At 43.0% G+C, this 72,089-nt stretch overlaps 1 pseudogene; it reads right to left on the bottom strand.

Moving 5' to 3' along the window:
- Window positions 1-71,584: 71,584 nt before the first annotated feature.
- LOC148520529 (5S ribosomal RNA) lies at window positions 71,585-71,703 on the bottom strand (annotated as a pseudogene).
- Between the last annotated feature and the right edge of the window lie 386 nt (window positions 71,704-72,089).

Here is a 72,089-nt window from a genome sequence, read left to right on the forward strand (position 1 = left end):
TATCTCAGAGATAAATATATTATCACAACCAATAATAAAATAACTTAAATAATTCACATTACAGTAGAATAAATTGCTTTAAATGAATTGATTCCAAAATTTTTAACAGTGGTTATGCCAGTTAGAATAATCATCCATTTATTTTTGCAGAATGTATTAAATAACAGCGTTTTAGGGCCATGTGTGTCTTCCTTTATGTTGTAATGTAAGGATCTAGGTGGATTGTGACTCTTTAGCCTATCCACCTTGCAAATGCAAAGTAAACTTCCTTTTGTTGATAATTTTTCCCACCTGAGTACAGTACATTTAATAAAAATAAGCTCATTTATGCAATAAGTACTGTACAATCAAACACACAAAAGTGTAACAATTACTACAGACAGTCCTAATGTCCTCCCTCTCATGGTGTTTTGGAGTTATTAATAATGCTTGAGTAAACAGTAACTTTGAAAAAAACATATTAAAATGACTAAAATTAACAAAGGGTTTAATTTTATTAATTTTAACATACCTAGAGAGTATTAATTTTCTTTAAAAAAAAAAAGTACCTGTACTCACCTAAAGTTACAAGTTGATACAGTATTTATAGTAAATTCTATACTTTGGAAAAGTCTTCAGATGCTTATTTTTTATATCTGAAATGATCTCAATAACTTCATCCTATTTCCATTACTATTTGTACAAATTAAAATTATACCAAAAGATGCGAATACAACATACAGTTGCGTACCACCAGATAAAGCATTGGTCCTTGAATGTTAGTAAGCAAGTCATTTCCAATATTTTATTAAACTTTCCATGTCCACATTTTTAAGGCAACATGTTAGGGGCTGTTTAAGAGAGGAGAGGCCTTGGTTTTGCCATTTTTTTTCTATACGGCAAACATTCTAACCTTAATTTTTTGGGTTATCTCAGTTCCCCCTCTGTGTTCCTTTTCTGTGTGTCTTTTTTTTTTTTTTTCTGGTTTATTTTGTTTTTTGGGTACCACAGTTCATATTACCCTATCTCCGCTAGAACCTTGACTATTTTTGTCAATCTAACGTCTCTTGCTTATGGTCTATAGATTATGGTCCAATTCTTTTCTTCAAATGTACATGGTTTGAACTCCCCTAACAAGCGCAGGCTTGCTTTGTCCACCTTCCATAGACATAGGGCTAAAGTCGTAGCACTACAAGAAACTCATTTTTCATCTGTGGCCCCACCAGTATTGAGAGATGCAAGATATAATGTTGCATATTATGCGAACGGTCCTCTCAAAAAGAATGGTGTAGCTGTGCTGTTCCATAACTCAGTGTCTTTCACTTTATCTAAAAATGTAGAGGATAAGAACGGCCGGTATTTGATTTTAGTAGGTCAGCTGGAAGGTAAAGAGGTTACATTAGTTTCCCTCTATGGCCCTAATACTCTTCAAATCCCGTTTCTCAGACGAGTGTTCGAGGAAGTCTATCAGATTAGACGTGGTCATACGATTATACTGGGTGATTTTAACTTAGTCCCTGATAGTTGAATAGATAAATCATCAGTTAATGTCTCCGGAGTGAACAATGGCTTTACCGATACATCAGCTCTGCTGCGGAAGCTCTTGGCGGAATTCGATCTATACGACGTGTGGCGGGTTAATTTGCCTAATGTGAAAGACTACACGTTTTTCTCACATGTACATAATACTTATTCACGTTTTGATCTGATTCTTTTAGACAAACATCTACTCCAACATACTCGACAATCTAGTATCAAACCTATAGTTTGGTCTGACCATGCTGCGGTAACGTGGACTTGGGATGGCCATAACACAAGATTTCCTCCTAGACCATGGCATTTACCGGATCACTTACTATCTTCCCCCGAAGGTGTTAAATGATTAGTAGATGCCCTGGAATCCTATTTAATAACTAATGATCCACAGGACACTTCTAGCACAACACACTGGTGCGTCCTCAAAGCACCATTTTCCCAGTGATTAATGCCACATCTGTGAAGAGGTATGTATTGGTAATTGGTGCAGGCTGTACAAATAGGAAGATACCAGTTTTACATGGCAGTCCCTAGATGTGTTATGTACTATGAACTTGAGTCATTACGGATTGCAAACGTGATTGCAATAGCGATTAAACACGGAGTTTCACTGTGATAGTATGCTAATCCACAGCACTACTAAGGATGTCCACTTTACCTTACAAACATCTGTAATGTTTAGCAAGACTACAAAACCATCGGTACCATTGCAGCCTCACGCACAGTTTGCACAAGCTCTGACCTTACTCAGGAATTGCTAATCTCATTGCACGCAGTGAATACACAAGCTGCATATGGCATCGAAGTGGATAATATATGCACGCCCATGCAACAGTGTTCAAACGCACTGGCATGCCTGCGTTTCACCAACCACCCACCGTCACCTCCCATAAACGTTAGTTCCTGTCAATCACTCTAAGATGGCTCTGCATAGTCACGTGGTCGCAGACCCAATCGCAGTGGCAAGTTTTGCATGCGTTGAACACAACAATCTGCCGATTGCATGCGTAATCACAGTTGCGATCGGTAATGAATCAGGCCCCAATATCGACAAATAGGAGCATTTGCAACAAGCATGGCATCCAAACCCCGCCATCGGGGGGGGACTGCCGGGACTGGAGTCCCGGGCCCAGACAGACAGGAGGGACCACCCACAATCCCGAATCACTGCTCATCATGACCAGCCTCTCTTGCTGCATGAACCGGCCCACCTGCTGCCGTTCAGGCCCACCAGCACCGCCTACTGCTCACTGCCGTAGAAGGGGTATTTCTGAAATGCGTGACGTCAATACGTAGTGCCACGCCACTAAAGAGTTGCTTCACGTGAGGAAGAAGACTTGGACCTGGACAGGTGTGTGGTGGCTGGGGACACAGACAGGGGCTGGGACTTGAGATACAGAAGGGGGCTGATTGGGGAGACAGAAGGGGGGCTGGACTGTAAATGCAGAAGGAGGCTGATTGGGGACACAGAAGGGGTCTGATTGGGGACACCAAAGGGGGGCTGGGCTGCAGATACAGAAGGGGGTTGGGCTGGAAACTCAATAGGGGTCTGGCTGGGGACACAGAAGGGGGCTGGCTGGGGAGACAGAAGGGGGGCTGGCTGGGGAGACAGAAGGGGGGCTGGCTGGGGAGACAGAAGGGGGGCTGGCTGAGGAGACAAAAGGGGAGCTGGCTGTAACTAGAGAGACACTGCAGGACTGGAGTCACAGAAACACCAGGGGTGGGGGGCCCTGCCTATTTTGTCAGTCCCGGGACCCACAATTTGTGATGGCAGCCCTGCATCCATATACAATGCACATTTCACTATAATGTTACATAGAATATTTTTTTTAAATAGAATGCAATACAATAATCATTCAGGAACTGATAGCCCCAGCTTGTATGGCATCTGCTGGCAAACATGACTGCACACTCAGGTAGGTGCACCCTGTGACCCATCCTCAGGGCCAATAATGATGAACAAGTTCCAACAGAGTGCTCTGCAGCTACAAGGAATGTCAGACTTGCACTCATTATCATTGCAAGTAATTGGGATGTAGTTATGTCACAATCCTGGCAGCAGAATGCCAGCTAGGGAGTTATTGAGATACCAACGCCTATCATAATCCCGAGGCCAGAACCCCGACCCCTGCCATCCCGTTCATCGCGGATGGGGTAAGTATTCACTTAGCCAGGGGGTGAGGAGGTTAGGTTTAGGGCACCCCTGGGGGACTTAGGGTTAGGCTCCCCCCTTAAAGGGAAGGATAGGGTTAGGCTAGGGGAAGGGGGGTTAGGTTTTGGCAGTAGGGGGGAGGTTAGGATTAGGCACCCCACCGGGAGGGTTAGGTTTAGGGAGCGGGGGGGCTAGGTTTAGGCACTAGGGGGTAGGTTAGGGTTAGGCACTAGGGGGGAGGTTAGGGTTAGGCACCCCTAAGGGATGGTTAGGAGGGGAGAGGGGAAGGTTAGGGTTACTTAGCTCCGCTGTCGGGATTCCGTCCTGCCGGGCTAGCCTTGTTGGGATTTGAACCAGCAGCTTAACAAACCCATTCCCAAGTAATTAATTATCTTGCACCTGTACAGTGTCAGCGCAGTGTGTTTCACTATCTTTAAAAAAATTCTAATTTGCTATATGAAAAATTAGGATTACTCATATATAAAACATACAATCAAAAGATTATATATATATATATATATATACAGCATAAAAAATGCATGTTGAGATGAAAATTACAAATACAAATTAAAAAGAAAGGAGAAAAATTTATATTACTAACCCTGGGTTCGAAAATTCCAAGCCTCTCCATTATTAATGCAATATCTCTAACCACTAGTAACTTGAGCGTAAACAGCATAAATATGAGAGTCTATTTTTAAGAACAACTAAAAATATCTGCAATTGTATCCACAGAAAGAGAAATTAAGCGGGCCATATATCTATGGCCCGATCCTCCATTCTGCCAACATTGCACTGAAAACCACTGATCCGCGGACATTAATGATCGGTAATCTGTCAGCAGATCAGGGATAAATGACATGTTAAAAATCCCAATAATTTTTAGGTCGGGAAAGGTGAATCGAGGATTTCCAAAATGTTAGATATCCCTAATTCCCTGACCCCAGCATTGGCAGAATGGGGAATTAGGGCAATCCATCTCAATTGTATGGAACCCATTAAATAGTCTCAGTAAATTAGACTGCAAATACAGTTACGATGTGTATATTGATAGGCAAACCATTGTGTATCAGAGACAAATTTAAATCCCCAGTTATATGTTTATTATTAAACCCATACATTGTGGTTATTTTCAGAAAGAGTTATTAATATTTATGGGTTTTAATAACACTAAAGGCCTGGACATAAGTTGATTCTTTATCCATGGGATAAACCAGCAGATCTAATATAATATAGTATTAATCCTAACATTATTATAGAAAGGGCTCAAAATCAATATTCTCATTGAGTCCATCTGTTGGAGAGTGTGCAGCCGAAACATCCATAGTGCTTTCCAGGCACATAAAGTTTTGAATCCCACCCCTAATAGTCATAGTTATATGTTGGACTCCTACGATAGTTAAACTCTTAGGGTCACCTTTGTGAGCAGAGCAAAATGCTTAGATAAACTGTGAAATTGGTATAATTTTAAAATACTGTGACAATGTTTTCAAAACCCATTTTTCAATGCACTGCAGTACATAGAGGCAATAATGGCTATCGCAATTAGTGATTTTTTTCATTTTGAATTTCTACTCACCATGGAACAAATGGACATGGAACTATTTACTAGATGGTTACAAGTGAGACACTTAGTTTTGCTGCATCTACAGCAACCCACATTAGTTGTATGATTGGGTGATCTTTTCCTTCTTTTGTTTTTTAGATTGGTACTTTTCTTAAAAATTACTTGTGAAAATAAAGATTTGCTGCAAGATTTTAAAATATCTAGTGATCACATTTCAGATTAATTCGGTCCTATTATTGAATATGGATATACAGAAAATATTGGAATCAGATTGTCAGGTTCAGGTAAATTAATAGTTATTTTTTCTATTATAAGATTTGGTGTTTTTGGGTAAATATAGGATAGAATGATCATTTGCCCTATCATAAGCAGATTTAAGGAGATTTGGAAAATGATCTCTCTGTGCAAAACCATTAATCATATTGTCAGCTTGGACATCAAATGATTCCATCGTAGGCTAATTACGATGTAATCTATTGAGCAGGCAAAGTGGTACATTTTAAGGCCATGGTTTATAAAGGTCACTAGAAAAATGCAAAAAAGTATTAGTACAGAATCTACAGGTTTTTGATAATTGATAGTGGAAACTGAAGTGCCTACTGAGGACGAAGTTAGATTAAAAAAATTCATAGAACTGTAACTAAAAGTGTATTTAAGCTTAAGATTCCAAGATCATCAGTATAATGGCCATACTACAGTATAGTAGGTTTGCTCAATTTGGGCAGTCCCAAAAAATTGTTGCTCAAATAGACCCATGTATAAAATAGCAAAACTAGGAGCGAACCTAGTGCCCATGGCCATTCCTGTCACCTTAATAAAAAAATATATAATCAATTAAATTATAAATCAATTAATTAAAATAAATGTGATAGATTCCAAAATAAAAGTCTTTAGTGTTCCAGTTGTCGGCAGCTTGTGCTGTCTCTGCCATTGTTGCAGATTCCTGATACTACTATAGTTGTGCCCCCCTTTACTTTGCATTACAGTGAGAAGAATCACTGGAAAAAATCCAGGCCTTTCTTTCATGTTCAGAGAGCCCTCCAAATTAACCTAAAATTGTGTTGCTCAGCATTGGAAGCTAGTGTCCATGTAACAGTCTGTTTGAGACATAGGTATCACTGTGCAGTGTGCTACATTGCTTAATTCTATCAAGGAAAATATCTCAATCCTCTCAACTTGATTAGGCGAGTTATATACATTTAGAACTGATAAAGTTATTATAAAAAAACAAACTAAATAAGTTCAGTTATATTCCATTCACACATATTTCTTCTTTGTCATTCTTGGTACACCTGCACTAAAGAGACTTTCTATCCTTTATTCTGCTTTGAGGGGAAGCTGAATTGCCCCCATCTCTTCATTGGCTACAGCCACCGGGACTGCTCTGACATACTGTAGCTTTAACAGTGGAGGGGTGCAGGCCTTTTGTGCTGTACTGCTATTGCTGCCTTATATTCTTCAAGATTTAAGCAAACATACATATATTTGTGTTAGCTTGTCCATCACTTCTATGTCAAAAGTATTAAGGGTGTAAATCCATAGATAATTTCAGACTATAATCCTCTTCCTAATCCTGCAAAGAATTCCAAAGTGACATGACATTGCTACATTCCTTGTGAAAGATGCATTACTATGCTAAATAAGCAGTTATAGTATCTTAACTGCAGTGCATTCTTATTGTCTTCATATTGCTGCATTTAAAGTGTTATTGTATTCTTATTGTTATTTATCGTCCATTAAATAATTGAAGCTATTATTATTTGTTTTCAGATACTATCTTCTCTTATATTTATCATTATTTAAATCTGTCTTTGATATTGTACTGCATGGCTCAGTCAAAATTCTTTAAGTATGTGGGACTTTATTGTTCTCATTCAAATATTATCGTATGGTTAAATTACTCTACAATATTTAATTCACCACTGTTTCAATGATTCAACTATTTGTTATCTACCACTCACTCCTTATCAAGTTTCAGGCTGATATACAGTTTGTATAATTAATATAATCCCTGTGATATTGTATGTTACAGTTTGTGTATATAAGTTTCTATGGTTAACTATTTGTACTGTATATATTAGAGATGTGTGGTTCGACTCTCCAGAAATCCGAATCCACCCGAATTTCCTGAATCCGGGTAAATCCGAGTTGCGGTTTTATTCTCCTGAGGAGATCCGGGTAAATCCAGGTCATGGTTCTGATCTTTTTGCAGTTCGTAATTCGGAATTTTGGGTTTTCCATTGCATAAATTACATGATTTTAGCTGTTTTTGAAACTTATCTATTTTTTATTTTAAAAATCCAGATCCAAACCCAAAACCAAAACACTTGAGGTTTGCAAAACCAAATCCAGATCCAAAACCTTGAAGGAGATACAAATCCAAAACCAAAACCAAAATGGGGGTCGGTGCACATTCCTTTTGTATATATATATATATATATATATATATATATATATATTAGGGGTGTGCACCGGCCACTTTTCGTGTTTTGTGTTTTGGTTTTGGATCTGGATCTTTCTTCGTGTTTTGGATCTGGATTGGTTTTGCCAAAACCACCCTTCCGTGTTTTGGGTTCTGGGTTTTGTGTTTTGGATCTGTATTTTTTTGAAAAAAAGCATAAAAACAGCTAAAATCACAGAATTTGTAGGTTTTTCTGCTCCTATGCTATTATTAACCTCAATAACCTTAATTTCCACTCATTTCCAGTCTATTCTGAACACCTCACACCTCACAATAGTGTTTTTATGTCCAAAAGGTTGCACCGAGGTAGCTGGATGACTATGCTAAGCGACACGAGTGGGCGGCACAAACACGTGACCCATCTAGGAGTGACACTGCAGTGGCAGGCAGGATGGCAGTTAGAAAAACTAGGCCCCAAACTGTACATAATGCAAAGAAAAAAAGAGGTGCAAGATGGAATTGTCCTTGGGCCCTCCCACCCACCCTTATGTTGTATAAACAGGACATGCACACTTTAACAAATCAATCATTTCAGCGCCAGGGTCTGCCACACAACTGTGGCTGAAATGATTGGTTCGTTTGGGCACCCACAAAACAAGCTGGCAATTAATGTGTCCCTGCACAAACTGGCTCTACGGAGGCAAGATGTCATCCTCATCCTCCTCATCCACCGATTCCTCACCCTCTTCAGTGTGTACATCCTCATCCTCACAAAGTATTAACTTGTCCCCACTTGAATCCACCACCACAGGTCCCTCTGTACCTTCTGGAGGCTGGTCTCCCTGGAAGAGCTGATAATTCATTTTGATGAACATCATCTTCTCCACATTCTGTGGAAGCAACCTCCTACGCCTTTCGCTGACAAGGTTCCCGGCTGCACTAAACACTCTTTCGGAGTACACACTGGAGGGGGGGCAACTCAGGTAAAATAGAGCCAGTTTGTACAGGGGCCTCCAAATTGCCTCTTTTTCCTGCCAGTACAGGTATGGACTGTCTGACATGCCTACTTGGATGCTGTCACCGATGTAATCCTCCACCATTCTGTCAATGGTGACAGTATCATATGCAGTGACAGTAGACATGTCAGAAATTGTTGCCAGGTCCTTCAGTCCGGACCAGATGTCCAAACTTGGTCCTGCCTGCCCTGCATCACCGCCAGCGGGTTGCTTAGGATACCTAAGTTTTTTCCTGGCAGCCCCAGTTGCGGGAGAAAATGAAGAAGGAGCCGTTGACGTGTCACGTTCCGCTTCAGCTGACAGTGTGTTCACCAGCAGGTCTTTGCACCTCTGCAGGCTTGTGTCGGCCGGAAAGAGAGACACCACATAGGCTTTAAACCTAGGATCGAGCACGGTGGCCAAAATGTAGTGGTCTGATTTCAACAGATTGACCACCCTGGAATCCTGGCAAAGCGAATGAATGGCTTCATCCACAAGTCCCACATGCCGAGCGGAATCGCTCCGTCTTAGCTCCTCCTTCACTTTCTCCAGCTGCTTCTGCAAAAGCCTGATGAGGGGAATGACCTGACTCAAGCTGGCAGTGTCTGAACTGACTTCACGTGTGGCAAGTTCGAAGGGCTGAAGAACCTTGCACAACACGGAAATCATTCTCCACTGCGCTTGAGTCAGGTGCATACCCCCTCCTTTGCCTATGTCATAGGTGGATGTATAGGCTTGTATGGCCTTTTGCTGCTCCTCCATCCTCTGAAGCATATAGAGGGTTGAGTTCCACCGCGTCACAACCTCTTGCTTCAGGTGATGGCGGGGCAGGTTCAAGAGTGTTTGCTGGCGCTCCAGTCTTCGGCACGCAGTCGCTGAATGGCGAAAGTGGCCAGAAATTTTTCGGGCCACCCAAAGCGTCTCCTGCACGCCCCTGTCGCTTTTCAGAAAATTCTGCACCACCAAGTTTATTGTGTGAGCAAAACATGGGACGTGCTGGAATTTGCCCAGATGTAATGCCCGCACAATATTGGTGGCGTTGTCAGATATCACAAATCCCCAGGAGAGTCTAAGTGGGGTAAGCCACTGGGCGATGATTTCCCTCAGTTTCTCTAAGAGGTTGTCGGCGGTGTGCCTCTTACTGAAACCGGTGATACACAGCGTAGCCTGCCTTGTAAAGAGCTGGCGTTTCTGAGATGCTGCTACTGGTGACGCTGCTGCTGTTGCTGCGTAAGGTGATACATCTACCCAGTGGGCTTTCACAGTCATATAGTCCTTAGTCTGCCCTGTTCCACTTGTCCACATGTCCGTGGTTAAGTGGACATTGTGTACAACGGCATTTTTCAGGACACTGAGGACACTTTTTCTGACGTTTCTGTACAGTCTCGGTATCGCCTGCCTAGTGAAGTGGAATCTAGACGGGATTTGGAACCGGGGACACACTACCTCCATCAATTGTCTAAATCCCACTGCACTAATGGCGGATACCGGACGCACGTCTAACACCAACATAGCAGTCAAGGCCTCAGTTATACGTTTTGCTTCAGGATGACTGCTGTCGTACTTCATCCTCCTCGCTAAGGACTGTTGGAGGGTCAATTGTTTAGTAAAAGTAGTGGTGTTCCTACTTCCTCTCTGGGATGATGAACGACTCCCAGCAGCAGCAGCAACAGCAGCAGCGTCAGCAGTAGGCGTAGCAATGCAGGATCCTCCGGAGGAATCCCGGATAGGAGAGTCAGTCATGCCAGTGATATGGCCTGCAGGACTACTTCCGATCCTGACTAAGGAGGAAATTGACGAGGAGGGAGTTGACGGTGTGGTTTGCAGGCGCTTGGATACAACAGGACAACGGGATTTAGGTGTCCCTGGACTGCTTACGGTCTGAGCCAAAGTTTCTGAACTTGACAGTAACTTTTTATGAACGCGCTGCAGGTGCCGTATAAGGGAGGATGTTCCTAGGTGGTTGACGTCCCTACCCCTACTTATTTCACCTTTACATATGGTACATATGGCAAGACAGTTGTTGTCCGGATTTGGATAGAAATATTGCCAGACCAAAGAGGTGGAATGTTTGGTCTTCTGCCCAGGCATGACCGTGATGGGCTTTTTCATCCCACGGACAACAACTGTCTCCCCCGGAGCCTGATTTAAACAAACCACATCACCATCAGAATCCTCCTCGCCAACTTCCTCCTCAGCGCCAGCTACACCAGTATCCTCATCCTGTTGTACTTCAACAGTGACATCTTCAATTTGCATATCAGCAAGTGGACTGTGGGTGCTCCTTTCAGCACTTGCAGGGGGCGTGCAAATGGTGGAAAGAGCCACCTCTTCCCGTCCAGTGCTGGGAAGGTCAGGCATCGCAACCACCACCACACTTGGACTCTCTTTGGGGATTTGTGATATCTTCTTAGAAAGCACAGTTCTTCGCTGTGCTTTTGCCAGCTTAACTCTTTTGATTTTTTTAGTGGGAGGAGTGCTTCCATCGTCATGTGAAGCTGAACCACTAGTCATGAACATACTAGGGATCGACCTTAGCCGTTCCTTGCCACTCCGTGTCGTAAATGGCATATTGGCAAGTTTACGTTTCTCTTCAGCTGATTTAAATGTCTTTTTCAAGGTCATTTTCCTGAACTTTGCCATTTGGGATTGTATGTGCCCTCTACTATGACATTGGGCATCGGCCTTGGCAGACGACGTTGATGGCATGTTATCGTCTATGTCATGACTAGTGGCAGCAGCTTCAGCACTAGGAGGAAGTGGTTCTTGATCTTTCTCTATTTTATTTTTATCGGAGAAAGTTTGGTCCTCCATTTATGTTATATCGATTTGATATATACGTGCGGCTAAACACAGAAAATAAATTTTTTTTTGGTTCGGACTGGAGTGTACTTTGTGGGTTACAGCACCCTTTAACGGTCAAGCCAGCCGGCCCTTTACTTATGACACAGGCGCACTCTTGGCACTACTTTGTTGATGCACGTGCGGCTACTGCGCACACAATTCACAAACACAGAAAATAATTTTTTTTTGGTTTGGACTGGAGTGTACTTTGGGGGTTACAGCACCCTTTAACGGTCAAGCCAGCCGGCCCTTTACTTATGACACAGGCGCACGCTTGGCACTACTTTGTTGATGCACGTGCGGCTACTGCGCACACAATTCACAAACACAGAAAATAATTTTTTTTTGGTTTGGACTGGAGTGTACTTTCGGGGGTTACAGCACCCTTTAACGGTCAAGCCAGCCGGCCCTTTACTTATGACACAGGCGCACGCTTGGCACTACTTTGTTGATGCACGTGCGGCTACTGCGCACACAATTCACAAACACAGAAAATAATTTTTTTTTAGGTTTGGACTGGAGTGTACTTTCGGGGGTTACAGCACCCTTAACGGTCAAGCCAGCCGGCCCTTTACTTATGACACAGGCGCACGCTTGGCACTACTTTGTTGATGCACGTGCGGCTACTGCGCACACAATTCACAAACACAGAAAATAATTTTTTTTTTGGTTTGGACTGGAGTGTACTTTCGGGGGTTACAGCACCCTTAACGGTCAAGCCAGCCGGCCCTTTACTTATGACACAGGCGCACGCTTGGCACTACTTTGTTGATGCACGTGCGGCTACTGCGCACACAATTCACAAACACAGAAAATAATTTTTTTTTTGGTTTGGACTGGAGTGTACTTTCGGGAGTTACAGCACCCTTAACGGTCAAGCCAGCCGGCCCTTTACTTATGACACAGGCGCACGCTTGGCACTACTTTGTTGATGCACGTGCGGCTACTGCGCACACAATTCACAAACACAGAAAATAATTTTTTTTTGGTTTGGACTGGAGTGTACTTTCAGGGGTTACAGCACCCTTTAACGGTCAAGCCAGCCGGCCCTTTACTTATGACACAGGCGCACGCTTGGCACTACTTTGTTGATGCACGTGCGGCTACTGCGCACACAATTCACAAACACAGAAAATAATTTTTTTTTGGTTTGGACTGGAGTGTACTTTCGGGGGTTACAGCACCCTTTAACGGTCAAGCCAGCCGGCCCTTTACTTATGACACAGGCGCACTCTTGGCACTACTTTGTTGATGCACGTGCGGCTACTGCGCACACAATTCACAAACACAGAAAATAATTTTTTTTTAGGTTTGGACTGGAGTGTACTTTCGGGGGTTACAGCACCCTTAACGGTCAAGCCAGCCGGCCCTTTACTTATGACACAGGCGCACGCTTGGCACTACTTTGTTGATGCACGTGCGGCTACTGCGCACACAATTCACAACCACAGAAAATAATTTTTTTTTGGTTTGGACTGGAGTGTACTTTCGGGGGTTACAGCACCCTTTAACGGTCAAGCCAGCCGGCCCTTTACTTATGACACAGGCGCACGCTTGGCACTACTTTGTTGATGCACGTGCGGCTACTGCGCACACAATTCACAAACACAGAAAATAATTTTTTTTTTGGTTTGGACTGGAGTGTACTTTCGGGGGTTACAGCACCCTTAACGGTCAAGCCAGCCGGCCCTTTACTTATGACACAGGCGCACGCTTGGCACTACTTTGTTGATGCACGTGCGGCTACTGCGCACACAATTCACAAACACAGAAAATAATTTTTTTTTAGGTTTGGACTGGAGTGTACTTTCGGGGGTTACAGCACCCTTAACGGTCAAGCCAGCCGGCCCTTTACTTATGACACAGGGGCACTCTTGGCACTACTTTGTTGATGCACGTGCGGCTACTGCGCACACAATTCACAAACACAGAAAATAATTTTTTTTTAGGTTTGGACTGGAGTGTACTTTCGGGGGTTACAGCACCCTTAACGGTCAAGCCAGCCGGCCCTTTACTTATGACACAGGCGCACGCTTGGCACTACTTTGTTGATGCACGTGCGGCTACTGCGCACACAATTAACAAACACAGAAAATAATTTTTTTTTGGTTTGGACTGGAGTGTACTTTCGGGGGTTACAGCACCCTTTAACGGTCAAGCCAGCCGGCCCTTTACTTATGACACAGGCGCACGCTTGGCACTACTTTGTTGATGCACGTGCGGCTACTGCGCACACAATTCACAAACACAGAAAATAATTTTTTTTTAGGTTTGGACTGGAGTGTACTTTCGGGGGTTACAGCACCCTTAACGGTCAAGCCAGCCGGCCCTTTACTTATGACACAGGCGCACGCTTGGCACTACTTTGTTGATGCACGTGCGGCTACTGCGCACACAATTCACAAACACAGAAAATAATTTTTTTTTTGGTTTGGACTGGAGTGTACTTTCGGGGGTTACAGCACCCTTAACGGTCAAGCCAGCCGGCCCTTTACTTATGACACAGGCGCACGCTTGGCACTACTTTGTTGATGCACGTGCGGCTACTGCGCACACAATTCACAAACACAGAAAATATATTATTTTTTAGCACTTGGGGGGAGCACCCCTGATGGACAGAGCACCCCCTGGACAACACTACAGCACCCCTTTAGGACTGGGACACTGCACAGGACTTTGGAACTGACTGCACAACACAGTCCAGCCAGCCCCTATGGACTTTGAAGTAGTGGACACAGCCCCTATTAACAACAGCAGCACAGCACAACACAGCCAGCCCCTATGGACTTTGAAGTAGTGGACAACAGCAGCACTACACTACACTACACTACACAGCACTAACTCCCACCCTCCCTCTTCACTGTCCACAGCCGAGTGAGAAAATGGCGCCGACGCGGGTACCTTATATAGGATCCAAAACCCGCGAGACTCGGAAGGCGGGATGATGACGTTTTGCCTCGATGTCAGATCCGAGTCAGGCGGGAAAAGTCGAGCCTGACTCGGATCGGACTCGGATCGGGGGGGCTCGGGGGGGTTCGGATTTCAGAAATCCGAACCCGCTCACCCCTAATATATATATATAACCAAGTTCCGGCACTCATGAGGAAAATGTCTACTGTTCCGGGTGCCTTCCACAGTGTAAGTTATAAACCGCAACAGCACTGACAAACATAGCATCCAATGGCGGCACTCCGTAGAAATAACTTCACTCCAAACTCAAACGCTTATCAGCAACGTTTCAGAGCATTTATTAGCGCTTTTATCAAGCCACATACAAATAAAAGTGTACACTTACCAAGCTTAAATACTTCACCCCTCTAGTGTGACATCCGCTACTCCACGTGCACGCTGCAGCAAGGCAGTCGCGCTGGAAGCTGCATCACTCTACCAAATGTTACCATAGTAACATAACAACAATCAATTACGACGTGCAAAATATATTAAAGACTATTAAACGGCTTTCTTTAAACATAGTAACAATATACTGACATAAAATTACGTGCATAACTGTAAAATACAGTGTATAATATAATCTCCAAAAATACTTATTCAATATATCAATTCGTGCGAAGTATTATCTTATACATTTTAGCAAGAAGAAATATACATAGAATTAAAAGCACCACATTTAACATACAAAATCACATACATAAAACAATACATTTAAAATACCATTGCTACAGCATTTTCTCTCTAAAGTCATTTGTATCAATAGATATAGCGATATTTTTTTATAATTAATTATTGCCATTACATACATAATGAACACTAGCATTGATGTGGCAACTCCTACTAGTGGATAACCCACAACATAGATGCACTTATAGGGAAACATATCATGGACCCAGAACATAACCAGTGCTCTAGTGTCTACCAAGAGGTACATGAAATTACATATCCATACTCAAATGAAGCTCTGAAGCCCTAGTGCCTCATTTAAACCTTTAGGTGCTAAAGTATCCAATCTAATAATCCATTTGGTTTCACACTGGAGAAGTAATTTAGATCGATCACCACCCCTTCTAAGTGGGGGTATGTGATCGATAATCCTATACCTCAAAGAAGCAATATTATGCTTAGCCTCGGCAAAATGCCTAGCAACGGGCTGTTCACTGGTACCCGTAACCAGTGCTGCCCTAATGGCTGAACGATGGTTAGCCATACGAACTCTCAGTGTACATTCAGTTTTGCCGATGTACATTTTTGAACAAGGGCAACTGATGGCATACACGATAAAACTAGATGTACATGTAAGATAATGTCGAATATTAACTTTTGCCCCCGTAAATGGCTGAAAAAATACGGAGCCTACTAATAAAGACCTGCAAGTAATACAATTGGGACATCGAAAACATCCCTTTCTAGATTTACCCAGCATTGATGTCTTATTAACTTGGCCTAACTGGGAGATATTATTACAAACCAGATAGTCCTTGAGATTCTTACCCCTTCGGTAACATGACATACAGTAAGAGTGGTATTATGTAGAGACCCCAAATCCTTATCAGATGTAATAATAGGCCAAAGGGCCTTGGCTTCACGATTAATTTGAGTGCTCATGTGGTTAAATTTGTTAACCCAAATGTGTTTTTTATTAGTATCTTTAGGCTTGCTGGATAGGGCAGGTAATAATTTATCTACAGGAATAGACAAAGCCCTGTTTTTAGCACTTTGTATGACAGCAGCGCTGTATCCTCTGTCACTAAATTTGACACACATAGCTTCAAGTTGTTTAATCCCCTCCTCATGATCTTTAGCAATTCTGAGAGCCCTCAGAAACTGAGAGAAGGGAAGTGCATTTTTAAGAGGTTCCGGATGTGCACTACTGGCCAGCAGAATATTATTCCTATCCGTAACTTTAGTATATAACGACGGAACCAATTTACCATCAAGCTTCGTAATGGTTACATACAGAAAATTGACTTGATTAAAATCGATGGTGCAGGTAAATTTAACCGGTTTATCCAATCGATTATAATTGTCAATCACATCTGTGAAGGCTTGCGCGCTGGCTCCCCACACTATAAACAGATCATCGATGTTTTTCGGGCACTGTCCCAGTGCTCCACCCATGGACCGAAGTGTCCCACAAGCGGTCGGGAGGTTGGGGACACACAACATTGCAGCTCTGCCAGTGAAGACCAGGGGTGCCAGTGAAGCTGAATGGATGCCGCACGCATGTCAGGGAGACAGCTGGGGGCAGCCCAACTGCTGATGGATTGCTGGGTTTGCCCCCAGCCTGATGTAAAATGGGAGGCATGCCATACAGGTACACCCCAAAACAACATCATATAGCGGGTGTGGTCTATGGAAATTAGGCCATGCCTGCTTCTCTTGGACATGAGTGGCAAAGCTGTGTGCAGGGGGTAAAGGGCATCTAACCGATGATGGCACAGGGCGCTACTGTACCTAGAGCCAGCCCTGCAATAAGAATTCTTTATTTGCTTGAATGTATTAATATAAATTGCTGGGACACAAGCTCCTATAAGAGCCTGTCCTGGTGATCAGGAAGAAGTATAGAGATCACATCCTTGATCACGTTACTTCTACCTATGGACCCCCGCATGGCTACTGAGTATGCACGGCTTTCAAGCTGCACATGCACTGTGCGGTAATGGGTGTGATGCACAGCGGGATCTCCTGCTGCCCATCGAAGAGGGATTGCAAGATCTCTCTCTGGAAGGGCTGCCTCATTGAACTCATATTGCCTCATATTTGTTTGTACAGTATGTCCACAATAAATGGGATAAAATATAATTAGATAGTTTGTCTTTGCTTATAATACATCATGATTAAGTTGATGAAAACTCTAAGTTCATATGGAGATTGACATGTAATGTAAAATGTTAACATTTTGACCATGTCTACATTCTTTTGTGGAAATCCTAACTGACGACAATCAGAAAGATTGTGATAGTAGCAGATATAGAGATGTACCCCTTTGCTAAAAAAAAAAAACCCTGATGGTTAAAAATGAGACAATACTCCTAGAAGACCCATTTTCAGATGACTTAACACATTTTTGGGATATAAAACAGGCCCCTTAAAGGGTACATATTCTCATGTGAAGGTGAAAAACAAAAATTGGTTTATACAGTAAATTCAATAGACATCTTGTGAATATTTCAGGCACACTCTCTAAAACCATTCAAACATAAAACTTTCCACAATAAAGACATTCTCAGGATTAGTGTACAACATAAAGACCTGTTGCAAGATGCAACTGAGACAAGAAATGTCTATTTGGGGAACTCTTTTAACTGATTATTGCTGTTAATATTACAATGGAATTAGAATACTTAACTTTTAATAAATGACACCTCTAAAAGAGTGAATTTGTATACACTCAGGCACGAATCACACAAAAAAAGAAAGAAAAATTGTTAAAATCTACATATAAAATAAAGTAGCCAAAAATTCCCCAAAAATGTAATGATCAATATCAGATAATATTAATATGGTCAAAAATTTTGAATGCACCCCCTGGTAACATATATCTAAGGTCACAGACCTCCAGAAATATACACCATACTCTGTTTAATGAAAAACGATCTACATATGCTGAGTTCTTTTATAGGGATAAGATACACATAAATATATAAGGAAATCAAAAAGTTTTAAATACAATATATCAGAGCAGAGTGTGTTCCTCAGTTCCACTCCCTAGTAGTCATATTCAATATGCATGTGCACTATATATTTAAGTGCATATAAATCATACATTGAAAACTCATAAATTTCTATGACCAGCTGACAGATATGAAAAATAATGTTTGATAATACCACCTTTTGTGTACGGAAATCACAGTAAAAAATGTCATACACAGCTTTTCAGCTCATGATTCTCCAGAATAGAGATTCATGAAAGGAAGAAAGAACAGTCCGGGGTAGCTGATAATACGTCTGAACACTTCTACTTTCCCAAGTCTATATCATCGAACAGGGTATGAGAGAGTGACAGACGTTAACCCCAGAGAAACAAAAGAAAATGTTTGGAATATCATTCATGTTTCTTCCCTGTTACGGTGGTGGCATTGCAGGGGAGTTCACCATGATCAGTGTAAAACATACATGAGATTATCTTGGCCCTGACTATATTGGATGTGGTATGATATTTTGACATTCTTAATTTCGACACTTAGAATGTTGACTCCAAAATGTCCATATGTTCTGAATGTTGATAGAATGTCGATATGATCAAATTGTAGGCATGTAAAATGTACTTATTCACATATGTTGACATGGTCAAATGTCAACATGGTTATTATGTCAGCATTTTACATGTTGACAGTCAAGATATCGACAAACCACTTTTAGAATATTTAACCCTAACCCTAAAACTAATCCTAAATATAATTCTAATGCTAACCCTAAATCTAACCCTAAACCTAACCTTAACCCTGAACCTAAATCTAAATACAACACTAAAAGGTACTGTTGACATTCTGACTGTCGACATCTACAATATCAACATAATGAACATGTCAGCATTATATTATCAACAAGTTGTTCTGAATGTCGTATCCTGACCGGATACTGGCTACTGTACATCCACAATCAATACAGCAGTACCACTTTTACCATCTACAAGCACTGATCTATGGTTATGGACAGGTTGTAAGACTTCTAGGTTTAGGAGAAAGTTTACTTCCTCACTAAAAAGAAATAGTACATTTCTCCACTCCTGCATGCTGTACACTGAAATTGTCTTTTATTGTCATGTAATTTTAGTCAGTACATTCAACTACTGTAATAACTTACTGCTTCTCAAGTGATGGGATTTGTGGTTCCAGGGCAACTAAAGATCTATGGAATGCCAACCTCTGCTCTACATATTTACAGGAAATCGATATGTAATGCCGGCTGTAGGGATGCCTCCTGTCAGAAAACCGACATCCCGGTGGTTGGTATCCCAACAGGGGTTGGGTATGCATACTTACCCCCTCCTTTCCCCTGTAACCCTCCCTTTTTGTAGTCTGGCCCTAACCCTTCCCACCCGCACCCTAACCCTCCCCATTAGTGCCTAAACCTAAGTCTCCCCCCTACGTGCCTAAACCTAACTTTCCACCCTTAGTGCTTATCCCTAACCCCCCCCCCCCCCTGGTGGCACCTAACCCTAACTCTCCCCCCTAGGGCTGCCTAACCCTAACCTCTCCCCAAAACTCAACCCTAACCCCACTACACTCCATAACCCTAACCCTCCGTGCGGTTAAAGCTAAGGGCACCCCAGACTTACCTCATTCAGGCTGGCTTCATTTGGTGTTCCAGCATCAGGATTATGATAGGAATCGGTATTTCAACGCCTATCTTAAGTCCCTTGTCTGGATTCCCCTTTCGGTATTGAGACCAGCGGCATCGCGATCGCCGGTCTCATAACTACATCCCTATTTATAGTGCCCCAGTGGCTAAAGTGTAATTGGTATACCAAGAAACTGATATTGGAGTGCATAACTGTTGAACTGGTTACCTGTAATTCTTCTGCATATCTCATGTCTTCTCGGTAATTAGATATGCAAAATAAAAAGAAGGGAACATTTGTTTCAGTAAAGTGTCCCTTTAAAGGATATTTTGTTCTGCAGTATTTATGTTAGTTTTTATGCGAAGTAGAAAACGTATTTCCACAGCAGGCATTGTGGGCATCGTATTATAGCTGCTGCTTGTTGAAGTGGAACATGCTGTGACATTTACCCTCAGCTTAACTTCTCCTACTGCTTTACAATTGGATCAAATATGAGTAAACAGAATGTGCTGCAACATATGAATCACTACGCAATCATATGATCCAACATATACTGTTTCTACAATCTAAATGTGACTACAAACATAGATAATATTGAACAATATCAGAACACAGTCAATGTGTAAGTTTCTGTTACAATGAATTGTATATTCTTTTTGTTAAATACTGGTTTCTTATTATCATAACAGCAGAACTGTCCAAGGGCCTGATTCACTACAGATCGCAATATAGTGTACTCACAGTTCAGTGCAATATTATGCTACACAATGCCGCCACAACACTACATAAGGACGCCCACTTTACTTTACACACACATACATAGCAAGACTGGAAAAACATCAGTACAATTGAGTACCTTCAGACCCATACGCATAGTCAAGGCAGGTCAGACCTCACTCAGGAATTGCTTACTTCAGCGCACGCTATGAGGCTTCAGACTGCGTATGGCATCGCAGTGGCTAATTTATGCATGCCCTTGCAACGCCATCCCAACGCAATGGCACGCCTGCATTCGTCTGACCACCCCCTTTCATCGCCATCCACAAATGGCACTTCCTGTCAATCACTCTGTGATGGGTCTGCATAGTCACTGCGATCGCATCCTGATCGCAGTGGCCAGTTCGCGCACATGCACTATGATCCGTACGCATGCACAGAATGCAACAATTGGCTGATTGCATGCGTATAAGCAATCCTTGCTGAATCAGGCCTAATGTCACGGTTCAACTGTCCAAGTCTGCAAGAAAGACCATTGGGATATCTTCAGATCAGAGGGGAGATGTATCAAACTTTGGATAGAGATGAAGCAGGGTAGTTGCCCAGAGCAAGTAATCATCTTCTAAGGGGGACATTTTTTAAGAATCGTGTTTATGCAATTTCATGTTTTTCAATGATAACCCTATGAGTTTGAAAATTGGGGATTTACTAAAAGCCAACTCGCCCCCGTTTCAAAGCATATCACCATCGGACCAAACATTATATGAATAACAATGAAATTAATACAAATCATGAATTTACTAAAATTTGTGTTTGTCAACACAAGTGAACTCGCACCTAAATCTTAACGCAATGCATAAAATGAATAGTCAACAAAATCAGTGGTGTGCCTGCATGTGCAAAACATTTAAATTAGGACAGTCTCAATCATGATGCTTATTAATGGTGCTATATGTGATTTCAACCATGGCTGCACCAGGCTTTTCTGTCATGTGGACACAGGCTGTAATTTCACATAGATTACATCAGCTGACTGAAAGGGCTCAGGAACAAAGAGAACAGAGACACCAGCAAGTAGAGGTGCTGCAGTGCCTACATAGGCCCTACAGTAAGTTCTTCCGTGGGTAGTAAAATCTCAATGTAGTGTCTGATGATGAGGTCATCCAGATGTTCCATCTCAACCACAACAAATTAATAAACCTGTTTGACCCTGTTTTTATAAACGTGCAACTTAATCTTCATCGAATAGAGTGTTAACCGACATGGGTCATGATGCTAAACAGTATTGCATTACACCTCTGCCGGGCCAAATGAGAGATAGATATATCAATTATGATTTATCCATTAGTAGATCTGAGCATACTATTTAAAGGGTAACCCTCCAGATACCGGTTTCTGATATAGGGCCTGATTCAGACCCACTCGCAAGCGGCTGTCCGCTCGCAAGTGGGTCGATGTTGTACACTGAGCATGCGCACGACGGCGGGAGCTCCGTCGTGCGCATGCGCCAGACGCGACGAGCGAAGGGCTCGTTGTGTCTGATCAAAGGGGGCGTGCTGTCGATGTTGATTGACAGCACGCCCCCTTTGGTGGGCGTGCCGGGGGCGTGCCTCCCTGATGGGGGCGTTCCCAAGGGAACGCCTACCGTCAGAAGCCGGCCCACTGACATCACTAGTGATGTCAGTGGGAGTGATTTTGGCTCTGATAGAGCCAAAATCACTCCGGGCCTTGCGGTTGAAAAACTCAACCGCAGGCTCCGGCTCGCAGTGGCGATGGTCGTGATGGTCAAGACCATCACGGCCATCAAACTGCACGCTCGTATAGGCTGTGGGTGGTGACCCACAGCTATACGAGCGTACAGGAGGACGCTCCATAATTATGGAGGGCGGCCCTCATTCAGAGTGTGCGCTCTGCTCAGAGCGTACGGCTCTGAATGAGGGCCATAGTTTGTAACTGTATACATCTATAGCCCATTTGCTATATAATATTAATACATTTTGGTGACAAGCATATCTAATATTTCACCTTCTTTTTTCCATTAAATTTTAATATGGGGACCCAATGCAATAAGATACTTAAAATTGCATTTCAAATTAAAATATGCTTGTTTTGTAAATAATAGAATAAGATAATTTTTCTGTGGTTAATTATTCTTTACTAATACTGCAGTGCATGTTTTGTTTGTGTTGTATATGTGATGAATTAAACTCTCTAGCATTTTAGGTGCATAATTAATAAAAGTTATGTTTTATATTTAATTTTTTGGGATCTAAATGATAAGAGTGCCCCCACAAAGGAGTTTTTTCTGTTATCCTGCTATACATGGTAATATTAGTTGACTTGTGTATTTTGTTATTACTCCTGGGGAGCACCAAAAACCAGGTTATGGGCAAAAGTGTTTTCCCTCTGACAATAATTAATATGTGAGTCTCTATTATGAATTCCTAATGATCTTTTCACCCAGTGGCGGAACTAGAGAGTGGTAGGCCCAGGTGCAAGAATATGCTTTGGGCCCCGCCCATTCCTGGTACCCCTCACCCCAACATTTATCACCACCCCTCACTGCCCCCAGTACTTAAATCTAATGTCTGTTCTGCTGCCCAGCCTTGTTTTTTCACTACCCCTCACTGCCCCCCAGGTCATTAAATCTAGTCTGTCCAGCCCCAGCATGTCGGCCTCATTCTCTCCCCCAGCCCCAGCATGTCAGCCCCATTCTCCCCCCCAGCCCCAGCGTGTCAGCCTCATTCTCCCCCCCAGCATGTCAACCTCATCCCCCCCAACCCCAGCATGTCAGCCTCATTCTCCTCCCCCAGCCCCAGCTTGTCAGCCTCATTCTCCCCCCCAGTCCCAGCATTTCAGCCTCATTCTTCCCCCCAGACCCAGCGTGTCAGCCTCATTCTCCCCCCCAGTCCCAGCATTTCAGCCTCATTCTTCCCCCCAGACCCAGCGTGTCAGCCTCATTCTCCCCCCCCAGACCCAGCATGTCAGCCTCATTCTCCCCCCCAGACCCAGCGTGTCAGCCTCATTCTCCCCCCCAGACCCAGCGTGTCAGCCTCATTCTTCCCCCCCAGTCCCAGCATGTCAGCTTCATTCTTCCCCTCCAGCCCCAGAGTATCAGACTCATTCTCCCCCCCAGCGTGTCAGACTCATTCCCCCCCCCAAGAGTGTCAGAATCGTTCTCCTCCCCCCCAGCCCCAGTGTGTCAAACTCATTCTCCACCTCAGCCCCAGCATGTCTCGTTCTCCCCCCCCAGTGTTTCTCAGCTTTGCCCCCCCTCCAATACCACCGCAGTCGCCGCCGATGCCGCCACTGACTTACCTTGTTTCCTTGGCTGCTTCTTCCTCGCTGCTCCTCGCGATCTGTGGCTCCTGACGATCCTCTCTCTCCAGCAGTATGGCCCCTTGTTATGATACAGCGCGCATGATGTCACGCGTGCTGTGTCATAACAAGGGGCCGGGCCATGGCGGGTGTAGGACTGTAGGTCAGGTCATGTTGGAGCCGGAGCAGCAGAGCGGGCCCGCTCCAGCTCCAACCATTTACTTAATGGGGACCGGGTCGGCGGGCAGCGGCATTGTCGGATGCAGGCGGCCATAGGCCCTGCACCACAGCGGGCCCCGGTGCAAGGCACCGGCTGCACCGCCGCTAGTTCCGCCCTGAATACAACCTAAATGTCTCTATTTAGCATTGTAAGTCGCACAAGAAATAATTGCTTCCCAGACTTTGATTGTGGTTCCAAAGCACAAAAAGATATTATTCACCAAAAAGCACATAGTTACACGCTGTTATCTAAATAGAATTAGCGCAAACAAATTATACAATCACAAGGCACAGTCGATACATACGCATGCACTCTGGATCCAGATTAACCTGCATCAACTATGAAACCTCCGCCAACAGAAAAGAAAAGATGACTAACTGCCAGATACAAGGTGCTTGCTTATGTACCCTGGCAGAGATAGGCAATATAGAACGAGTTGGCATAATCCCATTGGTTCTTCCTCTTGCTTCTTCTGTAACGATGTAGTCCATAGACCAGTTTGTACAGTATGGGTCCAGCCCTCCAACGGCTTTTTCTGTGTGTTTTCCCACCGAAGAACAAGTCTAAACTGACTAATAAACATTACATTACAGAGTACATTTCAATGCCTAACTCTCTATGATCCATAATTTGCAGACACATGTTGCGATCTCCTTGCCGATGGAACCGGAGATCTGCAAATAAACAGTTTTTTAGAATAGCACCAAACACGATCTGCTGATCATGTACTAAACCTGAGATCTTAAATACAGTCACTTCATTACATAATTAATAATGAATAAAACCTTGAATATTAACCTTAGTGCTAGGGAACCTTTCTATGTAAGTGTGCAATGTGTAAGTGTAAGGATATTAAGAAAAGACGCTAGTTAGCGTTGTGCATCTACGTTTATGTGGAGTACACCATGGTATGTGTTTTGCAGGATTGTTCATATTATATGTTTTAGTAAATGTATGTATTTATATCGTGAGGACTTTTAACATTGTTCTATTGCATGGGAAATGCACGACGCTAAATAATAACATTGTCGTATATACTGATATTGTGTGAGATTCGCTAAAATGGCATTGGGCTGCCATTCGCAAAATGGCGTCTTGTTGCCATTTGCAAAATGGCATTGTGCAGATTTTAATTTTAACAGATTTTGTCTCAGCCAATTATCTGGTTTCGACAGTCCATCCTTTGATAGCAAACAATACGCTATCACACTCTGATTTTAAAATTAATTTAGGCTTACACTGTGACATATTATTTAATGTTATATTATGGGATGGCACAAGGTGGTTCTTAAACCATCAATAATGTGTCTCTAGGAAGGACATAAACCTACCCTTATATGCACACTGCGGCTCTTGGGAGATCATGGGAAAGATGTGGGGATGCATCTAACCTATAAAGGTAGTCTTGAAGGGGATAGGGACTTACATTATTTAAAATGTTTAAAATAAAATTTCATAATACATTTCATGCATGTATAAATCTATACATCATCTGATGGTACATCTAGTTCAGGGTTGTAATGCAGTCCTTCATTTACCTCAGTATTGATATTATTACTACTGACCACCATCATAATTTAATTCCTTCAATTTACCTTATCTTTACATTTTCCACATTTCAACACAGTAGGAACACATTTTACACATAAGCCAATTACTATAATGATAACCAATATGAGGATCAGGAGTTTACTGTGCTAGCAACAATTTCCTGGACCCACTCTCCTAGACCAGAGAACCATTTCACTGGGTTCAACCAAGAAACCCATTCCTCTGCCTTCTCCTCTACTTCAGCCACTGAAGCATTATGGTTCTTCCGAAATTCCCATTTTAACTGCAGAATTTCATCCATCTTCCGGTCTATAACCTCTTTGGGGTCGCTAGTATTGTTTGTGATGTATGTGCAACACTTTACACCAAATTGGGTGGCTAAGGTCACACAGTACCCTCCAGTGACAGCTGTTAGATAACTTAATACTAATCTGTGTTGCACCAGTTCTTTCTTGTAGGCCAGTAACTCCTTACCTGTGTACCTAAATGTGTCATCATACATCTCGGTGATATTATCTATTAACTTAGCAGGATCTTGAATATATCTGAAATTTAGAGTACCCTGAGCGATCCTGGTGGGATCCAATGCGACTAAAATTTGAAAGCCAGTTGTTTCACTAATTAACTGTGTGGCTTTATGTACATCACCAGGTATCATATTTCTTTTGTCTCTATGTTCATACTGTGTGTGAAAATATGGTGATGGTGTGTTTTTATGAATACCAAGCATTTCACCATGTGTAAGGGTCATAACCTCTTGGAGTACTCTTCCCAGATAACACAAACCTTCGGAACTCGGAGAGAGCCACTTATACGCTTTTCTTCCACAAATAAAAAATACATCATCGGGGAGAACATAAGGAATAGAATGTATCATGATCATCCAACACATTTCCCTAACAAATGATCCTATCATCGGGCTAACACACGTTTCTGGTTGTATAACCCTGAAACAGTACCCTTCTGGTACTCTACCAACCATTTCTTTGATGTTACTTAGTGTGTACCGATACCGGACGTGTTTCCCACTTAACCTAATTGTGCGTAACTGTTCAAAATTTATAGGCTCATAATCAGCTCTTAGTGAGAAGGTCATCGTTTGGTTATTCCCAGTCACCTCCCAACTTCCTGGTTTATTGAAGTTGGTGATGTTCAAACTTAAAAGTGATTTATCCACTGTCACAGCCAGGGTATTTCAGCATGGCGCTAGGCAGGTGTTACCTGTGAGGTCGTTGTGGCGCGGGCTGTCTGGTGGCGGAGCTGGTGTCTGGCGGGGGGCTTTGGCTGCATGCGTTGTTGTGCAGCCCTGCTGTCACTCTGCACTGGTGAGGCCTGGCGGCGTCTGCGTTCCGTTTGGCATGGGCGCCGCCATCTTGCCTTCTGGCCATGTGATGCGGCTGGCCAATCCTGGTGAGTCACATGTTCCCTCCGGCCAGTAACAGCACGGCATGGGGTATTTAGGAAGGGTCAGTGCCTTCCTTCTTTGCCAGTGCAACGTGTATCTCAGCCTAGCTGAGAGGGACTTCTCTGTGCTTATCCTCTTCCTGTGAATTTGCTGTCTGCCAGTCTGCCTGTCAGCTCCAAGCTCCCACTGGACTACCCCACTTCCTCCATCACCCTTGCCCATACCTGAGTGCCTGAGCCTGCTTACATCCTGCGCTTCAGTTCACTACCTGCATACCTGGCTTGTTTATTTTCAGTTCACTACCTGCATACCTGGTTTACTTATTTTCAGTTTCACTACCTGCATACCTGGACAGCTCTAATTGTTTCTACTTGGACATTAACCCTTTTACTCCCACCACAGAACTCTTGTGCACATTTATATATTCCTGGACTTTTATTTACAGCCACATTATATGTCTACTCAAGCACTTATTAAAAATCCTAGTTTTATTTTCAAATCTGCTTCTGTGATCGCTCCTGCTACCACCCCGGGTCCACAAACAACCAAGAACATAACAGTTTGCTCTGGCCCCATGGAGCCGGCCATGGATCAGGAGTCAGGAGTGGATTTGTTCCGGTGCATTTCTGGTCGTTTAGAAAATCTGGAAAACATGAAGCGTCAGATGGCTCAATTTCTGCAAGAGATGTCCAAGCGACAGGATAGTTTGCAAACTTCCTTTTCTACCCCTGAAGTACCAGCATCTACATCCGCATCAGCGTCTGGGAATACAGGAGGCAGATCATCTCCCCGCTTACATCTTCCTTTACCAAATAAATTTGATGGCAATCCTAAACTCTGCCGAGGATTCCTAAATCAGTGTGACATACATTTTACCCTGCAGCCTGACAACTTTCTAACTGCAAGAACTAAAGTGGCTTATATAGTCTCTCTGTTATCCGGCCAGGCCTTGGAATGGGATTCCCCACTCTGGGAGCGCTCAGATCCGATGCTGGATAATTACGCAGGCTTTGTGTCATCCTTCAGGAGGATTTTCGATGAACCTGGGCGTACTGTATCAGCATTATCAAACATCATGACACTGAGACAAGGGGTCCGTCCTGTCAGTCAATATGCCATGCAATTTCAAATTTTAGCATCAGAGCTCAAATGGAATGAGGAAGCCCTCACCTCGGCCTTCTGGCATGGGTTGTCAGATGACTAAAGGATGATCTAGTCACTCGAGAGCTTCCTACTAATCTGAACAACATGATTTCGTTGTGTATCAAAGTTGACCTACGCTTCAGGGAACGTCAGGCTGAAAAAAACAGAACTGACCGGCAAAGGTCATTTACTCCCTCCATTTCTACCCGTCCCATTCCTTCTCCTACTGAAGAGGAGCCTATGCAGGTGAATCATACACACCTCTCCAAAGAAGAAGGCAGAGAAGAGTGCAAAAGAACCTCTGTCTGTACTGCGGAGAGTCCGGTCACCTGCTGATCTCCTGCCCCCGTAAACCGGGAAATGCCAAATCCTAACAGACCCTGGAGACATCAAGTTAGGAGTTATGAACCCATCTCCAAAAATTAAAGATTTCACGATTACCCTAGACTTGGATCTTAAACCCAAACCTGTCTTTACTACTGCTCTACTTGACTCGGGAGCAGCCGGAAATTTCATAACGTCTAGTTTCATAGATAAATTTCAGATTCCTTGTTTGTCTCTCAACCATGCCATCTCTCTGACCTCTATAGACGGACGCCCTCTAACTAATGGGATAGTCACCAAAGAGACTCAACCAGTATTGGTCCGAATTGGGGCACTTCATTCTGAGTCCTTAAAATTCCTGGTGATATCAGAGGCCTCTCAAGAAATTGTTCTTGGTCTACCCTGGTTACGTCAACATAATCCCAGGATTGATTGGAGTTCTATGCAGATTCTGTCATGGGGTATCGACTGTCAGAAATCCTGTCACCAAAAATTCGACCTGTGAGAAAGACAGTTCCATTAGTTTCTTCTGCCATTCCCAAGGAATATCAGATGTTAGCTGACGTGTTCTCTGAGAAACAAGCAAATATCTTACCCCCTCATAGGGAATGGGACTGTCCAATTGAATTGATACCTGATAAGATACCACCTCGTGGTCGTACCTATCCACTGTCCTTGCCTGAGACTCAAGCCATGACCGAGAACATCTGGGACAACCTGGCAAAGGGGTTCATTCGCCCCTCTACTTCACCTGCCGGACCTGGGTTTTTCTTCGTTGGCAAGAAGGATGGTGGTCTAAGACCATGTATCGATTATCGAGGCCTTAATGACAAGAATACTGTAAAGAATCGATACCCTCTTTCCCTGATTACTGAGTTGTTTGATAGGGTCAAGGGCTCTGTCATTTTTTCTAAATTAGATCTGAGAGGGGCTTACAACCTCATTCGTATCCGAGCTGGCGATGAATGGAAGACCGCTTTTAATACCAGTGATGGAAATTTTGAGTATTTAGTAATGCCTTTTGGATTGTGTAATGCCCCTGCTGTCTTTCAAAGTTTTGTTAATGAGATTTTCCGGGATCTGTTATATGTTTCAGTTGTTGTCTATCTGGATGACATACTGATTTTTTCACCCTCTGTGGCTAAACATCAAGAACATGTTAAAGAAGTTCTGACCCGTTTGAGAGAAAACCACCTTTACTGCAAACTGGAGAAGTGCATCTTTGGAGTGCCCAGTGTACCTTTTCTCGCCTATGTAATATCTGGCTCCAGTTTAGAAATGGACCCCAAGAAGGTACAAGCAACTATGGATTGGACCCGACCTCAGACACTGAAGGCCATCCAGAGATTGTTGGGCTTCGTCAATTATTATAGACGCTTCATTAAGGGATTTTCTACACTGCTGGCTGCCATTACAGCCTTGACCCGCAAAGGTGCTAATCCTGCCCAATGGTCACTTGAGGCAGAGTCTGCCTTTCATCTTCTAAAACAGACCTTTATCACAGCACCAGTTCTTCGACAACCAGATCTGGACAGGCTTTTTTTGTTGGAAGTGGACTCATCATCTGAAGCTGTGGGAGCAGTCTTGTCTCAACGTTATGAGGACAACCGAGTCCATCCGTGTGGGTTCTTTTCTAAAAAATTCTCACCTGCCGAAAGGAACTATGCCATAGGTGAGCAAGAACTACTAGCTGTAAAGTTGGCATTGAAGGAATGGAGATATTTGCTAGAAGGCGCCTAGTTTCCATTTACTGTATTTACTGACCATAGAAATCTCCTATTTCTCAAAAACCTCCAATGTGTGAGTCCTCGTTTGGCCTGTTGGGCAATATTCTTTAGAAGAGGAGAGAAAAAAAAAGAAAAGACTCCTATCAGGGCACACTCCTGTGCTGTATTGATGGCTACAAAATTAGTATTGGAGAAATAGGACAAACTGATTACATCTAAGTGAGATCATGATCATATGTGAAATTTACATTAATGTCTCAATTAGCAGACAGACCACCATATATTTACCCATTTAATATATCTGAAATGATGTTGATATTAAAACTAAAGTTTATTAAATTCTTAAATTGAAACATAGACACTCGAAATCAACTTATTATACAAAGACAGCATAGACAAATAAGAACATTAATAGTGTATGATACACTATATCTATTAACAGTGATCCACTATATCCAGGTCTATTTGACAGTACTGGAAGTATAGTTATAAATATTTGCTGATGATATACACAATTGAAATTGACAATTCATCGAAATGCCACCCTAAATAGGCACCAGAAATTAGAAAGCTGCTTCTGCTGTTACAGCCCAGTCTCACCAGTATCCCTGTTGCCGTACAGCAGCGCAGGGAATCCAGGCAGCTGGCTATAATGAGAGAGCAGGAAAAAGTAGAAGGAAGAAAGTACCTGCCAATATTGTCTCCCTTCTGTATGATCGTCCGTGGTGCAGGGGTCCAGAGTGCCTGCTGGTGGGCTCCACAGTGCGCACTAATTTCTAATTTCTGGTGCCAGTTCCTGGGACTCTCATTCCCTGTCCTCTAATATCTAAGACAGGCAACAGCAGATCCTGGGCATATAAGCACACCACTCTATACCTGTATCTATATCAGGAAAATATTTAGTACCATATGTACTCTCCCAGATCGGAATAGAGGGACGCCTCTAATAACCTCCATATTATATATATAGGTGGTATCCGTGGTGTTCAGCATTTTAATATTGTGGTATCATTATACCTTTTGCATGTTATATGTATTTGTTTATTATTTCGCCTTTAGTTTTGTATTTGTATGTCAATTGTGATACATGTTTTTTATATTTATATGTTATTTGTATATCTAAATATACAGGTGGATCCACTCAACCTTAGAATATCCTACCCTAGATAACAGTACATTACACCTTTATTAACTAATATCACATTAGAAGGCTGTGGTGGGCTCATCCTATGTATTATTTTTTCACTGGTTCCGGTGGATTACTGAGGGACTACTTTCACTAGACATACCATATGTATGTTTCCTGTGATCATTGAAATACTGCATCTTAATATGTGTACTAGGTAGGGTGGTACTTTGATGAATTATCTATTCCAATTGTGCATATATTTATAACTATACCCCCAGCACCATATGCATGGTTTCTGTGATTAGTGAAGTATCGCATGTGTACTATTTAGGGTGGCATTTCGATGAATTGTCGATTTCAATTGTGTATATCATTAGCAAATATTTATAACTATACTTCCAGTACTGTCAAATAGACCTGGATATAGTGGATCACTGTTAATAGATATAGTGTATCATACACTATTAATGTTCTTATTTGTCTATGCTGTCTTTGTATAATAAGTTGATTTCGAGTGTCTATGTTTCATTTTAAGAATTTAATAAACTTTAGTTTTAATATCAACATCAATACATCTATTTCAGATATATTAAATGGGTAAATATATGGTGGTCTGTCTGCTAATTGAGACATTAATGTAAATTTCACATATGATCATGATCTCACTTAGATGTAATCAGTTTTTCCTATTTCTCCAATACTAATTTTGTAGCCATCAATACAGCACAGGAGTGTGCCCTGATAGGAGTCTTTTCTTTTTTTTTCTCTCCTCTTCTAAACCTTGATAATATTTACTCCTGGGATGCACCTCCAGTTTTTGAAATATACTTAGATACGTGTATCCAATAAATCTATAATTAGATCGTTAGAATTAACTGTTTTCCTGTGCAATCAATCTTCTTCCCCTTTTCCTGTAGGGCAATATTCTTTGCCAGATTTCAGTTCACCCTGACCTTCCGGTCTGGAGCACTTAATCAGAAGGCTGATGCCCTATCGAGATCTCTCCTCTGTGATGATCAATCTGAAAATCAAAGCAATACCCCTGTCTTGGAATCAAGAGTTTTCGCCGCATTACAAGTTCAGCCTCCTACGGGAAAATCATTTGTGGCCCCAGAACTAAGGAAGCAGCTTCTCACTTGGGCACATTCTTCTCGCTTCACAGGGCACTCAGGCACTCGGAAGACCTTGGAGTTCCTGAAAAGACACTATTGGTTGCCTTCTATGAAGGCAGATATAATGGAGTTCATCTCTTCCTGCTCCTGCTGTGCCCAGCATAAATCATCACAGCAAGCTCCAGCTGGGGAATTGCTTCCATTACCTACTCCATCACATCCATGGACGCATCTCTCCATGGATTTCGTCACAGACCTTCCAGTCTCTCAAGGTTTCAACACTATCTGGGTTGTAATAGACCGATTTTCTAAGATGGTCCACTATATACCATTGATAAAGTTACCTTCTGCCCCTGACCTGGCACAGTTGTTTGTCCAACACATATTTCGTCTACATGGCCTTCCTGCTGAAATTGTCTCTGACCGTGGTGTGCAGTTTACTGCAAAATTCTGGAGGGCTTTGTGTTCTGTTCTTCAAGTGAAGTTAAACTTTTCCACGGCCTACCGTCCGCAAAGCAACGGCTCCACCGAGAGAGTTAATCAAGATCTAGAGACTTTCTTAAGAATTTTTATGTCATCTTCCCAGGACAATTGGGCTGCCTTGCTGCCGTGGGCTGAGTTTGCGCATAATGCTTCCTACCACTCGTCAACTAACCAAACGCCATTTCAGGTTGTATATGGCCTTCATCCTCGTGTTCCCGAATTTCGAAGCCTGCCTGTTTTCAATGTTCCGGCCGTGGAGGACACGGTGTGGAATTTTGCTGCCATCTGGACTCAAGTACGGTCTGATTTGTTGAAGGCATCCTCTCGCTATAAGACCCAGGCTGATAGAAAGCGTAGAATAGTTCCATGCATGCAAGTAGGAAACCAGGTCTGGTTGTCTACTCGGAACCTTCGTCTAAGAGTTCCATCTATGAAATTCGCACCCCGCTTCATCGGTCCCTTTACCATAACAGAAGTCATTAATCCAGTGGCCTACCATTTACAGTTACCCCATACCTAAAAATTCCCAATTCCTTCCATGTTTCCTTATTAAAGCCCCTAGTCCTGAATAAGTTCCATAATGCTCTACCTGCTTCTCCTCAAGTCCAGACGGAGAGAGGAGTTGAGTTTGAAGTCGCCCAGATCTTGGACTCTCGTCTGTGCAGAGGTCATCTTCAGTATTCGTTGGACTGGAAAGGTTACGGTCCAGAGAAACGTTGCTGGACCAATGCTCGTGATGTCCATGCTCCCACGCTCATCAGGAGATTCCATTCTGCCCATCCGGAGAAGCCTGGTGAGTGTCCTGAGGCCACCCCAAAAGGGGGGGGTACTGTCACGGCCAGGATATTTCAGCATGGCGCTAGGCAGGTGTTACCTGTGAGGTCATTGTGGTGCGGGCTGTCTGGTGGTGGAGCTGGTGTCTGGTGGGGGGCTTTGGCTGCGCGTTGTTGTGCGGCCCTGTTGTCACTCTGCGCTGGTGAGGCCTGGCGGCGTCTGCGTTCTGTTTGGCATGGGCACCGCCATCTTGCCTTCTGGCCAGGTGATGCGGCTGGCCTTTCCGGTTGAGTCACATGTTCCCTCCGGCCAGTAACAGCATGGCATGGGGTATTTAGGAAGGGTCAGTGCCTTCCTTCTTTGCCAGTGCAATGTGTATCTCAGCCTAGCTGAGAGGGACTTCTCTGTGCTTATCCTGTTCCTGTGAATTCGCTGTCTGCCAGTCTGCCTGTCAGCTCCTAGCTCCCACTGGACTACCCCACTTCCTCCATCACCCTTGCCCATACCTGAGTGCCTGAGCCTGCTGACATCCTGCGCTTCAGTTCACTACCTGCATACCTGGCTTGTTTATTTTCAGTTCACTACCTGCATACCTGGTTTGATTATTTTCAGTTTCACTACCTGCACACCTGGACAGCTCTAATTGTTTCTACTTGGACATTAACCCTTTTACTCCCACCACAGAACTCTTGTGCACATTTATATATTCCTGGACTTTTGTTTACTGCCACATTATATGTCTACTCAAGCACTTATTAAAAATCCTAGTTTTATTTTCAAATCTGCTTCTGTGATCGCTCCTGCTACCACACCGGGTCCACAAACAACCCAGAACATAACATCCACTTGGTACTGGTGGAGTTTAAAATAGGGTGGTTTAGTGTTAAGAAATTTTCCATCCAGCATCTTCCCTTGTTGCAGTTCTAAGACCTCAGAGACATTTAATGGAAATGGCACTAACCCTACATTATGCTGTCCCTGAGGCACATGAGAACACACCCAACTGTCAGTCTGGTTTAAAACTTTGCCCACCATAGTATGATAATCCTCTAAAGTATACCCACCCCAATACTGGTTATACTTAGGTTGGCACTGTTGGATGCAATTCTCATCAACTAGGGACCCACAAAACTCACAAATACAATAATCCTCAGACGATAGACCTTCACACTGTCTCCGAATTTCCAAAATAGCAGATCTCTTAACAATTACTGTACTTGGTTTGGTCAGATACCGACCTTGTGACTGTATTGCTCCTTCTCCCAACTCCACTCCATTGATATCACCATCAGCTCCCCTCCCCGTCCTCTGTCCTCCATCACAGAAACTAGAGATCCAGAAACAACCCAGGATAATGAGAACTCTGGGAGAAAACACAAAGATAAGCACAGCAGATCACTCCATTACTGAAAACAATGATTTAAAAATTTCTTTAGCTCAGGTATCTCACTGTAACCTTTAATCCTCCTGGAACAGACTCGCAATTGACAGGTCTAATTCTGCCTTGTCTCTCCACCGGTTGGTTGACTTTCTTACAGTGAGTGGAATGGACCCAGGTATCTCTCTCTGCCACTTTCAAGGAAGTTGTACTTGTCAGCAACACTTGATACGGACCTTTCCACTGATCTGTCAAACAACCTGAACGCAAGAAATTTCTGATTATAACAAATTCTCCAGGTTCAACATCATAACAGTTTGTTTCTGGCATATCATGTGACAACAATTTCAGTTTCTGCTGTTGCTGCTTTAACTGTTTACTCACTGTTATAAGATACCTTACAGTAACCTCATTGTTACTTTTCAAATCTTCCTGCGGACTTATAATCAAATGAGGTTGTCTACCAAACAGTATTTCAAAGGGGGACCGATTGAGAGGGGGTCTAGGAGCTGTCGTGATACTGTGGAGGAAAAGTGGTAGTGCTTATGGCCACCCCAGTCCAGTTTCTGCTATGATCTTACGTAATTTATTTTTAATAGTAAAGTTCATCCTCTCAACCTTGGCGCTGGCTTGCAGTCGCTAGGGGGTGTGACGTCTACTATTAATACCTATCAACTTACACATGTTTTGGAAGACATCACCTGTGAAATGAGTACCCCTATCACTTTCAATAATTCTAGGGATACCATATCTGCATACAAACTCCTGAGCTATTTTCTTAGCAGTAAATGCAGCAGCATTAGTGGCAGCTGGGTATGCCTCAACCCAATTAGAAAACACATCAGTGCACATTAATACATACTTGAGATTCCTGCAGGGTGGTGATTGTATGAAATCAATTTGTACTACCTGAAAAGGTCTGTCGGTCAGAGGAATGTGGGATGGCTCGGCAGGGATTGTTTTCCCAATGTTTTCCTCAAGCAGGTAAATACAGCACATCGCTCTCTTTTCCGCTTGGGAAGAAAAACTCAGTGCACACAAGTATGCTCTCACCAATTGGCACATACCTTGCTTTCCCAAGTGAGTCAGACCATGCGCTGCCTCAGCAAGGCTTGGGTAGTACGCCTTGGGAGCCACTTGCTTACCTTGTCCATCTCTCCAAAATCCAGAGGACTCTTGCCCACATCCCTTGGACCTCCAGACTGCCTTTTCCTGAATGGAACACAAATTTTGCATCTCAATTAATTTCTGCATATCAATCATTTGAAACATCATTTGGTTAATTGGCATGTTCACTTTTAACCCTGCTGCCCGTTTGGCAGCTTCATCTGCCGTGTTGTTGCTCAGTGACACCGGATCATGCTCACATGTATGGGCTTTACACTTAATTATGGCCACTGCCTTAGGCAATTGGATCGCTGTCAGTAGACCTTTTAAATGTTTTGAGTGTGCGACTGGTGTACCTGCTGCTGTCATAAAATTTCTCAGACGCCATAGAGCACCAAAATCATGTACTACCCCGAAGGCGTACCTAGAGTCAGTGTAGATATTAGCTGGTTTGCCTTTTGCAAATTCATATGCTCTCCTTAGTGCCACCAGCTCCACCACTTGGGCCGAGTGAGGTGGACCAAGTGGTTCGGCTTCTATGATATCTTCATCATTTACCACAGCATAACCTGTACATAACTGTCCAGTGTCAGTCTGTCTATGACAACTCCCATCCATTAATGATACTGCCTTTGAACCTCTATACACCCCTGCATATACCTTCTGATATCCTGCCTATAAACCTCTAAGGATGATGCTATTTTGCGTATGCAGTCATACAGTAAATAAAGACTCCAGACCTCGAACCTGCGGTTCCAAAGCACAAAGTATTATTCAAATAAAAGTACAGTCAGTTACACGCTAGTTATAAGTACAATTTAGCGCAAAGGAATTATACAGACCCAAGTACAGTTATACATATGCAGTGCTCTGGACCAGATGTAGGCATCAGCATGAAACCCCTCGTCAATCAGCATTCAGCACAAAGACTAGAAACCCAGGGTCAGAGCTCACATATTTATTCTCCCCAGAAATAGACAACACAATAGAGAAGTTTGTTGCTAATACCATTGGTCCTAAAGGAGAGGGCATATGTTACAAGGCATCTAACAGGTTGGTTCAAATAGACACAGTCAAGCCTCTAACAACTGGTGGTCTCTGGTTTCCCGCCTCATGCAAATCCTAACAGTTGGTTATATAATGTACATTTTGTTGCTTGAAGTCTCTGCAGTCCATAAGTTGAGAATGCATGATGTGATCTCCACACCGATGGTACCGGAATACTGTTGAGAGAGTACGCATGAGTACAATACCAAACATGGCTTACTTATCACATATAAAACCTTAGTTACAAAATAATCTTTATTTCCAAGTAATTATAGTAACTGTGCATACTTGAATCTTATACCTTAAAGCTTATGGAACCTTGTATGTGAATATGCAATGTGTGAGTATGTGGGGTTTGATGTAAAGACGCTAGTTAACTTGGGGCAGCTGCGTGTGCATAAAGCTAATATTCTGCATTTTCATACAGGATCTTATGCATTCGCTAATATGCCACTAGTTAACAGCGCAAGTGTGCATATTATTGTGTGCATGAGAAATGGTGTAAGATACTATCGCATGATGCCAAAAGGAATATCACCACATGTACTAACGTGTGAGTTTATCTAAAATGGCATTTGGGCGGCCATTCGAAAAATTGCATCTTGCGATCTCGTTTCCAAGATGGTATCTTGCGGCCAGTCGCAAGATGGCGTCGCTGCGATCCAATTTTAAACTGATCTTGTCTCAGCCAATTATCCAGCTTCGACACCATATAAACTGTTACATCTACATTTTCTAAAGGTGTATCCCGTATATCAGGTCTTGCAGTAAAGGTCTGATTCAGATATTCCATACAATCATGTGCATCAATATACCTGCAGGACTCACCTTTCACCAGCAACTCACCTCTCTCCACCCTTGGTGCATCCTGAGCCACATATGGTAAATATGTTGCTGTACTGCACCGCTTAATGGTTATGTTTGCAGGTGTTATTAGAGCTAGTTTCCATTTCGTGAACCTAGCTGATGAGACATGTCTGGTTTGAGCAGAATTTAGCAAAGCAGATACAGCATGGGGAGTATAGAAAATCATATCATGGCCTAATAATACATCCTCACTCTTACTGACCAATAGAGCAGTTGCTGCAACACTTCTTAAACACGTTGGGAGTAATCTTGCCACAGTGTCCAATTATGCAGGCCTACTGGCATCACCATGTTTTTGTGTGAGGACACCTGCTGCACAACCATTAGCTTCCGTACAGTACAAATCAAAATGTTATGTTTTTCATAATCAGGTATTGCCAATGCAGGTGTTCTTGTCAGACTATCCTTAAGGTTAAGGAAAGCCTGCTCTGTTTCCTCTGTGTGTACAACACAATCGGGCTTTGAGGAAGGGACTAAGGCCCTCATTCAGAGGTGCTAACAAGAAGCGAGTGCTCGATGAGGACGGCCGCTTGTATTTTTGAGTGCGGCCTCCTGGTCGCTAGCTAAGCTGTGGGTTACCACCCACAGCTTTAGCGACCGACCAGGCTGATGGTCGCAATGGTCAAGACCATCGCGACCATCGGGGCTTGCGATGAGACCCTAAGCTTGGGTCTCAGCAACCGCAAGCCCCAGGGAGCTTCCTGTTCTGATCGAGCAGGAAGCTCCCTACTGACATCACTGCTGATGTCAGTGCGGCCGCCCACAAAATAGCAGGCATTCCTTAAGGAACGCCTCCGATTGTGAAACCACCCCACGCCATGCCTACAAAACGGGCCAAGCTGTCGATCAACATCGACAGCTGGCCCTTTTGTAGTGAGCTCCGGAGCGAGAGAATTTCTCTCTCGCTCCGGGGCTTGAGCACGTGAAGATTTTACTCCAGTTAACAATTAATGGGAAAAATACAGCCAATTCGGTGACAATGTGGGTTATATTGTCCTGATTACCTTCATCAGTTATGGGACCATCTCCATCCAATACACAGGACTTAATAAACTTTTTCACATCGGTATTGTGTGGAAGACATGCCCGTAATACCACTCGCCAAGCTTTGTTGGTTTCTCATGAGCATTACCTAATCCTTTACAAATCTCTGGCACTTTGCTAGTTCTTTCCTAGGGTCAGGGAAATCTGTCATTATGGAACGTAGTTCTGCTCTTGTCCATGGAAAATGCGTCGCTATATCCCTTGTGGCCACTACACCATGTGCATCCAGATTCCCATTGGGAATAGTTATTGCCTGGATGGGATGGATGCCTGCCACAATGCTACCATTAGCCTGATTACCTAGTTGAGGGTTCAGACTACTACTACTACTATGTATGGTATTAACAACCTCCACTACTGTTAAAGCAGAACACAATTATATTTGGTCCCAATTGCTCAATGTGTTTTTACAGTAAACAAACCACAAACCTGCAAACCTGCAAATGTATTTACTTGCCTGCTCCTCATCCTGCCTTAAGGGTGCCTGTGATGCTGGTCTTTTTCCACTTGTACTTTTACCTGTGATGTCACATGGTAAAAAACAAACATATTAAAATACTTAAATCCAAGAATGCAGGTTTTTTTAAACAAACTACTAATATGTATGTAGGTTGGAAATATGTGCATTGACATGAGTAGAAAAATATATGAAAGAAGGTTCCTATGTACACTGGGTTAACCATATCAATACCTGAAAAGCAACTTTACTCTGTATAGCCATAAAATGTTTAGCCTTCACAATATGAAAACATATGTTTTAAACATTTTACAATGGCAGAAATACATGTCTTTTTTATGGACCAAATAAAGTATTACTTTTGTGAGTTTTTCAAACTTGCTGTAATATGGGTTCCAAAAAGTAGTCGACCTTGTCCAAAATGTTTTTCAAATAATGGACTTTTTGCATCCACTAGCTCTTGAGGCATGGTATCCAAACAACACCTCATAGTTTTTAATAACTCCTCTCAAGAGGGCCACATTCTATTTAAGGGATAACCACACGTTGTGGCCACTCTTGGTCTTTGACATCACCCATCATCATCAACAGCAGCAGCAGCCTCAGACTCCTCCAAGGCTGCTGCACAGGTACCTCCTCTTCCCCCACATCCAAATCCACAGCCCTCCTCCTAACAGTCTTCTTTCCCATCATCACAAATAACACTAAACAGAGAGAAATAAAAGAAAATAAGAAAAGACATCCAACACCACTTCTCACACACTCATGACAGACACACACAAATAACGCCAAGACAAAAGATAAAATGATGCAGGACAAAATTGAAGACAGACTGTAAAACCAAACAAGACAACTTATGAAACCAACCAGCAATCACAAATATATCCCAAAAACTCTCCTCTCCAAACACAGGGCCTGATTCAGCAAGGATCGCTATTCTCCTAGAACGCATGCACCGCAGTTGCTAATATTAGCTGTGAAATGCAAATGTTTGCAATCGCATTGTGATCACAGCTTACCATAAGGACGCCCACTGCCCCTTACACACATATGTATACTTGGGCAACATAGCAAAATAATCGGTATCATCGGACCCATGTGCACAATTAAGGCAGGTCAGACCTCACTCCGGAATTGCTGACTTCAGCACATGCTATGAGCCCACATGCTGCGTATGGCATTGCAGTACATAATTTATGCATGCCCCTGTAACAGTGTTGCAATGCACTGGCACACCTGTATTCGCCTGACCACCCCCCCGTCACCACCCACAAATGGCACTTCCTGTCAATCATTGTGCGCGGGGTTTGCGTAGGCTCTGCAAATGCATTTCCCATCGCAATTGCTAGTTGGCGCATGCACACATATGCGCAAATGCAAATTAATAGAGCGATTGTATGCATCTTTGCTGCTGCGATTCTTGCTGAATCTGGCCAACAGTCCACAGTCCTTCCAATACCACCAATACACCTGTTTCAGCAGTTTGGTGGCGTAATTATTAGGGCATGGTGATGACACAGTTGTCTGACTTTGTGAACATGGGGCCTATTCAGCAGTGCACGCTAGTGACTGACCGCACAGTGACTGCCAGAAGACTGTCAGTGATTGAAAGTCTGCTGCCGTTTGGGGGTGGGGAGGGGGCGGCGATGCCCTCCATTTCCCAAAACTGAGGAATGTTGCTGCCGTTGTGGGGGAGCAAAGAAGCCAGGATCTCCATCGGCTGAAAGAGATTTCCTGGCCTCTTCCTCTAAACTGTGGCAGCTGGCTGCAGGACCCCATGGGTCACCGCAGCCAGCCAATGTTACGCAGATTATCCGATGCTGCATTGGCAGACGCAGCTCGGACAAGTAACGCACAGGAGGCGTGATGCCTCCTGCTGCATTACCATATCTGCAAGGATCGCAATTGCGAAGCTGCCTGCATGCAGCTTTGCAATTACGATCCTTGCAGAATCAGGCCCATGTTGCAAATTTACTACGATTATTTAGAGATTTTTGGTGTCTAGGTGCATACACTTTTTGAGATTTGCTCTACGAGTTTCAATGCATCCGGGTTTTGCATATTCATTTGCGATTATGGGTAACTATGACTGAACTTGCACATGACAGAACACTACAGAACATGGCGAGTATCACCATCGTACAGCAATAGCCATGCAAACATGCTTCTTAGCAAATTTTGTGATTTGCGGTGGAAAATGTTCAAGCAAAGTGCTGCGATTAGGAATTGCAGCCCAACACGATTCATAGTAAATTTCCCACTAACTGTAATTTCAAAGACTGTGTTAGATAAATGACAGAAGCTGATTGGTTGCTTTGGGCAACTCCTCCACTTTTTACTCTTGGGGGGGAGATTTATCAAAGCTTGGAGAGAAATAAATTGGAGAGAGATAAAGTACTAACAAATAAGCTTCTAACTGTCATTTTACAGGCTGTGTCTAAGAAAATGATAGTTAGGAGCTGATTAGTTGCTATTTATATTTCTTCAAACTTTTCTAAAGCTCCCCCCAAGGCTTGATACATGTTTCCCTAGATGAGTAAAGCTGATAACACACTTGGCGATGTACATTGGGGAGCCTGTTCTGTGCCTTCCATGGATGAAAACTTCCTTGAGTGGTAACATTGGATCCCAGAACACACACTAGGGGGTTGAGGTCCCGGTCGGACCTCCCGTTGGTGTACGCTGGGCAGAACTTTCACCTGGGAAGCGTGTTCTGGGCCTTCCACTGGATGGATTTAGATGAAAACTTCACAGATGTGTGGCACTTGGTCTGGGTTGCCTAATGGAGTTGTTAGGGTCCCAATTGGACCTCATGGCTGAGTGCGTCGGGCAGAACTTTGTCCCAGGGAGACTGTTCTGGGCCGTCCACTGGATGAATTTGGACGACATCACATAATAAAACTTAATAACTTGAAGATTTAAACCCAGGCAATGCTGGGTATTTCAGCTAGTATAAGATATGTTGTTTCAATTTTTTGCATCCCTGATGAAAGAACATAAATTTTTTTGAAACATTGGATACCATCTCTATGTATACTGTATGTGATTATTTAGAGCTCTGAGTGCCGCCGTTTCATTTGACACTGTATATATACTTTATATACAATATATTACAAAGATAAGCAAAACAAATGGGCACTCCAAACTTTGCAAACATAAAGATAAACCCAGGTGATAGAAGATTACATGGAAAGGAATTAACAAATTGCCAATCGTACTCTGGTGATGATGCTATAAACCAAGGGTTGACAAACATTTGCTATCAGTGTGTCAGCTGAAATCTAATTAAGAGGATTCCCCTAGAGTCTGTGTATATCGACCCATGATATAAACTTATGAATTTTTAAACAATGGTAGCACCAACACTCAAGAGCCTATGGTAATTTTCTCTCTCTTTCTTTATATATACGAGGTTGGTTCAATAAATAAGATAACAAGACATCTCAATGCAAAACATTTATTCAACTCATGCATCAGTAGTATAGCCTTAGTACAGATTATTTTTTCACATAGTCCCCATACTTGTGTCATACTTGACGTCAGACACTGCCGAGCGGAGCCTTCATCTCTGCAGTGGTGGTCAAGCAAAGTAGACAGCGGATGAAAAAGTAAGATTATCAGAGCCGGATAAAGAATGAAGATTGGCAGTGCACAATAACGCCGGACCACACTCAGCCAACCGCACCCATGAATTGTTATAGCGCTACCATTGGGAGGTACTGGACCATCCTCCCTACTACCCTGAGTGATTTCCATAACTTTGGACCATTGAAGACGCACCTGGGTGAAATGAAATTTGCAACCAACAGTTAAGGTCAGCATGCCGTCATGTCCTTGCTTCAGGTAGTTGACACCGATTTTTTCTATGCCAGTATAGATGCCTTGGTGCACTGTTAGAACAAATGCATAGACAAGTATGGGGAGCTATGATGCGGTGAGCTGTGATTGGCTCATCATATCTGCTTCTCATTGGCTGCCGGCTCGTGACCAGCACCAGATTTAAACTGATGTCGCTGCCTGACTATGACGCCACTGCCAACACCTCCAGCCCACCTGACTATGACGCCACTGCCAACACCTCCAGTCCATGACCAGCTGCCCTCTGTAGTCTGGCTCTTCTCAGACAATTGGGCTTCCCGAAGAATGTATTCTGGATGCCGGGACAGGGGGTTCAAATCCAGGAAAACTGGAATGTATAGCAAACCTATGCCATGGTCACAAAAAGAGCCTGCACAGATGGTCAATATGCCAATGAATGCTGCCTGTATATTAGGAGGAGCTCTGGGGGCTGTGTGCACCAATAAAAGATATAATGCTGGCTGCCCTGAGTTCATTAGGAGAAAAGTGCTATATAAATAGCCTTATTATTATTATTATTATTATTATTATTATTATTATTATTATTATTATAATGAAGAATATAAAGCTGGTTTCCCTGTATAATGCCACTTGCTACCCTGTGCTTACTGCCCTGTATGGACAGTATGGAGGAGCTCTGTGCAGCCATGAACTGCGCTCTCTGTCCAGCATCTGCTGTAAAATGGTGACCAAATCACAGCGGGAGGGACATATATCGAATCCTAAACAGATGTGGCACCAGGTAGATGATGTTTTGCCTCATTTTGGAATCTGAGCCTGGTGAGGAAACCCGAACCATGGCTTGTATCCACTCATAAGCAGTAAGTTCAGGTGGGCTCATCTCTATCAATAAGTATGCCCTTGAGCAGAAAAACTTACTAATGTGAGATGTTTTACCATAGAGGGAATGTATTATAACTGCAAACACACTATTGTGCAAACTAATTAATTTCATTGTTCCCCATGATCAGTGGCACACTGATGCTTTCTGTGCTCAGCATTTATCAGCCATAGAACACAGCGATCCATTGCACTTTCTGACTGCATATGAAGATACAGTGTGCCTATCACAATACCATGTTTACGTTGAATTAACCCTGTGTGATTGGTGTTCGCAGAACATATCTAAACAGTGTGAAAGTAGCCAATTATGTAAATTTTCTGCAACATACAGGCATACAGGGGTACAGATCACATAAATGCTGTGACCCTGACCCTGTAGCAAACTGTATATATGCTGTTCACAGAAAGCACTAGTCTGACACTACCCCAAACTTACCTACTCTCCCGGAAGTGTCGAGAGGCTCCCGAATTTTCAGGGAGTCACCCGCTCCCACAGAAGAGTATCCACATTTCCCACATCCCACCCACTTCCTAATGATTGCTGGGAATCACGGCACAATTTGCGTGAATCATGGATCTGTATGGAGGGGGCCGGACTAATTATGCACCTTTGGGGGCGTTTCAATGGCGGGCCTAATGACAGGCATCCGGCCCTGCCCCCCAAAGTGGCCACCTGTGTCTGCTCCCTGGGAGCAGATACTAAAAGGTAAATTTACTTCAATTCTAGTTTGGTCGAGTTGCAATCTGGGGTGAGTTTAAACCTTTTTTTCAACTCGCAAATTTACTAAAGGCAAACCCAGATGAGATTTCTCTCTTTTCACTGCAAAACTCGGGTGAGATTGCAAACTTGAATAAACTCACCATTGGCCAAACTCTGAAGTACTGAAAAGATACAACTCGGGAAGTTACCAAAATTCGAGAATACAATCTCGGTGTAACTGTAGCAAACACGCAGCTAAATTGCAGTTTCAAATAGACCACCTCCTGAGCTGCGAGTTTGGCACAAATATACACAGATCAGTGGGATTTGTGTATGTTTCTGCATGTAAACACTATCTAAAAGGTTAATATAAAAAAATGATGTAGGTTCACCCCCCAAAGAGCATAATCAGCCCTGGGCTGATCATCCAGTCCTGCTTCCTAAAAATACAGGGAGAAAAACCAATAGGGTTACCCCATATTTTGGGAACCACCACTGGGCTGCTGAGCCTGTCTTGGTTTTAAAAATAGTGGGGAAAATATTGTGTAGGGGTCCTCTTATTTGTATAACCAGCACTGGACTCAAATCTGGCAAGGATATAATGCCACAGCCAGGGGACCCTTTCTCTGGATCTCCCCAGCCAAAACAATATCACCCCAAGCCAGTCTTCCCAAGCTGGGGATCTCAGGGTAGGTGGGGACCTTCCAATAAGGGGTCCTCCCTCTTCTGAGCACCACAGGCTTAGGCTGAAGCTGGAGATCTTCCCCACACCCATGGGCTGTGGGTACGGGAGTAATAGTAATGAAAATAGATAGAAACTATTGTTTTTTACAGTGGAACTACAGGTGCCAGCATGCCAGCAGGTGTCCTGCACCCATACCCCACTGTAGACAAATAGTTAAAAATCCACAAGATACACCGTAGTAAGTACAACTTTATTACATACACCTACCACAATCACACATACTTAGCTGCTGCCAGATGTTCTGTCCCTTTGATCAGTAGTAATCCAATGAGTCTGCATGTAAAAAAATCCTATACTCATCTTGTCCTCATCCTTGCGCTGGTCTCTGTAGCACCCCTGGGTCTTGGTAAAATTAAAAACAGACCACATGCATCGCTACCCAGCTAGTGACTTGAGACCCCATGTGTGAACTGTCAGTACCCGAAGCCATCAACCAATCAGCGGCCGCTCTATAGTTAGTGGCTGCTGATTGTCTGATGGTTCTGGCTTCTGACAGTTCACATGTGGGGGTCTCCAATCACTAGCCACTTAGCGATGCATGTGGTCACTGTCACAAGCCGCCTCTGCAATTTGTCTGACAATAGTGCTCCAGGATCCATTGCTAAGAGACCGGGATGCTGAGCGGTCCCTCCGTGAGGTCCTCCTACCTGGCTGCTCCATCAACTCCATCCTGTCCTGATTGGATCCCTCTCCTTTTTTACCTCTGCCGAGTCTCTGCTCGGATGCCAGCTATCGCATTCTTTACATGGCTTCTGGTTCCGTGTGTGGTATCATCCTTGTGGTGTGTTCCAGTCTCTCCTATCTAGCGTGTATCATGCCTGTCACTATTGAAGTGTGTTATCTCAGTGGACTTGTGTTATTTCATCACAGCTGTCTCTGCCTGGACTATTTGTTACCAACTTTTACTACTGTTTCAGTCGCTCTGCTTCATTTGAGTGGACTTTTGTTATTTCATCACAGCTGTCTCAGCCACACTGCTGCATCTGACTGGACTATTCGTTACCAACTTTACTACTGTTTCAGTCGCACTGCTGCATCTGAGTGGACTTTAGTTACTACAGCATGGCTGTCTCAGCCGCTACCCAAACAAGTACACATCAGCCCTCAAGGCTGCAACTTGGCCACAAGGCCACATCCCAGCCAAGTATATATCATCCCTCAAGGCTGCAATTTGACCACAAGGCCACATCCCAGCAGATACATATCAGTCCTCAAGGCTGCAATTTGGCCGTAAGGCCAGAAACCAGCCAAGTACACATCAGCCCTCAAGGCTGCAACTTGGTCACAAGGCCATATCCCAGCCAAGCTCATATTAGCCTTCAAGGCTGCAATTTGGCCACAAGGCCACATCCCAGCCAAGTTCATATTAGCCCTCAAGGCTGCAACTTGGCCACAAGGCCAAATCCCAGCCAAGTACACATCAGACTCCTCAAAGCTTCTTTATCAATCAATTCACACCTTTTATGATGAGCTTTATATGTCTGATAAATAATTCCTACTGTGAATCTTCCCAGTGAATCATAACATTATAGCCGGCCAACTACAGGAATAGAGAAGCCATCTGTTGTTACCATGGATCCCACTCAAAGTCATAGCTGTATAAATTTAAGTCTCAATCCAAAGGGTGCAAGAACTGTCACTCCAGGTCGAGGACACTCGAGTTTTTCTGCTCAGGCTGTGGTTCGAGAGCCAAAATTTAACCTTCCGGACCATTTCCTTGGAGTCGTAAAGATTTCATGAATTTCAGAGAGAGTTGCAAACTGTATTTTAAATTGCATCCTCAATCCTCTGGTTCATAAGCTCAATGTGTGGGTATGGTGATATCTTTGCATTTAGACTTCCATCTATCCATGTAGCACTCCACTCTGTTGACTCCTTCTTTTCCGCCCTTGGTCTTTTGTATGATGGCCCAGACAAAGCAGCCATGGCTGAAGCTAGTTTTTGATCCTTAAGACAAGGGCAGAAGGCAGCAAAAGATTATTGCACTGAGTTTTGCAAATGGTTAATAGATTGTGGGTGGAATGATCCCACACTTCGTAGTCAATTTCGCCTGGGGCTCTCTGGCCAGAATAAAGACATACTTGTCCAGTACCCTGCTCTGGAGAATCTGGATGGATTACTGCATCTGGCCATTCATATTGACCGTCGACTATGGGATTGTAGGCTGGAGAAAGATTTGCCTACCATCTCTCCACATTCTCCAGTTGGGTGACTTCTTCTGATCAAGAGGAGCCCTGGGGATTTCCATCTTTCTTCCAAAGAAAAGCATAGCAGATGATCACTTGGGTTGTGTTTATACTGTGGTGGTAAGGAACATACTGCCTATGCTTGCCCACTCAAGTCAGGAAAAGGCAAGGTCTACATGTAGAGGGAGAGTTATATCTAGGCTTTGCATCTGTCTCTCCCAGTAATTCAGTCCTCATTCCTTCAGTTATCAAAGTTCTTGATAAAGAATTAAAAATTTCTGCCTTTCTGGACAGTGGTTCCGTAGACAATGTGATGGACATTTAATTGTTTAACTCATTTAGGTTCGGTCCCTGAGTACTTACCTCAATATGTCTCTATTGTCAGTCTGGATGGTAACATTATGACCCAAGGGATAGTCAACTATCGCTCCCCTCCCATCTGTCTTTCTATTGGAGCTTTCCATTCTGTGAACATAACAATCCTGTTGTTTCATTGTCATCTGGCACCTATAATTCTGGGGTTACCATGGCTTAGGAACCATAATCCTGTTATCAACTGGCAGTTGGGTGAAGTTCTCCAGTTGGGGTCCACCTGTTCCTCTTGATGTCTTGCTCTGCCAGTTTGAGTTGCTGCTGCCATCCAGTCAGAATCCTTGTTTGCTATTCCTGCTCCTTATCATGACATTGCCAAAGTTTTTTCTAAGAATAAAGTGGATACCTTGCCTCCACCATATCCTTATGACTGTGCCATTGAATTACAGCCTCAGTCTTTGCAGGAATACATCCAAGATGCTCTTCAGAACGGGATTCATCCATCCATCCAAATCTCCAATTGGAGCTGTTTTTTTCTTTGTGTAGAAAAAATATGGGTGAGTTCGACCATGTATAGATTTCCAGGGTTTAAATAACATCACCATAAAGAACTCTTATCCATTACCATTAATTTCAGTTCTATCAACCAGCTTCATTAGGCATCCATTTTTTTCAAAATCGGGGCCTAAAAACTGATCTGGATCAAATAGGGTGATTAGTGGAAGACGGCTTTGAATACTCATACTGGCTACTATGAGTACCTGGTCATGTATTTTGGTCTGTCAAATGCTCCTACCATCTTTCAGGACTTCATAAACAATGTATTGAGAGAATTCCTTGGAGTTTTTGTCGTCGTGTATTTAGACGACATTCTCATTTATTCAAAATCCCTGGAGCAACATCGCCAACATGTGAGACAAATTTTACAAAATCTCCAAGAAATAATCTATATGATAAACTGGAAAAGTGTGAATTTGAGGTGAAGGAGTTCTCTTTTTTGGGATATATCATCTCTTCCCTGGGATTCTCCATGACTCCAGTAAAGATGTGGAGCTGACTAAAAAAGGGGAAGATACGACAATCTGCTCTGTCAAGGCGGTACAGGCCTTTAATTCTCTGAAGTCTGCGTTCATCACTGCTACCATTCTCTGTCATCCTGATCTGTATCTTCCATTTATGGTTGAAGTGGATGCCTCAGCAGTTGGTGTTGGTGCTATCTTGTCTCAATAGGACCTCTGGGACAATAAGTTCCATCCATGTGCCTTCTTCTCACATAAATTTGCTGCTGCAGAGAGGAATTATGATGTAGGCAATCGGGAGTTGTTAGCCATCAAGTGGGCTTTTGAGGATTGGAGGCACTGGTTGGAATGAGCTAAACTTTCAGTCTTGACTGACCATAAGAACTTAACTTATATTGAAACTGCTAAGAGATTGAATGCCAGACAAGCACATTGGGCACTTTTCTTTACCTGTTTTAATTATGTTATTTCTTTAAGGTTTGGTTCCAGGAATGTCAAGGCAGACGCTCTTTCATGAACTTCCAACCCACTCAACCTACTACTCCTTCATTAAGAGACCATCATTCTGGCTGCTCATATTCATGTGGCCTTGACCATTTGGCTGATACTCTCCATTCCTGTCAGTCTAAAGCTCCTTCTGGAAAGCCGTTCGGGATTACTCTTTGTCCAGGAGAGATTTTGGAAAACAGTTCGTATGGACTATCATTCTGCTAAAGCCATTGGTCACCTGGGTATCTCCAAGACTGCTGAAATACTCTCCCGCTCAGTATGGTTGCAATCTTTATTCCATGATGCTCATGAATTTGTCATGGCCTGTGATGTTTGTCCCCATAATAAATCTCCTTGTACCACTCCTTCTGGCTTCCTTCTTCCCCTCTCAGTGCCATCTAAACCCTGGATTCATATTGCAATGGATTTTAATGTGGATCTACCATCTTCTTCTCGCTGTTTGGTCATTTGGACTGTTGTTGACCGTTTCAGTAAAATGGCTCATTTTATCCCACTCTCCAAACTAGCCTCTGCCAAAGAGTTATCTGTTTTGTCCATTCAACACATTTTCCGACTTCACTGATTGCCTGTGGACATTGTTTCAGATTGAGGAACTCAATTTGCTGCTCATTTTTGGAAAATCTTTTGTTCTTCTCTTGGCATCATCCTCAGCTTGTCTTCTGGATACCACCCTCAGTCTAATGGACAGACTAAATGGGTCAATCAGTCCTTTGAGCAAAACCTCTGGTGTTTTGTCGCCAAATATCATAATGATTGGGTTTCTCATTTACCATTGGCAGAATTTGCCTTCAATAACTCCTGTCATTCTTCTTCTACCATTTCTCCATTTTTTGCAATTCCGGAATGCATCCTAGAGCTAATTCTTTTGAAACCTTCTCTGTAAGCCAGTCTCCAGGCTCCATTTGTTTTGGAAGAAGGTTTGGCAGTGTCTTCTCAAAGCATCTTTTCATTCTAAAGCATTTACTGACAGACATCGCAAGCCATGCAAGTTCAAGGTTGGAGATCTGGTTTGGTTGTCTTCAAAATACATCAACATTTGTAAGCATTCACAGAAGCTGGGTCATAGATCTATTGGTCCCTTCAGAATCATATCTCAGATCAATCCTGTTGCCTTTTCGTTGAAGTTACATTTCATTGCTCTCTACTCAAACCAGTTTTTTCATCTGCCAGGATCAGTTCCAGATGTCCAGTTAGACCATCTCCTGTTCTCACCCAGGGTCATCAAGAATACGTCATGGAGAAGATTTTGGATTCCAGATTTTCATGGGAAGGTCTACAATTTTTGGTTCCTTGGAAAGGATACGGACCAGAGGAGCGTTCTTGGGTCTCCGAAAAATCTTTGCACATTCCTGCTTTGAAAAGAAGTTTTTTTGAGACTTTACCTGATAAACCTGGTTCTAGGGCTCTCTTAATGCCTCCTCAAGGCGGGGGGGGGTACTGTCACAAGCCGACAGTGGGCCTTATCTGACATTAGTGCTCCGGGTGGTTCTCTCAGGCCTGTTGCTAAGAGACCAGGAGGCAGAGTGGCTCACTCTCCTTCTTTTATGTATCTAATCTTTATTGGAATTTTTTTGACAACAGATGGATACATGGATGGGAAGGGGGAGAAGGAAAGGACAGAAGGCAAAAAGGGGAAGGGGGGAGAGGAGGTAAGAAAAGAAACTGCATCCAGACATAACTAAATCACAGAGAAGTAAAACCAAATACATAAAATCACAGGAAACAATTATAAATAGTGAGTCAATAAGGCGATTAGACATCCAAACAAATAATCTCTATAATACACAAACTTCCACACAGGAGGACCAATGATGTCTAGAGATAAAGTTAAGAGAGCAGTATGATTATAGCCCACGTGACATGGAATGAGGAGCATTGTGAAATGTTAACCAAGGGGACCAGGTAGAGGAGAAAAGAGTAGCTTTGTTATCAATTATGCTAGAAATAAACACCATTTGATGAGTGAGCCAAATAGCAGCTACAATTGATTTGACAGAGTGTTATGGTTACTTAGGGTACCCCGTGTAAACTACTAGAACTCAATGGATGAGTTCTTCTGCCATTAACAACTGCCCGCTGTTACTTAATTGTGTTCACCGGTACTTAGGCAGCCACCTGGACTTAAGCTCAGGGTAATAGAGTTTTATACAGATACCCTAGGAAGACCTGTGTAAATGTGACAGCTAAAGGGCCAGTGATCTAAGCACAGTAAGTCCAGCCAATGGAGCAGCTAGAGAGCCGGAGATGCAGCTGTGTGCTGGTGGTGTGGCTAGAGAGCTGGTGGTGTGATGCAACTTTGGGAGCTGAAGATGCGGCTGAGTGCCGGCAGTGTAGCTTGAGAGCTGGTGATGCAATGTGGCTTTGAGAGCCGGAAGTGTGACTGAGTGCCAGGGGTGTGATTTGAGAGCTAGCGATGTGATGCGGCTTTGAGAGCCAGAGGTGCGGCTGAGTGCAGGTGGTGTGGCTTGAGAGCCGGTGATATGATGTAGCTTTGAGAGCCATAGGTGCAGCTGAATGGCAGTAGTGTGGCTTGAGAGCTGGTGATATGATACGGCTTTGAGAGCCGGAGGTGCGGCTGAATGCTGGTAGTGTAGCTTGAGAGCCGGTGATATGATGCAACTTTGAGAGCTGAAGGTGTGGCTGAATGCCGGTAGTGTGGCTTGAGAACTGGTGATATGATGTGGATTTGAGAGCCACTTGAAATAACAGATTCTGGAACATTTATAGTCAATCCAGCAAGACTGGGAGATAAACACAGATAACGCGGAGTCTAGCAACAGGAACCAGAAGGGCATGTATGGAGATGCTATAGCCGACAAAGTCATGAGGACACTGCTTGTTATAAAAAGGAAGAGGAACTAATCAGATTAATGGATGATCATCCTATTTTCCCAGTAACCCGTGATGTTGTCCAACATGCAGGTTGCCTAGAAACTGATAGTGCAGTTCGCACATGGGAGGCAGAAGTAGTGGACAAGATGTCCTTAGTGTTAGAGAGTGACAAGTCGTGCCGGTGACTTGTAACAGTACCCCCATTGACAAGGGGTTAAGAAACCTCTAGAACCAGGTTTGTCAGGGAAATAATCAAAAAAGCTTTTCTTTAACCTGGGAGCATGTAAAGAGCTCTCCAGAACCCAAGACCTCTCCTCAGGACTGCAACCCTTCCAATGAATCATGAATTGTAGATGTCCTCGAGAGAACCTGAAATCTAGAATTTTCTCAATCATGAATTCCTGTTGTCCTTGAACTATGTTCGGAGGAGGTTTAACTGGACATCTGGACTTAAATTTTGAGGAGGAAAAGACTGGTTTCAATAAGAAATAATGAACAGTGTTATTAATATGCAGAGACTTAGGCAGTTTAATTCGGAAAGTGAAAGGATTAACCTGAGCATTGATCCGGAAAGGAGCAGTGAATCTGGGACCTAATTTTTGTGTGGGTTGTCGCAGTTTGATATTCTTCATAGCCAGACAAACCCAATCACAAAACTTGAATCCAAAGGGTCTCCAAAGTTTGTCTGCAAGGTTCTTGGAGCATATAGAAGTTTTAAGGAGACACTGGTGAACCTTGTTCCATATGGAACGCAGCTGGGCCACCGAGGATGGAGATGTAGACCAACTGGTATTGGACTCGAAGGCATTGGCTCTGGGATGTTGTCCAGTGGCACAGTAGAACTGAAATACTGAGGATGCAGAATGACATGAGTTATTAAAGGCAAACTCTGCCAAAGGCAAATGAGCAACCCAATCATTATGACATTTAGAGACAAAACAACAGAGATATTGCTCCAGTGTCTGATTGGCTCATTCTGTCTGCCTGTTGGACTGCAGGTGATAACTAGAGGACAGAATAAGACAAATCCCTAATGAGGAACAAAAATTATTCCAGAATTGGGCAAGGAACTGTGGACCTCATTCAGAGTCAGTCGAAGTGACAGCACGGTCGTACGGGAAAAGGGGCCGGATATGCAAATGATTCCCTCGCAAGTTGCGTCCCTAAGTTTGGATCGGTAGCTGGCCGACCAAGGGGAGGAAGCGGCTGGAATTAAAAAAAATACGCCCCTTTCTCGTACGCATTGCACGTCTTCTCCGGGCATATAAGGATTTATCAAGACCATCGGGAACCATCGGAACTGGTCGTAGAGCTTAAGGTTGACCATACCCTCTCTTAAGCTCTACGATCATGTCAGTGTAAAAACCTCCCATGTCACATGTGCCATGATGCTACTTTGTTAATTATGCACTCCCATAAACCATATGCACTCCCATAAAACGCTGTTCGCATAATTAGGCACGCCTGTGTTCGGATCTCAACTCCCCCGTTTTCAAGCACCTTCCCCTGTTACCACCCACACACGCCTCAATCTGTCACTCAAACTATCGACCTGGCTGTGTTCAAGGAGAGTGAAATTTATGATCATAGCGGCTAGTTTGCGCACGTGCATTGCGAACCTTACGCATGCGCAGTATAGCGAACATCGGTGGCATACGACCGTGCGGCTGCTTCGACCGACTCTGAATGAGGTCCTGTGTTCCCCGGTCGGACACAATATCTGAAGGTAAACTGTGAAGACGAAAAATATGTTGGAGAAACAAGACAGAAAGTTCCTTGGCAGTGGGAAGTTTAAGCAGAAGAATGAAATGTGTAATTTTGCTGAAGCTATTTACCACAGTCCAAATAACAGAACATCGAGAAGACATAAGGGGATCAACAATGAAGTCCATGGCGATGTGTCCATGGTCTTTTGGGTATGGATAATGGTAGTAGGAAGCCAGGAGGAGCTACCTGTGGAGTTTTATTCTGAGCACAGGTGTCACAGGTGAGAACAAACTCACGGGCATCTCTAGACAACAAAGGCTACCATACTGAGCAGGAAAGTAATTCCATCATCTTGGAAATGCCCGGATGAAAAATGGCCTTTCGGGAGTGGAACTCCAACAGGACTGCTTCTCGAAGTCTGTCAGAAATGAACAATAGTCAGGAAGGCTTTTTTGGGTGGAGCTTCTGATTGATAAGTTTGAAGAGAATCAGCCAAACAACAGCCAGATGGATACGAGAAGTGGGATCAATAGGTTCATCCGAGACTACAGTGTGTTAGGCAGGTAAAAACTCCTGGCAAGAGCATCCGCCTTGATATTCTTTTGATAAAACCCCTGTGAGAGTGGAGAAACATGTCAAGGGATTGTAACTATTACTGCATCCATTCCTGTTTGGAATTTGAGACCGCATCAGCATTCACATTAAGCCGCTAGCAGCCGTAATCAGCCACCACCCAGCATATTGAACCATCTGGAGTCAGGAGCCTGCCAGAGCAGATGAACTTCCCGGGTGTTTGTGCTGATGGTGAGCGGTACAGTGCAAGCACGAACACCGGAATGCAGCACATTGTGTCCCCTGACTGTAGCAAGCACCGCGGATCAAATTGCCGGAGTCCCCTTTCCCACTGTAGATCCAATTGACGGCGAGTAGCTACTTTTGTTCCATTCAATCATTGGAGTACATTACATTTGCTACTTTTATTAAAGCTGCTTCATTCATTCACTAAGAGCCCCATGGGACATCATTTGGAATTCCCATTCAGTTAGTTACTGGGAAGCGGTGAGTGCTTCACATCCATAGACACTCTGCTGACCTCCTTCCCTTATTTTTTCCCCTTCCACCATTGGGGATATCAATCCATTTACTATTGTTACAAATGCTGATTTATGGACATTAGTGTACATGAGTTTAATCACACTATTTATGCATTTCATGTAATAATATTCTGTCCTATTGTATTGTGCTGGTATTAATTTTAATTCAGGAACTGCAGTTCTAGTTTACATGTATTAATAAATTGTTATAATTTTTATCAACCATCTAATTGAATTGTTTTTGTGAACACAAGTGCAGACATATATTTTTTGTCTATTTCTATTTTGTTGAGAGGAAATTTGGCAGTTTCCTCTGTATGTCAGATGCTGTGTTACCACTGAGATCCCTAAAGGAATAAGTGCTCCACTGACTTTTGAATTGATATTCTTCGACCCTGGATGAAAAGAGATGATAGCATTGAAATGGGTGAAAAATAAGGCCCAACTTGCCTGCCTGAAATTGAGTCATTTCCCTGTCTTGATGTATGCCAAGTTTTTATGATCAGTAAGAACAGTGATCTGAAACTTGGCCCCCTCTAATTAGTGTCTCCAGTCCTCAAAAGCCCATTTGATTGCCAGTAACTCACGATTTCCCACATTGTAGTTCCTGTCAGCAGAAGCAAATTTCCGGGAGAAAAAAGCACATGGATGCAGTTTATTGTCTTGAGGAGCTTTCTGGGATAATATGGCTCCAGCTCAAACTTCTGAGGCATCAACTTCAATAATAAATGGTAGTTCCGGAGTAGGGTGATGAAGAACTGGGGAATTCGTAACAGCTACTATCAGGGTTTCAAAAGTTTGCACGGAATTAGGAGGCCAGTTGATAGTGTCAGCTCCCTTTTTGTCCAATTCAACTATCGGAGCCAAGATGGTAGCAAAAGAATTGACGACTCTCCTATAATAATTGGTGAACCTGAGAAAGTGTTGAATGGCTTTTAAAATTGTGGGCTATAACCAATCCAGGATAGCTTTGACCTTACTCAGGTCCATGGAGAAACCCTGAGAGGAAATTATATATCCCAGGAACGAAACCTCTGTGAGTTCAAATTCACATTTCTTGAGTTTGGCGAACAGATGGTTTTCATGCAGCTTCTGCAATACCCGCCTGACATGAAGACGATGTGAATCCAGAGATTGAGAAAATATCAAGATATCAACCAGATAAACAACAGCAAAATCACCCAAGAATTCCCAAAGGACATCCTTAATAAAATCCTGAAAGACAGCAGGAGCATTCGAAAGCCCGAATGGCATGACCAGGTACTCATAATGGCTAGAATGAGTATTAAAAACTGTCTTCCATTCATCTCCTCTCCAGATCAAGTTATAGGCTCCCCAGAGGTCGATCTTGGAGAAGATGGTTGCCTCATATAGTTGATCAAACAGAACGTAAATTAAAGGCAAAGGATAGGAATTTTTGACTGTTATGTTGTTTAGTCCCCTGTAATCGATAAGGTCTGCATGACCCATCTTTCTTTAAAAAAAAAAAATCCCACCCCGCTGGTGACTTGGAAGGGTGGATGAACCCCTAGGTCAATGCATCTTGGATATATTCTTCCATGGCCTTACTCTCTGGAATAGACAAGGCATATAAATGTCCTTTAGGAATCTTAGCGCCCGGGACCAGGTTGATGGCACAATCGTAAGATCGATGAGGTGGAAGGACGTTGACCTCTTGTTTAGAGAAAACATCAGAGAAATCAGAGTATTGAGGAGGAAGCATGGAATACAGTTCCAAAGCAGATGGTTTAACACCCCAACAGGTATAGAGAGGCACTGAGAAAAACATCTGGAGCTCCACCTGGTGATTTCACCGGTCTCCCTGTTAATAATGGGATTATGCACCCTGAGTCAGGGAATACCCAGGACAATAGTGTATGAGAAGGAAGGAGATCTCTTCAGAATGTAACAGACCAACAGAAAGATGGATGGGCGGTGTCTGAGAAGTAACAAATCCATTAGGGAAGATCTGACCATCTAAACCGCAAATGGAAATTGAGTGATTCAGAGGAGAAGCAGGTATTCCCAGGGTCTGAAAGAAGGAAAGGTCCATGAAAATCCCAGCCGCACCACTGTCAAGAAATGCGATGGTAGAAAATGTATTTCCAGAGATCTGAAGAAGTGCAGGAACTGGAACAGAATCTGTCAGGGAAACTGAAGCGAGGCATAAATGTAATTTCCAATGAACACTTAGGCCTTCCACTTGTTTGGACAGTTATTAACTGAGTGTCCTCTGCACACCACAGTACATACAAAGACCAAGAGAATGCCTTCTACGTTTCCCCTCAGGGGCAGACAAAATCTGCATAGGTTCTTCTGTTTCAGGAGGAAGTCCCAGAGGAGACCCTTGGAGACCTAGTGGGAAGAACTTTCTCAAGTCCGCATTCACGGAGATGCTGATCGATACGAATCACTAAGTGCATAAGATCATCCAGTGTTTCTGATAAAGAGTGCTGAACCAAGATATCCTTGATAGATTTGGACAGCCCCAGATGGAACTGGCTACAAAGAACAGGATCATTCCAACCAGAGTCCACTGCACATCTACAAAATTCAGTGCAGTAGTCTTCTGTGGCTTACAAGCCACAAAGACTGACCTCTGCCATAGCAACCTTATCTGGATCATCATAGAGGAGACCCAGTGCTTTGAAAAAGGCCTCAATGGAAAGAAGGGCACTATGAGTGGAAGGTAACCAGAAAGCCCAGGTCTGAGGATCTCCTTGACAAAGTGAAATGACTAAACCAAAATGTGCCTCGGTGCCGGAGGAAATGGGGTGTAAAAAAAGGGTTTACAACTTTCTCAAAAATTAAGAAACTCTTTGCGATTGCCCGAGAATCGGTCAGGGAGATGCTTCATAGGTTCCTTGACACTCATCTGAGCTGGAGTGGAATGAACATCTTCTACCCTGAGGGAGAGCTCCTGCACCTTCTGTGTAAAAATTTTAATCTGGCCCACCAGAAACTGAGCGGGATTCTGTGAAGGCTCCATTTGTGTCACTGCTTTTTTTGGCCAGCTATAATGTTATGGTTACCTAGGGTACCCCATGTAAACCCCTAGAACTCAATATACAAGGTCTTCCACCACTAACAACTGCCCGCTGTTCCCTTAGAACTAATTACATTCACTGGTACTTAGGCGGCACCTGGACTTAAACTTGGGGTAATAGAGGTTTACACAGATCCCCTAGGAAGACTGGAGTAGATTTGACAGTTTAAAGGCTGGTGATCTAAGCATAGTAAGTCCAGCCAGTGAAGCAGTTAGAAGCTGGAGATGCAGCTGTGTGTTGGTGGTGTAGCTAGAGAGCTGGTGGTGTGATGTGGCTTCGGGAGCCAAAGATGCGGCTGAGTGCCGATAGTGTGGTTTAAGAGCTGGTGATGCAATGCAGCTTTGAGAGCCGGAAGTGTGGCTAAGTGCTTTTGGTGTGACTTGAGAGCCGGTGATGTGATACAGCTTTGAGAGACAGAGGTGTGGCTGAATGCCAATGGCGTGGTTTGAGAGAGCCGGTGGTGTGGCTTGAGAGCTGGTGATGTGATGCAGCTTTGAGAGTTGGAGGTGCGGCCGGATGCCAGTATTGTGGCTTGAGAGCCGGTGATATGATGCGGCTTTGAGAGCTGTTGGTGCAGCTGAATGCCGGTAGTGTGGCTTGAGAACTGGTAGTATGATGCAACTTTGAGATCCGAAAGTGCAGCTGAATGCTAGTAGTGTGACTTGAGAGCCGGTTATATGATGCAGCTATGAGAGCCAGAGGTGCGGCTGAATGCCAATGGCGTGGTTTGAGAGACGGTGATAGGATGCTGCTTTGAGATCCGGGAAGCACTTGTAGACCATGCAGCAAGGCTGGGAGATAAACACAGATAATGCTGAGTCATCAGGAACCGGAAGGGCACATACGGAGACGCTATAGCTGGCAAAGTCATGAAGACACTGTTTGGTATAAAAAGGATGAGGAACCAATCAGATTAATGGATGATCATCCTATATTCCCAGTAACCTGAGACATCGTCCAGCATCCAAGTTGCTTAGAAACCAGTAGTGCAGTTTGTACACAGGAGGCAGAAGTAGTGGACACGATGTCCACAGTGTCGGAGATTGACAAGTTGTGCTGGCAAATTGTAACACAGAGGGAGGAAAAGGAGGCTTCAAATAAAATGCTATTTGGCATTTGACAGCATTCAGCATATGCCAAAAGAGTTTCTGAAATGGTTTGGGCACTCCTGCAATAGATGTAGGCAAAAGAGAATAAGAAGGGGAGGCAGGCATAGTGACCTTGGTGATCTGGAAAATAAAGCGATGAATCTTAGCCCAAATGGGGAATAATTTTGGACAGGACCAAAATATGTGGAGTAGGGAACCTACCTCCCCACAGCTCCACCAATACAAGTCATAAGCGGAAGGGTAAATTTTATGTAATCATAGAGGGACCATGTAACATCGCAGGAACATCTTAAGGGAGTTTTCCTGATGTCAAACTGAAGTAGCAGAAGAATCTAAGTTTGATCTAATATTTTCCCATTCCTCAACTCCCAAGGTTTCCCCGTGTCACGTTCCCAGATCTCCTCAAGATGAGCCAAAGGAGGGGCATTATGAGAAAGTAAATAGTGATAAATAGTGGAGAGCAAGCCTTTAGCCAGGGAGCAAAGAGAGCAGAGCGATTCCAAAGTAGATCTCAATTTAAGACTACCAGGAGGATAAATTGAAGTATAAAAGCTGCGCAGCTGAATCTATTGATAGAAGCCAAGGGGTGGAATCTCCAGTCTATCACAGATTTCGTGGAAAGAAGGAAAGCAGCATAAAGGGGCGATGTCAGTTAAAAATAGAGGTCCCTGTTTTATCCAATAATGATAAGCCCTATGACTATACATCCAGGGGTAAAGTCTGGATTATCCCACAATGGACAAAGGGATGGAGGGGAAGATAAAAGACAGAAAGAAGCTGTGGTCCTATCCCAGATAGAAACCGTGAAAGCAATAGTAGGAAACTTTAATGCTGAAGTATTGCTATTAGAGCGAGGGGCCCACAATAAAGATGAAATTGAAACAAACTGAACTAACTCAGATTCGAGCTGGACGGATCTACAAGCAGCAGGATATGATTGCCATAGTACTCTCTGAGCAAGATGAGTAGCGAAAAAATACATCCTAAGATTTGGAACATCCAAACCGCCTTTTCTAGCAGGACTATGCAAGATTTTCAGATGAACTTTAGGGGTAAATTGACTAAGAATCGAGATTAGTCAAGATGTTAATCTCAGGTGATTTTAGGGTTGATTTTCATCTTGCAAATTTACTAAAGGTAAAGTTGGGTGAGATAGAGAGAGATTGCTCTCTTCTCACTCGTAAAACTCGGGGTAGATAGCGAACTCGAATCAACTCACCATCGGCCAAATCAGAAGTACTTTTCACCTAACATATACATCTCTCAAATTTACCAAGAATTGGGATGACAAGCTTGGGTGAGATGACAGTAAACTCTCTGCCCAAATCACTTTTCAAACTCTCCATCTCCTGAGCTGCAAGTTAGCCTGAAACATACACAAATCATTGTGATTTGTTTATATTTCTGCCTTTAATTAGTTAAAAACAGGTTAAATTATTTAAAAGAAAATGATGTGGGGTATCCCCCCAAAAGCATAACCAGCCCTGGACTTGTCAGCCTGTGCTGGTACCTAAAATTATGGGGGAACAAACGAGTAGGGTTCCACCGTAATTTAGGTACCAGCACCAGGCTGTAGGGCCAGTCCTGGTTTTAAATATAGGGGGGGGAATTGCATAGGGGTCCCCCTATATTTAAAACCAGCACTGGACCCAAAAAGACCGTGGTCTAATGCCACAGGCTTTGGCTGGTTCTACGTGGGTCCCAGCCAATTAGTGGCCACTACATGTAAAGCAGCCGCTGATTGGCTAGTGGCCCATGAGAAAATTCAGATGATTTTGGTCATCTTTCATTTTACGAGGTGTAAGTATATGTAACAGGATATACTAATATCTGTTCGGCTTGGTTCTAGTAAGTCGTTTTTTTGTTTTAATAAGATCGTGAATGCTACGGGGAGTAGCACCAGGATCTAGGTGAGTATATGATATTTTTTGCATGCCATGCACATGGATTTCTACTTGGGACAAGTAGACAGACCGGCTGGTACAGGTAAGTATGTGTGATTGAGGTATGTGTGTATTAAACTTGTACTATCTAAGAGGTGTGTGTTATGTCTTTAGTTAACTATATATTTTACATTAGAGGTACAGGTGCCGGCCACCTGCTGGCACTTGTAGTTCCACAAGTGTCAAATAGTAGGCTTGCTGGCACCTGTAGTTCCACTGTAAAATACAATAGTTTTCTTTAATTTTACACATTATTACCCCTGTACCCACAGCACAGGGGTGCGGGGAAGAGCCCCGGGCTTCAGACCAAGCCTGGGCTTTCAGGAGAGGGGGGAACACATTTTTAGAGGGTCCCCACCTCCCCTGAGATCCCCGGCTTGGCCTGACCGACTTGGGGTGATAATGCTTTGGCCCTGGAGACTTCGTAATAGGGTCTCCTGGCTGTGGCATTACTCCCTAGTCATTTTGTGTCCAGTGCTGCTTTTAAATATAGGGAAATCCCTACACAATTTTTCCCCCAATATATTTAAAACCAGGACTGACCCTGCAGCTAGGGGCTGGTACCTAAATTAAGGTACTTGTTTTGTTCCCCGTTATTTTAGGTACCAGGACAGGCTGACAAGTCCGGGGCTGGTTAGGCTTTTGGGGGGGGACCCTACGTCATTTTATTAAAATAATTTAACCCATTTTTTCAGGAAAAAGACACCAATCAGCTTACACATATCTCACTGATATATGCAGGCTGCTTGCTAGGGAGAGTTAGGCAGAGAGAAAACTGCAATCTCGGGTAAGTAATCTGCAAAACGAGATACTCGGGGAGATGTCTCATTCTGCTTCACCATCGGCCATCTCGATTTGCCTCACATCACCTGTTGGTAAATTTGAGAGATAAAAAGTGAATAAATCACCCGAGTTTTGGCGAGTTCAAGTGAGATTAATCTCTTTGAAAATCGGGACGATCTCAAATCTTAGTAAATTTACCCCTAGGTATTCTGGACGTCCAAAGAAAATGAGAGCACTTTCGCTGAAGACCAAGAAGAACAGCCAACAGAATATTCACTGTAACTGCTTGAAAAACATATAATAATTGGGGGGAAAATAACCATTTTCAATGCATTGGCCTGATCGGTCCAAGATATGATTTGGGAACACCAAGTCTGCAGATCTCTAGTGATGTTGCTAAAAAGCTCTGGGTAATTTGCTTTAAGTACTTGTGAGTAGTATTTAGTTAGGTAAATCCCTAGATATTTAAGGTGAGATTGATTCCAAATAAATTTAAAGTTTTGTTGCAGAGTTGACTGGAGAGAGTCAGGGAGGCCAAGGTCAAGAACTTCATTTTAAGAGGTGTTGACTTTGGAATTGGAAAGATCGGCAAAGTCCCTAAGAACTTTAAACAAATTAGGCAGGGAAATAAGAGGCCTCGCAAGCATTAACAGGATATAATTTGCATACAATTACATTTTATATTCAAAAGAACCTATGTGAACCCCTAAAATGTCATAGGTATTGCGTATTTTGGCAGCTAAAGGTGCAATCATGTTGGTGAAAATTAAAGGTGACAGGGGACAACCCTATCTAGTGCCATTCTTGATGTAGAAAGGTGGGGTTGTTAAGCAATTAACTAATACAGAGGCCGGGGGAGATTTATATATTGACTGAATACCAGTAAAAAAACAGCCTGAGAAACCAAAATATCTTAGGGTACAATCCATGAACACCCAGGAGACCCAGTCAAATGCCTTCTCTGCATCTAGTCCCATCACCAGAGCGGGAGTGTTTGAAATGTTAACATAATGAATAACATGTTATCCAGAGCCTGGCAACCAGGAATGAAACCCACCTGATCTGGGTGGATTAGGGACGGGATCACTCCAGCTAATATATTATCCAAAATTTTAGCAAAAAGTTTGAGATCTGAATTCAAGAGTGAAATCGGCCTGTTATTATCACATTCAGTATGATCCCTACCAGGCTTTGGAACAACAACTATTTCCGCTCTGGTGGTGGGACTATCAAAGGGAACCCCAGAAAGAACAGCATTAAACAGGACTTAAGGAAAGGGAGAAGGATTGGCCAACATTTTTTATAATAAATTGCGGGGAGACCATCAGGGCCAGGGGGCGAAGAATTTTTTAGAGACTTAATAATCGATTCAATTTCCTCAGAGGAAATAGGCAAATTAAGAATCTCCCTCTGGGACTCAGATAAAGCCAGTAAAGAGCAGGACTGAAGAAATTCATCAATTTTAGGGACACTAGAGGTATTTGAGGAATTATAAGGAAGATCATAAAGACTCTGGTAAAAATCTTTAAATCTACAAGCGATTTTAGAAGGATCATATGTAAGTTTCTGTTGATCCTCTTTAATTGCCAAGATTCTATTGCACTGCCTCCGTGCTCGCAATCTCAAAGCTAACAGAGAGTCCGCCTTGTCTCCTTTATTGTAAAAGCGGTGTTGCAACCATCGAAGAGTCATGGCTGCCTTAGCTGATAAGATCTGATGGAGCTGGCCTTTCAACGACAGAAGCTTCCTATAAATGGAACACCTAAGAGAATGCTGATGTTTAGCAGTCAGGTCTACTATCTATCTCTCCAGGTCCACCACCTCCTGACAATCTTTTAACTTTTAAGCTTTGGCTAAAGAGATTAAATGACCCCAAATTGTGGATTTGTGAGCTTCCCTGACTACTGCCTGAGAAATTTCCACAGACTGATTAAAAAAAAGGAATTATTCTAGGACTTTAATAGTGCTGAGGACATGGTCCTTGTTTAGGAGGAGAGAGGAGTTAAGACACCAGCAGAAAGAAGAGGAGGGAGTAGAGATAGCCAGGATAGAAATGGACACTGAGAGATGGTCTGACCAAGACATGGGGGAAATCCACGCATGGGACATGCCTTGAAGAGCAAGCAAATTTTGCAAAAATATATTGATTCTCGAGTGCAAATTATGGGGTGGAGAAAAATGGGTATAGATCCGTTCACAAGGGTAGAGAACCCTTCAAGCATCATAAAGACCAAACTGAGAAATCATCTCAGCTAATCATTTTGACCCCCGAACAGTGGATGGACTCAGTTTCTGTGATGGCGTACAATCCCAGTGAATGTCAGGAACAGCATTGAAATCACCTCCTATAATCACCCGGCCCCAGGCTAATTTTTGCAGAAGGGCACCCTGTTCTCCATTAGGGGAGTACAGAGAGGCAAAAGTCATGTAAGAATCGGCTACCTCAACTAACAGAGTATTGAATCCCTCTCTTTTTTACCTCTGTTGAGTCTCTGCTCAGATGCCGGTTTTAGCATTCATTACATGGCTTCCAGTTGTGTGTGTTCTAGTCTCTCCTATCTAGCGTGTATCATGCCTTTCACTACCATACTGTGGCATCTGAGTGGACTTTTGTTATTTCATCACAGCTGTCTCAGCTGCACTGCTGCGTCTGACTGGACGATTCGTTACCAACTTCACTACTGTTTCAGTCGCACTGCTGCATCTAAGTGGACTTTAGTTACTACAGCATGGCTGTCTCAGTTGCTTCCCAACCAAGTACACATCAGCCCTCAAGGTTGCAACTTGGCCACAAGGCCACATCCCAGCCAAGTATATATCACCCCTCAAGGCTGAAATTTGGCCAAAAGGCAACATCCCAGCCAAGTACACATCAGCCCTCAAGGCTGCAACTTGGCCACAAGGCCACATCCCAGCACGTACATATCAGCCCTCAAGGCTGCAACTTGGCAATAAGGCCACATCCCAGCCAAGTACGCATCAACCCTCAAGGCTGCAACTTGGCCACAATGCCACATCCCAGCCAAGCTCATATCAGCCCTCAAGGCTGCAACTTGGCCACAAAGCCAAATTCCAGCCAAGTACACATCAGCCCTCAAGGCTGCAACTTGACCACAAACCCACAACTCCAGCCAAGTACACATCAGCCCTCAAGGCTGCAACTTGGCCATAAGGCCACATCCCAGCCAAGTACGCATCAACCCTCAAGGCTGCAACTTGGCCAAAAGGCCACATCCCAGCCAAGTTCATATCAGCCCTCAAGGCTGCAACTTGGCCACAAAGCCAAATTCCAGCCAAGTACACATCAGCCCTCAAGGCTGCAACTTGACCACAAACCCACAACTCCAGCCAAGTACACATCAGCTCTCAAGGCTGCAACTTGGCCATCAGGCCACACTCCTGTCAAGTACACTCCAGTCATCAAAGCTTCTTATTGACTCCTCATCAATCGATTCCTCAAAGCTTCTTTATCAAATGACTCCTCAAAACTTCTTTATCAATAGACTCCTCAAAGCTTCTTTATCATTCAATTCACACATCTTATGAAGAACTTTATATTTCTGATAAATAACTACTACTGTAAATCTTCCCAGTGAATCATAACAGTCACACATGCATTGCTACAGTTTGTTTCTTATTTTGCCAAGACCTGGGGATGCTACGTAGACCAGCACAAGGACAAAGGTGGGTATAGAATTTTCTTTAGAGATACACCCATTGGATTACTACTGGTCAAGGGGTCAGATCATCTGGCAGCAAGTAAGTATATATGAGTGTGGTAGGTGTATGTAATAAAATTGTACTTACTGTGGTGTGTGTGTCTTGTGGTCATTTAACTATATTTTTTTACAGCGGGGGTAAGGGTGCCGGCTGCCTGCTAGTACTTGTAGTTCCACAAGTGCCGAAGGGCTGGCATGCTGGCACCTATAGTTCCACTGTAAAAAACAATAGTTTCAATCTATTTTAACTACTTTTATCTCCGTACCAACAGCCCAGGGGTGCGGGGAAGAGCTTTGGGCTTCAGCCTAAGCTTGGGGTGCTCAGGAGAAGGGGGACCCCATTATTAGGAGGTTTCCACCTCCTCTGAGTTCCAAGCTTGGGCTGACCTGCTTGGTGGTGATAATGCTTTGGCTGGGGAGACCCAGTGAAAGGGTCCCCTTGCAGTGGCATTACACCCTGGCCAGATATGCATCCAGTGCTGGTTTTAAAAATAGGGGGATGGTTACAAAACTTTGTTCCTCCTATTTTTAAAACCAGGACAGGCTCAGCCTCCCAGTACTGGTTCCAAAAATATGGGGTAACCCTATTCATATTTCCCCCCGTATTTTTAGGAACCAGGACTGGGTGAGCAGTTCGGGGCTGGTTATACTTTTTTGGGGGGGCCCTACGTAATTTTTTTTACATTTAACCTTTTTTTGATAGGTATAACACACAAGCAGCCTTCACATACAGTATATCACTGATATGTGCAGGCTGCTTGTTCACCAGAATTTGGCTAAGAGAAGACACTGCAAACTTGGGTGAGAAATCTCGATCTGCTTCACCATTGGCCAACTGGATCTCAGCTAGACTCACTTCTTAGTAAATTTGAGAGTTTCTGAAGCTTCAAATCACCTGAGTTTTGGCAATGCAAATCGAGTTAAAAAAACAAACAAACTCGATCAGATTTAATTCTTAGTAAATTTACCCCTAAAAGTAGGTAAGTATGCACTACCCTAACATGGAGCATGCACAGGTACAGTATTACATTTTTTTTAATAAACTAGTCTAGTTATCCACTGGCTGCAAACGGCAAATGGCCAGAACTAAAGACTATGCCTATGATGGACATCTGCCCAGGGGCTGGAACTAGCACAGTGTCAGAATCCCTGAACATGAATCTGTTCTCATCTGTGGGCATTTTCATACTAATACTATTTTTATTCAACTGAACAGCCTGTTCATTCAGGCCCAGCAACAGTGGAGTACAAGGGGTACACCCGTGCGGGGCCCTGAGGTTCTGAGGGGCCCTGAGGGCTCAGTGGCACAAAGAACATACGCCATGGGTCTGCATGTAATAGGAGATAACAAATTCACCACCCCGCTGGCCACCCATCTGGCACACATTACTAGGGAAGCAAAAAAAGAAAACCTTATTATCACCCCCGTCAATCCCCCAAAGGTATCCCTGGCAGCCCTGTCACTGTGTGGACGCAACACTGTCGCAGTGGTGCACACTGCATCTTGACATCACTGTACATGAGTCTTCACATTTGCGCCGGTCCTCCCTGGGCGATCTATTGTCCATCCACCGAGGAGCAGGGAGGCCAGGTACTGGAACCAACCACCACCGAGCAGAAAGGCCAGCACACTAGTTCAAGCTATGCCAGCAGTTCTGCACTTCCACTGTCCCACGGATGTGTGCAGAGGTAAGTGACATTCATGAGGGACAAGTGTTTTTATTTTATATAAGATTGGTATTGACAAAGTGCCCATTTTTCTAAAGTTACATTAAGCTCCAGTTTTCATACATATATATATATATATATATATATATATATATATATATATATATATCAATATATCTATCTATTCCACATATATCTATCTGCCTACCTATATATTTACAGTATCAGTCAAAAGTTTGGAGTTTATTTATATTATTTTCAACATAATAGATTAATACTGAAGACATCAAAACTATGAAAGAACATATATGGAATTATGTTGTAAACAAAAAAGTGTTAAACAAATTAAAATATGTTTTATATTTTAGATTCCTCAAAGTAGCCCCCTTTTGCTTGGATGACAGCTTTGCACACTGTTGGCATTCTCTCAATCAGTTTCATGAGGTAGTTTCCTGGAATGGTTTTCCAACAGTCTTGAAGGAGTTCCCAGAGGTGCTGAGCACTAGTTGGCTGCTTTTCCTTCACTCTGCGGTCCAACTCATCCCAAACCAGCTCAATTGGGTTTAGGTTCGGTGATTGTGGAGGCCAGGTCATCTGACGCAGCACTCCATCACTTTCCTTCTTGGTCAAGTAGCCCTTACATAGCCTGGAGGTGTGTTTGGGGTCAATGTCTTGAAAAACAAATCATGGTCCCAGTAAGCACAAACCAGATGATGGCATGGCGCTGCAGAATGCTGTGGTAGACATGCTGGTTAAGTGTGCCTTGAATTTTGAATAAATCACCAACAGTGTCACCAGCAAAGCACCCCCACACCATAACACCTCCTTCTCCATGCTTCACAGTGGGAACTACACAGCCCTGTGTTCATTTATATTGTTATCTGCAGGATGGTTATTCTGTTTCTGTGTGTGTTCTATTGTGTTTATTTCTATTTGTTTTAGTTACTTTGTTATTTCTAAATGTACTTGATTATCTATTTTATTTTTTGTGTGGCTTGGTAATTTGAAAATCTTGGTCAGTGTGGCGCGAGTTGAAAATCATTGGCGTAATGGGAAGGGAGGGCACCATGAGGTTTTAAAATTCAGCTCTGACAAAAAAAGAGCTGGACAGGACAGATATTTGATTGGGAATTTATATCTGCAGAAATATTTCCTATCCCAATAATGTACATGACTGCTGGGCAATACAAACAGGTGAATATTTTTTTTAGATGACATTGCACTATAGTCAAATTCTAATGCAGCTGTTTTTTTAAAACCTGCTATCATATGGAAATACAGTACTTACTAAAAGAGACAAATACAAATACAATTTGATTTGTGTCAAGCTCACATTGCAGAACTGATAATAAAAATTAGAGTCCAAATAGTTCTGATTCTAATTTTACAGCCACTAGGTGGAGGCAGATATCTTTCTGATGTAGATATTTTTTATACATATATATGGTGTTTGACTTCACAGGCCAACATTTCAGGAAAATGTCTCACATCCTTATACTAAATACTGAAACTTAAAAAATAAACATGAATCTGAGTTGCACACAGTCATGCATGCCGCAGCTTGTACTGGTGGTCGCCCAGCTGCGAGATTACGCAAGTGGTGCTACAAACTGCTTCCCTTCTGTGCATTCATGTGTCCAAATGTGCAAGGACTGAGACACCCACTTTCAGCAGCAGTGCATGCTGTAATACTGATTGGTGCATCCTCAGATGTCACCATTAGTCGCACCATCGAAAACTGCACCAAACCCATAGCAGGTGCTCCTATGTCTATGGCTCAGCTTCTGTGAATGCAGTTGCTTCCATTGAGAAACCAGCGATACTCCCATACCACACCTATTGCATGGACAATTTTTATGTGCACTACTAAACACCATCCAATCATCGCCCATGATTTTTCTACAACATTTCTGATATGCTCTGTCAGAGGTGGCTCCAGAGCTGGGGCTGCAGCACAGTTCAAAATTCAAACAGCCGCTTCATGACTGAGTTGCTGTTGTTCCTAAACACTTCCACTTTCTAATAATATCACTTACAGTTAACCATGGAATATCCATCAGGGATGACTTCAAGTGTGGAATATCCCAGCAGTGACTTCAAGTGTGGTACTGTGGTGGCATCCTACCACACTACCACACTTGAAGTCACTGAGCTCTTCATCACAAATGTTTGCAAATGGAGACTGCATGGCTGGGTGCTTGATTTTATACACCTGTGGCAATGGGTCTGATTACAACTCAATTCAATAATTAACAGGTGTGGTCAAATACTTTTGTATCAAAACCAGGGGTGCATATACCAGTAGAAAATACAAGGAGCTGGTATAGAGCGCCTACTGTGCTTATATAGCTTATTATAAAGTGCTAACAATATAAAGTGATATCGTGCAATAAAAGTGCTAATGCAAGGATAGTAATATCAAATTATCATTATCCTCAAATATTTATGCAATTTGTTATATATAAAGTATAACTTATAAAATAACAACGGTCTATATGACTAAAGTGCTATTGCAGAGATCCTTCAAGGATCATAAACTGAATTAACAATCATAACATTCCATAAACATGTGCAAAAAATGCATAAATAATTTAAAATGTGAATCAATAAAAGTGCAAAAATTCATTTAAAATAACATAAATTAGTTTTAATCAGACACAACAATAGATATCCTCCTACATGAAGGATAAATGACATAAAAACACATAAAACCAAGGACAAAAATGTGTATATATAAAAAAGGACTATAGATTTATCAGAATAAATAGGAATAAAAATCGTAGCTTATCTGATAAAAATGGCAAGTTCATGAATGGAAAGATAATAGCAGCCTCCAACGCGTTTCGTCCGTATCCTGGACTTCTTCAAGGGATATTTTAGCTCCTGTGGGGTATCCAATATTTATACCCCCTCTAATAATGACAAACAAGAATTGAAAGAGCTCCTTAGTGACATCACTTCCGGTTTTCTAAACAGTTCCTCTCTATTAAAGTGGAGTAACCACTTAGAATCACATTAGGCCATTTCCTTTATTAAAACATTGTTAAATTGGAAGTCTGTTTCCTAAATATAAATTATTTGCTAGCATATTACTCCTTCCTTGCTGTGTATCGCGTCGCGTCACTTCCGCCCTTGTTATTCGTGCATCGCGGTCCTTCCGCCCTTACTTGAGCAGTTCACTACATCACTTCCTCCTCCGTTGTCAACGTCCCCATTGCGCGCTATGCCTCCTCCTTCCTTGTGCAGGATAGGACCTTTTATCCACTCGTCCGCCCGTCACGTGTGTCACGTCCAGCGTCAAAGCATCTCCAGTTTCTGGCGGCCTCCATCTTTGTACTCTAAATGTCTCCTTTGCCCGCGGCCATCTTGCTACTCTCATAAGTTCCATTTTCTTTGCCATATTTATGCTCCCATCTGCATCATGTTATTTATAATCCTGGGGATAGTAGTTTAGTTATTATTTCCTATATGGAATAATGGATGACAATATTAGTTTAAATATATATAACCAGCCATATGTTTGGACTCTAAAAAATGATGAGAGATTGTGACAGTTTCTAATTATTCTCCACACCTATTCAGAATCATAACTAGAATTCAAACAACTCCATAAATAAATAAATATCACATATATTGATGTATAATGTAGACTTATATGTGGACACTAGTAAAAAATCCTAAAATCATACTATTAGGGACTAATATAGTACATCCTTAAAAAATAATAAGTAATGATGATATTAAAAATTCTTCTTAAAAAAAAAATAAAAAAATGGATGGCAATCTTCTTTAGGGATTTTATAGTTCATATGCATATATATATATATAGTCTTTTCACTCTGTAGGGTCAATTGGTTCTTATGTGAGTCTTGAAACATGTAATCGATATTGTTGCATTCTGGAAATTCTTACTCCCATCTTCGGATTTATAAATCAGAGAATTCTTCTTAGGTCGTATGTCTTGGGGGATTCATGCTTATATGTCACATAAAGATACTACCGTACCTGGTCTTCCATAGAGGTCTCCCATCCAAGTACTAACCAGGCCCAATGGTGCTTAGCTTCCAAGATCAGACGAGATTGGGCGCTCTAACCCAGGTATGACGGTAGGTTATATTAGGACCTAACATGAAATCCCTTTTATCTTTTTCATCTTCATTAAAGAAATGGTGCTATCTCATAATTATCGTTAAATCCTCTAGGAGTCATAGTGTCCAATTCGAAAATCCAGAACATCTCACATTTGGATAATTTATTTGCAAGATCTCCTCCTCTCTCTCCCAACTCCACATGTTCTATAGCTTTGAACGTTAGGTCATCTGGATCCGATCTATGGTGTGAAATAAAGTGTCTTGACACCATATGAGTCTCCACCTTGTTCTTGATATTCCTTATATGTTCTTGTATACGAAGTTTTAAGGGTCGTTTGGTCTTTCCTACATATTTTATTCCACATGAACATTCCAAGAGGTAAATGACTGAAGTTGAATTGCAATTA

Source organism: Taudactylus pleione, unplaced genomic scaffold (assembly GCF_031769625.1).
Source record: "Taudactylus pleione unplaced genomic scaffold, aTauple2 ptg000176l, whole genome shotgun sequence".
In the NCBI taxonomy this organism is placed as follows: Eukaryota; Metazoa; Chordata; class Amphibia; order Anura; family Myobatrachidae; genus Taudactylus; species Taudactylus pleione.